Here is a 51,176-nt window from a genome sequence, read left to right as displayed (position 1 = left end):
GTAAGTATGATTAAAATAGCAAAAATAAAGTGTTTATGAGCAAATATTTTAATATTTCCTAGTTATATGTGAGATCTATATCACAAATATATAGATGTTGAAAATATATCTGGTTATTATAAAATCCTTAAGTCAAATTATAGCAATAATAAAATTAGTATACCACAGTTCCTCAGAAAAGTGCCACTTAAGTTTTTTGAGAGAATAGAACAGGCGAATGTGAGGGTAATACATTCTAATATCAAGCCCAACCATAACATTTCCTGTCTTGCATTTATCCAGTGTATATAATTTGCTTTTCTACTACTCCCTGCTTAGTTACTAAATATTTCACTTGAACTGCCGGGGGCTGTTCATCTACTGGGCAGTCTGCTGAGGAAGCAGATGCAAATTGTGCTTGGTCATCATACTCCTGGACTTTCTAATGGACAGACTATAAAAGTTATTCATGTGGAGACCAGCGCTTTCCTATTTGTTATTGACCCTGGAGCTAACTGGCAATAGACTGAGTACTCCCTGAGTTTTAAGAACTGAACTGATGGAAAGAAAAGTTTTATTCAAGTTGTCTGTAAAGATGAAAATCAATTCTAAATGGCAATTACTCACAGAAGGTTTTTTAGAAAGTGCTACTTCATGTCAGAGTAAAATTATTTTTTCTAGGGGGAAAGGACAGATGACTAATAGCACAAAAGATCTTGTTATAATCAAATTGAAGATTGATGTGTGTCTTCTGAGGGACGTTGCATTGTGGTTTAAGAACACAGACATTGGAATCTTGAATAGCTGGGTTCAAAACCTGTCTCCACAGCTTTACTACATGAGATAAATTAGAGAAATTGTGTAACTTCTTGTGTCTGACATTTTTTCTTGGTGAAACAAAAAAAACAATAGTATCTTCATGTAGGGTTTTTTAAAGTATTACATTTGTAACATAAGAAAACACCTTTGAAGAGTGCCTGCAACAAAACAACTGCTCAATAAATACTAGTCATTGCTATTATTATTAGTTTGCTGTTTCTTAAAAGAGAAAAGATTGTTTACATTCATATATGAGTGGTGCAGTTTTGAAATGTAAGAATAACAAAAATAGCAAGAATAGTTTAAAATGGCAAACAAACTGAATACATATTTCTCAAAAGAAGACATGCAAATTACCAATAGGTACATGAAAACATGTTCAACACCATTCATTATGAAAGCAAAATAAAACCACAATGAAATATCACCTAACACCTATTAGGATGGTTTTAAAAAAAAAGAAAAAAAAGGAAAAAAAAAAGATAAGTGTTGGCAAGGATGTGGAAAATAGGCAATCCTTGCCTACTGTGGTGTTAATGTAAATTAGTACAGCTGTTACAGAAAACAGCATGCAAGTTTCTCAAGAAATTAAAAATAAAACTACCATATGATCCAGCAATCCCACTTCTGGGTACATATGCAAAGGAAATGAAATCAGTATGTCAAATGGATACCTGCATGCCCATATTCATTGTAGAATTATTCATAACAGCTAAGACAGAATCAACCTAAATGTCCATTGATGGATGAATGAAGAAAAAGTATAGTGTAGGTTGGTCTGAAGTAGTGATTCATCTCAACTGATTCATAGTCAGTTGCAGATCAAAGTCATTGTTCTATTCTTTCTCCCCTTCTCACTACTGCACTTCAGTAGTCTAAATAAACAAATAACAAAAAGAAAAGAAACAATGATATATATACACAATGGAATACTATTTAGCCTTTAAAAAGGAGTATGGCGTGGCCAAGATGGCTTACTAGAAGCATCTATTGTGCACTGTTCTCATGGTGAGGAACAGAAGGGCAAAGTAAATACAGCATCTTCAACTGAAACAGGCAGGTACATGAATTGGGACTAATACTCGACCCATGGAGAATAGAGAAAAGCATTCAGGAGTGACATGGAGTCATGGGAACCTCCGTGGTCCAGGGAAATAGTGTATGTGCGACCCTGGGAACCCATGCTTCTTTGCAATAGATCTTCTTTCCCACAGATCTTTGCAATCCTCAGGTTAGGAGATCCCCTCATTAACTCATTCCACCAGGGCCTTCAGTCTGACACATAGAGCTGTGTGGATCTCAGAGAGCAGTCATTCAGGCACATGTGAAGACCCAGGGGCCACAGATATCCCGGCTTTCACAGCTTCCTGGCAAAAGCAGCTGCAACTCTGGCAAAGTGGGAGGTTAGAACCCCCATACACACCGCAGGAAAAGGGCTGAGTCCAGAGGGTGGAGCAGAGGCAGTCTGCAGGCCCTGCTTCCACCACGCCTCACAGAATAAAACCCACTGGCTTAAAATTCTAGTCAGCTGCCTGTAGCAGCCTTACCTCTCTCTCAGGACAAGCTCACAGTGGGAAGGGAAGGCCGCCATCTTTGCTGTTGTTTGGTCTACCTCGCTGATTTTTCCTTCAGGTTTTGGAGAGTCCAAGGCAATTGGTGGCTGAAGTGAACCCCCAGCACAGCACAGCTGCTATGTGAAAATGTGGATAGAATGCTTTATAAAGTGGGTTCCTGATACCATTCCGTCTCACTGCGTGGGACATCTCAACCAGTGTCTCTGGCTACCCCGATGGGTGTTTTCTGGCCAAAAGAGATTTCAAAACTCCCTGGAACGTTGCTCCCACGGAGGGGACAAACTGACATCTTTGCTGTTTGGGCAACTTAGCCATTCCACTTTGGAGAGTTCAAGGCCACTAGAGGCTGGAGCAGACCCCTAGCGCAGCAGAGCTGCTCTGTGAAAATGTGGCCAGACTGCTTTTTCAAGTGGATCCCCAATTCCATTCCTCCTCACTTGGCAGGACCTCTCAACCAGGGTCTCCAGTCACCTCCTACAGGTGATTTCAGGCTGGTAAAAAGTCCGTACCAACTGTGAGGAAACTCAGGGAGCCACAGAACTGAGCAAGATGCAGCTCCCAGTGGGAGGTGCAGGTCATCATCTTTGCTGTTTTATAGCCTTCACTGTTGAGACCTCCAGGTACCAGAAAATCCAAAGTGACTAGGGATGAAATAGACCCCCAGCATGCTGCAGCAGCCCTCAGGAAAAGTGGCCAGATTGTTAAGTGGGTGTCCCTTCCCACAGCTCCTCACTAAGCAGGTCTTTCAGGCCTGGGCCTTCAGCCAGACCCTGCTGGGGGTATTGAGCTAGTAACTGCTCTGCGATTCCCTGAACAGAGCCCCCAGGGGCAACGGAAAATCACTCTGCCTCTACCTCTGCAGTGGAATTTCCCTTGCTACCCTCAGACTAATGAAGGAACAAAGGCCCTAAATGTCTTTTCCACACTTCCAACAAGCTACTGTTGACCCAAAGAGAGGAGGCCAGTATGTCGTCCATGGATCCTACTCTCCCTGCTGCTCATCACCATACAAGGAAGCCCTGGCTTGGGCCCACAGCACAGATGCTCCATCCTGGGCTGATTGCACTGAGTGACTGCTGACCTGAGTGCAATCTGGGGTGCAGCCCCCAGGAGACAAGCAAAAGACCTCTGGCCACAACCACTACTCAGGTCTTTTCCTCTGCTGCTTCCAGGTTGGGGGAGGAATGTAAACCCTGAGATTGCCCCAGAGCTGCAGTGGAAAGGCCAGCAGTCTGTCTTGATCTACAGCCAGCACTCAAGAGGGAGAGGAGCCTACACTTTCATGGCTGAAACTGTGAGGAATCTTAGGGGAGCCACACAACTGAGCAAGAGTTTAACAAATGACCAGTACACCTAAGTGTCACCTACTGAATCACACCCCAAAGCTTCACTACCAAAAATACCTCACTAACGTACCCCATCGTGAAACCAAAGACAAGAAGTCAGCTTTCAATAATGACTCTGCCTTGGGGTGATTCATGAAGCCTTGGCCTTGTGAAAACATCCAGAAAAGAAGTCTATTGACCATACTCAATCTACATTACAGCTAAAGAAACACCCATATGCGGAGATGAGAAATAACAAACGCAAGAACTTTGGTAACTCAAATGGCTAGAGTATTGCATATCCTCCATATGATCACATGAGTTTTCCAGTAAACGATCTTAACAGGTAAGATGGCTGAAATGACAGAAACAGAATTCAGAATATGGATAGGAATGAAGATCGTCAAGATTCAACATGGCAAAATCTAATCCAAGGAAACTAAAAATGATAGTAAAATGAGAAAGAAGCTGAAGAATAAAATGAATGGCATAAAAAGAAAGCTAACAGATCTGAACAGAGCTGAAAGACACAAGTGTTTCACAATGCAATCACAAGATTAACAGCAGAATAGACCAAGTTGAGAAATAAATTGACTGGTTCTCTGAAATAAGACAGTCAGACAAAAATAAAGAATGAAGATGAATGAACAAAACCTCTGAGAAGTATGGGATTATCTAAAATGGCCAAATCTATGAATCACTGACATCCCTAAAAGGGAAGGGGAGAAAGTAAAGAACTTGTAAAGCATATTTCAGGATATCCATGAAAACTTCCCCAACCCTGCTAGAGAGGCCAACAGTCAAATTCAGGAAATACACAGAACCCTAGCAAGATTCTACAGAAGACCGTTGCCAACACACATAATCATCATATTTTCCAAGGTCAAAAAAAAAATGCTAAAGGTAGCTACAGAGAAAGGGCAGATCACCTACAAAAAGACACCCATCACGCTAACAGTGGATTCACTTCCTTGCACATTCCTACCCTGCATATCAGTTTCTTCTTTGAAAGCCAAGGAAGAAGCCAGGTGAAATAATAATATTTGAAAGCATCTTATAAATAGCTATCATCCACGAAGTAACATGTGGCCTTGTGAATTCTAATGTCACTAGCATGGTACCTGACTTCTCCCAAAACATCTCAATACCTGACATTGGCAAGGTCACCCTCTGTGGTGCTGCACCTGTGGTCTCTCCATCTTTGCTTCTCTGTGGCATCCACAGCTGGATCTCTACAGTAACAGTTTTTATGCTCTACAAGAACTGACACACTACAATGGCTTATCCTTTGGTAAAACACGTCTTCTGAGATAAAAGAAGAGCAATTTAATTCTCTCCAAATTAAACTATTTTTCTGTAATTACAATCTTCTTGATAAAATTAGAAAGACCGAAAGGAACAGAAAAGGGAATTTTTATTTATTTATTTATTTATTTATTTTTAATGCTGTTCTGGGTAACATTTAAAATTGTATTTCTCAGATTGGGAAACACTACCATGCAGGAAGCTTAATGGAAATGCTAACACTTTAATTAGACTTTTATATGAGAATACAATTCAGAAATTTATTGAGTTTTAATTCACTAATGTAGAAAAGGGAATAGTGCTAGCAAATGTACCAAATCAGGTATGTTGACTAATTGGGTTTGTTTTGTGGTAAAATTACTAAAGACCTGTGCCAGTCATTTTGTACAAGGCCTGGAATTCCAGGCTAAGCAAGACAAAATATATGCAGTAGTCATCCTGAAAGGATTTTGAAGAAGAGTAATATGCAGAGCTAATGAGGCTCAATCCAGCATAGACTCAAGAAGGAAGACCTGGATGCAGGGAAGCCACTGCCTTGGTAGTTACTACATCAATGTAAGATAATCTACATATCACTACTGTAAGTGGCAACGATGAAAGAGAAACTGAGGAAGAGGAGACAATGAGATGTACAAAGTTTCAGGACTGGTGGGCAAGGAACCTGCTGGTACTATGACAGAAAAGCAAAATTCAAACTGAAAATAAGGCATATGGGGAAACATGATGTTTAGTTTTAAAAACCACAAATTTGAAAGGAAAACATGGGATTCAAGTGCAGGATACGTAGTCATGGAAGCATTTTGACACACACATGTTAAATCATGAATGGAAATATTAGTCTGGAAAATGCTCCAAAAGATACACAGTATAGAAGAAGAAGAAAAGAGGAGGTACACGGTGTATTGGGTGGGAATAATGACCAATGCAGATAGTGAAGGCTGTGTGACTACACAGCCGTGGGAGGAAGGTGAGGTCAAAATCTAGTAGGGTGTTTTGGGGCCAACAAGGAAAAGTTAAGTTCAAAAAGAAGACTGGATTCTCTAGTGCTCAGTGCTACATAGAGGTCAAGGAGATTAAGAAAATTTAAACCCGTACATTTGCCAAATAGGTGGTTATTTGTGACCTTTAAAGGCACAGTGATAAAGACAAAGATTAAAATTAGGTAAATAAGAGAAAAGGGAGGAAACAACTACAATGTATCAACTATGCTTAATTAGATTTTCTATCAAAGTTTTAGCTTCCACACTAAAATTCTTTTGAAGGAAGTATCAAAAATAATGATATGTTTTCCCATCACTTTGGCATGATGACTTGGAAATGAGAAGTACTCAACAAATCGCTTGAATAGATTTGTCTATCTATTCAACTGAAATTCATTAAATTCCTACTGTATGCCTCCTACTCTTTTATGTGCTGGAGCTATAACAGTTTGGTAGGAGACAGTTCTGTCTCTTACCCAAGGGTCTCTGAGTAGTAGTGGAGACAGTTACAGTAACCAATTATCACACACGTGAGAGCCCCCAGTGAAAGAAAAAACACGATTTAGTCTGGAAAGGTAAGTCAATGCTTTCTCAACAAAATATTCTAAAAGATCCTTATTAAAATGATCAGAAAAGTCAACCGTACTTGAAGAATCTTAGAACTCAGATCAAACTTTTGAAAGATTGAGTCTTATTCAAAGAAAACACTTTCCTGCAAGAATCCCAGACATCTCTCAGAATTCCGTTTCCTCTTTGTCCTCCAAAGCAACTATTTTATGACATCGTCAAGAACAAAGGCTGGGTACCTAAGTCGTCTAATTCTCTATCAATCACAACTGGAAATCACACATAGGTTGTGCACTTTTTCTTTAAAATAATGTGTGCACGCCCCCCCTCCCCCAACAAATGTTGAACAGCAATGCTAAAGTTCATGTGGCAGGTAAAGCTAGTCTCTAAAACTCAGATTACAGTTCACAATAAGTTGCTGAAATGACTTTATGTAGTTCATGATTCTGTCATAGAAGAACTAATTTAAAAACAGGAAAGTGGGTTTGTACTGGAAATTGACAAAATTGCATGCAGAGATAAAAATTCAAGTACTTTTCTCTTTATGATGGTTTTGAATGCAGTTGCAAAGACTCATAAATTCCTACTGGTACTGCAACCACACACAGAGAGACATCATCTCCCTATCCTCTTGAATACTGAAATTTGGATAACATTCTTATGAAATTCTTCACCATTCTTATATTTTTCTCCAGCATTAAAATACTCCTGCCCTGGCTTAGCCTAGCACAATTAAGGAAGTTAAAAGAGGGAGAAATGAACTCTCACCCAAAATACTGCACTTAGAATATTATTGTGGTATTATATGTACTCTTTAGAAAGCACAAGCTTCAAGCCTTTTAAAAACACTATCAACAATTCCTCACAATCCTATAAAATTTAAAAACTATGAATAATTCCTGTTCATTCTATAAGATAACTATAAAACATCCCTTTACTCACTTTAGACATCTGCTAAGGAGTCTTCGAAGATTTATAAAGTCAGTGGGATAAAGCCCAAACTAATTGACGTGGAAGTCAGGCCCTTGCAATCAAACTCTGTGCTATCATTGTAATTTCCCAACCAAGTGCTCCTGTCCTGTGTCTCTTACACACATTTTGTTGTTTCTTGCTTTTAGGGTTAATTTATACTTGCTTTTCCACCTAGTCAATTCCCACTTAATTTCTCTGTATGAGCCCTGAAATTTCTTCATAAAACATTATCAGTCTATTCCAGTGCAAATTGCATCTCTCTCCTCTGAACTCCTAAAGCACATTTAGGTGGTTGTAATAACAACTAATCGTGAAGTCATTTGCAGTCACATAACAGTGGCTAACTTTCGTTCAGTGGGAATTTCTTACATTCTACCTTCCTTCTTAGGCTATAGCCTCCTGTTCTTCTCCTCAACATCATCTACCCTCCTTTTTAGTTTTCTTGTCCAAAACAGTTCTATGCAATTTTTAAGCCAGGTTTTCTTTTAAAGTTTGTTTTCTACTTTTAAAGCATGCCTAGAAACACTCTCTTTTAAAAAATCACAGTATTTATTATGGTATTATTTTAAAGCACTGTTTAAGTTCAAATCTGGTTATAATTGCTAAAATTATACACTTATTTATAAATTGTATAAATAAGTTACATAATAAATTTACACATACACATGCACACACACACACAACATATGAACTAACTTCTTGGAACTAGTTAAATAATAACCTAACAGCAAATACTAGGGCAGGGTCAAGATGGCTAACTAGAAGAAGCAGCGTTCAGAGGCTCCCATCAAAAAAAAAAACATAGTGTGTGAAGATTTCACCAGAAACCAAGGTATCCAGGTTCCCACATTAGAACTGACTAGGAGGCTGGCATAATCCCCAAAGAGAAGGAAGAGCAGTGTAGTGCAGCAGACTACCTGAGAGCCACATGGAGCAGGGAGCCCCTTTCTTCCCATAGCCAAGGGAAGCGGTGAGTGAGCATGCTACCCAGTCAGGACATCATGCTTTTTTCATGGAACTGTGCAACCCACAGATTGCAAGATCCCACTTGTGAAACCACACCATTGGGACCTAGTATCCCAATCCCAGAATGCATAGATTCTCAACAGCCCATCAGCTGAAAGCTGCTTAAGGCTACCGAACTCCTGTGGAGTGGGGAGACCAGCACTGCAAATGTAGCTGCCTGTTGTCTAAGCCATTTGATATCTTTGGCGGAGGGGCAGGAATAGCCCCTGGGCTTGCAACTGTCTAACAGTAAGCTCCTTGGGACGGGGAAGGGTGGCATACATCTTTATAGCTTCGGGCTGCACTTTTCCTCCGCTGGAGCCAGGGAGGCTGGACAGCAGGATCCCAAAACATGTCTCCCACAGCCCAGCACACCAGCTGTGGCAGTCTGCAGCCAGGGTGCCTCTTCAGGCCTGACCCTGACTCCTCCTTCCTTGTTGGATGGGGCTTCCCTACAGGAACTCCAATAACTCCACCCAGAGGCTCAGGGACAGAACCCAGTCTCCCTAGGCCTTAGTCTCTAAAGGGAGGGGTGGCCACAGTCTCTGCAGACCAGCAGACTTAGCTTTTCCTTCTGGTGGTTCTGAGAAATACAGGTAGCCCAGATGAATGGGTTTCCCTCCAGCAAACCACACCCCCTCCACCAACGGACAAAGTGCTTCGTTAAATGCTCCCTGTGCCACCCAACTGGGTGAGATCCTCCAGTGGTTGTCAGACATCCTATACAAGAGCAATCCTACTGCCCTTGGGGTCAGAGATCCTAGGAGAAGGAGCAGACACCCATCTTTGTTGTTCTTCAGCCTCCTTGAATGAAATCTCCAGGTGCAGGAGCAAATCAGATGAATAGAGCCTGAAGTGAACCCCCAGAAAACTTCAGGCGCCCTGGTAGAAAAGGGACATGACCATTGGGGAAAAAAAAAAAAAGGCAGAAAGCACTAGCATCATCATCAAGAACAAAAAAGCCGTTACAAAACCCCATCCAAGGATCAGCAACCTCAAAGACTAAGAATCAATGAAAAAATGCTGAAAACCCAAAAGGCCAGAGTGCCTCTTCTCTGAATGACTGCAACATCTCTCCATCGAGGGCACAGAAATGGACAGAGGATCAGATGGATGAATTGACAGAAGCAGGCTTCAGAAGATGGGTAATAAAAAACTATATGAGCTACAGGAGCATGTTCAACCCAATGCAAAGAAGCTAAGAACCTTGATAAAATGTTAGAGAAATTGCTAACTAGAATAATCAGTTTAGAGAGGAACATAAACAGCCTGCTGGAGCTGAAAAACACAGCACGAGAACTTCATGAAGCATACACAAGTCTCAATAGCCAAATTGACCAAGTGGAAGAAGGTATATCAGAGTTTTAAGACTGTCTTGAGAAATAAGGCATGCGGACAAGACTAAAGAAAAAAGAATGAAAGCAATAAACAAAGCCTCTAAGAAATATGGAACTTCATAAAAAGACTTAACTTATGATTGATTGAAGTACCAGGAGGAGATAGGGAGAATGGAAATAAGCTGAAAAACACACCTCAGGATATTATCCAGGAGAACCCCCCCAACCTAGCAAGACAGGCCAGCATGCAAATTCAGGAAATATAGCGAACACCACTAAGATATTTCATGAGATAATCAACACCAAGACACATAATCATCTGATTCTCCAAGCTTGAAATGAAAATAAAAATGTAAAAGGCAGTCAGGGAGAAAGGCCAGGTCACCTACAAATGGAAGGCCATCAGACTGAAAGTGAACCTTTCAGCAGAAACTTTGTAAGCCAGAAGAGATTGGAGGCCAATATTCAACATTCCTAAAGAATTTTCAACCCAGAATTTCCTATACAGCCAAACTAAGCCTCACAAGTGAAGGAGAAATAAAATTCTTTCCAGACAAACAAATCCTAAGGAATTTTGATACCACCAGGCCTGCCCTGCAAGAGCTCCTGTAAGAAGCACTAAATATGGAAAGGAAATCTGGTACCAGCCATTGCAAAAACACACCAAAATATAAAGGCCAATGAGACTAGGAAGAAACTGCATCAACTAGGGTACAAAATAACCAAATAGTATTATGATGACAGGATCAAATTCACATATAATAATACTGTTCTTAAATGTAAGTGGGTTAACTGCCCAAATTAAAAGACACAAACTGGCACATTGGATGAAGAGTCAAGACCCATCAGCAGGTTGTATTCAGGAGACCCATATCACATCCAAAGACACGTATGGCTGAAAGGGATAGAGGAAAATTTACCAAGCAAATGGAAAGCAAAAAAAGCAGGAGTTGCAATCCTATTAACAAAAGAAAATTTAAACCAACAAAGATTAAAAAAATAATAATGGTAAAGGGAACAATTCAACAAGAAAGCTAACTGTTCTAAACATATATACACCCAATATAGGAGCACAGAGATTCATAAAACAAGTTCTTAAAGATCTATATAGATACTTAGGCTCCCACACAATAATAGCGGGAAACTTTAACACCACACTGTCAGTATTAGACAGGTCAATGAGACAGAAAATTAACAAGGATGTTCAGGACTTGAACTCAGCTCTGGATCAAGTAGACCTAGTAGACGTTTACAGAACTATCTACCCCAAATCAATACAATATACATTCTTCTCAGTGCCACATGACACTAAAATCTACCACATAATTGGAAGTAAAACACTCCTCAGCAAATTCAAAAGAACTGAAATCATAACAGTCTCTGCGACCACAGTGCATTTAAATTAGAACTCAGGATTAAGAAACTCACATAGAACCACAAAATTACATGGAAATTGAGTAACCTGCTCCTGAATGACTCCTGGGTAAATAATGAAATTAAGGCAGAAATCAAGAAGTTCTTGGAAACCAATGAGAACAAGAAAACAATGTACCAGAATTTCTGGGGTACAGCTAAAGCAGTGCTAAGAGGGAAATTTATGGCATGAAATGCCTACATCAGAAAGCTAGGAAGATCTCAAATAGACACAGCAACATCAAAATTAAAAGAGCTAGAGAGGCAAGAGCGAACTGGTCCAAAAGCTAGCAGAAGACAAGAAATAATTAAGATGAGAAAAGAATTGAAGGAGATAGAGACATGAAAAACCCTTCAAAATCAGTGAATCCAGGAGCTGTTTTTTGAAAAAATTAACAAAATAGACCACTAACTAGACAAAGAAGAAAAGAGGGAAGAATCAAATAGACACAGTAAAAAATAATAAAGAGTATATCACCACTAACCCCACAGAAATACAAACTACCATCAGAGAATACTATAAACACCTCTATACAAATAAACTAGAAAATCTAGAAGAAATAGATAAGCTCCTGACACATACACTCTCTCAAGATTAAAGGAAAAAGTTGAATTCCTGAATGGACCAATAACAAATTCTGAAATTAATGCAGTAATTAATAGCCTAGCAATCAAGAAAAGCCAAGGACCAGATGGATTAAGAGCTGAATTCTACCAGAAATACAAAGAAGAGCTGGTATCCTTCCTTCTGAAACTATTCCAAACAATTGAAAGGAGGGACTCCTTCTTAACTCATTTTATGAACCCAGCATCTTCCTGATACCAAAACCGGGAAAGACGCAACAAGGAGAGAAAAATTCTGGCCAATATCCCTGATGAACATTGATGCAAAAATCCTCAATAAAATACTAGCAAACCAAACCTAACAGCATGTCAAAAGCTTATCCACCATGATCAAGTCATCCTCATCCTTGGGTTGCAAGACTGGTTCAACATATGCAAATCAATAAACATAATCCATTACAAGACAGAATAATCAAAAAAAAACAATACACAATTATCTCAATAGATGCAGAAAAGACCTTTCATAAAATTCAACATCCCTTCATGTTAAAAACTCTCAACAAACTAGATATTGATGGAACATTTCTCAAAATGATAAGAGATACTTATGATAAACTCACAGCCTATATCATATAGAATGGGCAAACGCTGGAAGCATTCTCTTTGAAAACCAGCACAAGACAAGGATGCCCTCTCTCACCACTTCTATTCAACACAGTATTGAAAGTTCTGGCCAGGGCAATCTGGCAAAAGAAAGAAAGAAAGAATATTCAAATAGAAAGAGAGGAAATAAAATTGTCTCTGTTTGCAGATGACATGATTTCTTTTTTTTTTTTTTTTCTTTTTTTGTTATTTTTTTTTTTTAAGACAGAGTTTCACTCTGTCATCCAGGCTGGAGTGCAGTGGCATGATCTTGGCTCACTGCAACCTCCGCCTCCCAGGTTCAAATGATTCTCCTGCCTCAGTCGCCTGAGTAGCTGGAATTAGAGGCACATGTCACCATGGCCAGCTAATTTTTGTATTTTTAGTAGAGAGGGTATTTCACCATGTTGGTCAGGCTGGTCTCAAACTCCTGACCTTGTGATCTGCAAGGAGATTTTTTAAATAGGGAGCATTACAATTCAAATACAAGATTTGTATTTGAATTGTCAAAATTTAGGATGGTCTTTATGTACGGGCAATAGGATTTTTTGTCTCCTATTAGAGGAGAGAAAAAAAGGCGGCCTATTAAAGTACTGGGATTACAGGCAGAGACACTGTGTCCACATGGTGACATGCTTTTATATTCAGAAAACCCCATTATCTCAGCTCAAAATGTCCTGAAACTGATAAGCAACTTCAGCAAAGTCTCAGGATACAAAATCACTGTGCAAAAATCATAAGCATTCTTTTGCACCAATAATAGATAATCAGAGAGCCAGATCATAAATCAACTCCCATTCAGGATCACTGCAAAGAGAGTAAAATGTGTAGGAATTCAGGTAACAAGGGATGTGAAAGTCCTCTTAAAGGAGAACTACAAACCACTTCTCAAGGAAATAAGAGAGGACAAGCAAAGGGAAAAACATACCATCCTCATGGATAGAAAGAATCGAAATTGTGAAAATGACCATACTGCCCAAAGTAATTTATAGATTCAATGGTATTCTCATCAAACTACCACTGGCATTCTTCACAGAATTAGGAAAAACTACTTTATTTATATGGTATCAAAGAAGACTCCATATAGCCAAGAAAACTCTAAGCAAAAAGAACAAAGATGGAAGCATCATGCTACCTGACTTCAAACTATACTACAAGTCTACAATAACCAAAACAGCATAATACTGGTACCGTAACAGACATAGAGACCAATGGAACCAAACAGAGACCTCAGAAATAACACCACACGTCTACAACCATCTGATTTTATACAGACCTGACAAAAACAGGCAATGAGGAAAGGATCTCCTATTCAGTAAATGGTGATAGGAAAACTGGTTAGCCATATGCAGAAAACTGAAACTGGACCCCTTCCTTACACCTTATACAAAAATTAACTGAAGATGGATTAAAGACTTAAATATAAAACCAAAAACATAAAAACAATAATACAATCAGGACATAGCCATGGGCAAAGACTTCATGACAAAAAATGCCAAAAGCAATTGCAACAAAAACCAAAATTGACAAATGGGATCTAATTAAACTAGAGCTTCTTCACGGTGAAAGAAACTATCATCAGAGTGAGCAGGCAACCTACAGAATGGGGGAAAATTTTATAATTACCCATCTGACAAAGGTTTAACATCCAGAATTTATAATGAATTTAAACATATTTACAAGAAAAACCAAACAATCCCATCAAAAATTGGGCAAAGGGTAGGAAAGAACACTTCTCAAAAGCAGACATTTATATGGCCAACAAATATATGAACAAAAGCTCAACATCACTGATCATCAGAGAAATGCAAATCAAGACCGCAATGAAATACCATCTCACACCAGTCAGAATGGCAATTATTTAAAAGTCAGGAAACAATAGATGCTGGTGAGGTTGTGGAGAAATAGAAATGCTTTTACACTATTGGTGGGATTGTCACTCAACCATTGTGGAAGACAGTATGGTGATTCCTTAAGGACCTAGAACCAGAAAAAGCATTTGACACAGCAATCCTATTAGTGGGTATGTGCCCCCCCAAAAAATACAAATCATTTTACTGTAAAGACACATGCACATGTATGTTTATTCCAGCACTATTTACAGTAGCAAAGACATGGAGCCAACCCAAATGCCCATCAGTGATAGAATGGATAAAGAGAATGTGGTATATATACACCATGGAATACTATGCAACCATAAAACAGATGAGATTATGTCCTTTGCAGGGACATGGACGAAGCTGGAAGTCATCATCCTCAGGAAACTAATGCAAGAACAAAAAACCAAACACTGCATATTCTCACTCATAAGTGGGAGTTGAACATAGAGAACACATGGACACAGAGAGGGAAATAACACACCACAGGGTTTGTTGGGAGTTGGGGGGTGAGGGGAGAAAACTTAGAGCATGGGTCAATAGGTGCAGCAAACCGCCATGGCACATGCATACCTATGTAACCTGCACATTCTGTACAAGTAGCCCAGTTTTTTTTTTTTTTTAAAGAAATTTTAAAAAACCTATCGCCCTTACATAAAGACCATCCTAAATTTTGACAAATCTTGTATTTGAATTGTAATGCTCCCTATTTTTAAAATCATCATCCATGAGATGAAGGAAATAAATATTTCTTAGGTACTCCATGTCTCAACAAACCATGGATCTCCTAAACAAAATCCTCCACTCAGAAATAAAACTTGGACACTTTCTAACCACGGGATGAGACTTTTTCCCTCAAACCAGAGCTAAGATTAATCTGTCTCTCCATTCTATTTAATAACTGAGCCTTGTTTAGGGTTTTTTTTTAGAGGTAGATAGTTTTCTTTTAGAACAATGTGCTACAGAGATAACACACCTAGATTTATACAATGGGATAAATCTTGACAAAACAGTACACAGCAGTTTAATTAACCTGCTTCAGGGTAACCTAAAGTGGCTGCAGGAATGCTGTCGCTTTAGCTAAGGGTTTAAGGTTTGAGGCTAACTTTATTATCTGAGGATAAATGCATCAGTATTAAAAAGTCCTTTGGTAACTACATTTAATACAAACTTAGCCAACAAATGTTCTGAGTAATAATTGAAAATGGAAAAACCATTTAGTAATAGTAAATATTCTGAAAACCCAAATCAATATACTTTCAGGCTTTGTTATTTGACTTAATACATTAAAGATAAGAGTAAGAAATGAGGAGTACAAGTTTATAATAAATTAAAAGTCACTAAGTGTCAGATTAAGAAAGGTAAGTTTGATTGGGTATAAATAGACTGAATTATGTGTCTAGAGAAATTTTTGCTTCTCCCCCCCCGACCCCATGATAAGTAGTAGCTATTTTTTAAAAGTCAATGCTAAAGAGGAATAGGGAATTCTGCAAAATGAATTACAAATTCCTTTGTATGTGTATTTTATCATTCCAGGCTGCAGGGGCTGTCAACTTTCAGTGTTCCAACACGTCCACTCTGTCAAGTAAGTTCATACAGAATCATAAATGAACACTGATCTCCCTAACCAGCTTCATCATATTGTGCGTCCCTTGAGGTTTACCAGAATCAAAACTACTATTGTCAACACCCTTCTATCCCACTCCACCCCCATTCCTCAACTGTATTTACTTTTAAGATACTAGGTTTTCATTTAAATATTTCTTTGTAATAACAAAGTTTGATGATTACCATACAGGCAAATATTTCTCTTGCCCATCATTTCATCTGTTTCTCCTAACAACACTTTAAGTTCATTCACATCTCACCTTTAAATACACATGTAGACTAAGTAATGCATACAGCAAAGTAAAGGAGTGGAAAAAATATTCCATTCAAACAAAAACCAAAAGTGAGCAGAAGTAGCTCTATTTATATCATGTAAAATAGACTTTAAATTAAAAACGGTAAGAGGAGAAAAAGAGGGTCAATTCGGCAAGAGAACGTAACAATTGTAAATATATTTGCACCCAATACTAAAGCACTTAGATTCATAAAAAAAAAATATTGCCAGACCTAAACAGAGAGATAAAAAGCAATACGATAATAGCTGGGGACTTAAACACCCTACTCACATCACTAAACACATCACCTAAATAGAGAACTGACAAAGAAACATTGGACCACAGGCTTTAGCAGCATAAACTTGGGTCATTTTTTAAAATCCATTCAGCCAATATATATCTTTTAAGTGAATCATTTAATCCACTTATGTTCAAGCTTAATATTAATATGTGAGGTTTTGTTCCTTTTCTTATTGTTAATTATTTCCTAGTTTCATATATTCTTTTTTTTTTCCTTTGTCATTGTTGTTTGATGGAATTCTGTAGTGTTGCCATTTTATTCCCCTCTATTCCTTTTTCTGTGGAATTGCTTTACCAATGAGCTTGATGCTTTGTGCATTTTCATGATGGTGAACATTGTTCTTTCACTTCCAAGATTAGGACTCCTTTAAGCATTTCTTATAGGGGTTGTCCAGTGGTGATTAATTCCCCCAGCATTTGCTTGTCTGGAAAATATTTCATTACTCCTTAATTTATGAAGATCAATCCTTCTTGGTATACAGTTTTTGATTGGCAGGGTTTTTTCTTTCAGAACTTTGAATATGTCATCTCTATCTTCAGGTAAGGTTTCTGCTGAAATGTCCAACTTAGTCATATGGTGTTTCTTTTATAAGTGACTAGACATTTTTCTCTTGCTGTGTTTGAATTTGATCTTTCACTTTGACTTTAGACAGTCTGATTATAATGTGCTATGGCAAAGACCTTTTTGCATTGTATTTGGGGATTGCTGGGCCCATGGGTCTAGATGTCTAAATCTCTTCCTAGCATTGGGAAGTTTTTACCTACAGTTTTGGTCATCCCAATGAACACAGATTAAAAAGTCCTCCTCAGTAAAATGGTAGCAAACGGAGTCAACCAGCATATTGGAATTTATATGAGGAATGCAAATAAATAAACGTGAGACATCACAAAAATAAAATGAATAAAAATAATATGATTATCTCAATAGATGCAGAAAAAGCTTTTAATAAAATTCAAACCACTTCATGATAAGAACGCTCAACAAATTAGGCATAGAAAGAACATGCCTCAATATAATAATAAAGTTATATAAAACAAACCCACAGTTAACATCATACTGAGTGGGGAAAAGTTGAAAGCCTTTCCTCTGAGAACTGGAACAAGAGTGTCCACTTTCATCATCCCTATTCAACATAGTACTGAAAGTTCTAGCCAGAGCAATCAGGCAAGAGAGGAATAAAAGGCATTGAAATTTAAAAGGAGGAAGTCAAATTTTCCCTCTTTACTAATGATGTAATTTTATATTTAGAAAAACCTAAAGACTCCATCAAAAATCTCTTAAGTTTGATAAATAAATTCAGTAAATTTACAAGATACAAAATTAATGTCCATAAATCAGTAGCATTGCTATATACTGATAATGGTCTAGCTGAGAAAGAAAGCAAGAAGGCAATTCCATTTATAATAGCTACAAAAAACAAAATGTCAGGAATGAATTTAATGAAGGAAGTAAAAATCTCTGCAAGAAAAGCTACGAAACAGTGATGAAAGTTCTGGCAGATGACACAAATTATAAAACATGTTCATGAATTAGAATGAATTATCATTAAAAACTCCCCAAAGCAATATACAGAGTCAATGCAATCTCTATCAAAGTACAAACATGATTTTTCACAGAAATAGAAAAATAAATCCTAAAATTCATGTGGAACTAAAAAAGAGCCTGATATGGTTTGGCTGTGTCCCTACCAAACTCTCATCTTGAATTATAGCTCCCATAATTCCCACATGTTGTGGAAGAACTTTGTGGGAATTCATTGCGTCATGGGGGCAGTTTCCTCCATGCAGTTCTCTTGATAGTGATAAGTCTCATGAGATGTGATGTTTTTATAAGGGGCTTCTGCTTTTACTTGGTTCTCATTCTCTCTTGGTTGCTGCCATGTAAGGCATGCTTTTCATCTTCCACCATGATTGTGAGCCCTCCCTAGCCATGTGGAACTGAGAATCCATTAAACCTCATTTTCTTTATCAATTATCCAATCTTGGGTATGCCTTTATTAGCAGCATGAAGACAGACTATACAGTACATTGGTACCAAGGGTGGGGTGCTACTGTAAAGATACTCAAAAATTTGGAAGCAACTTTGGAAGTGGGTAACAGGCAGAAGCTGGAATACTTTGGGGTCTCTGAAGAAAATAGAAATATGTGGGAAAGTATGGTGCTTCATAGAGACTTGCTGAATGGCTTTGACTAAAATACCAATAATAATACGGACAATGAAATCCAGGCTGAGGTAGTCTCAGATAGAGATGAGGAACTCCTTGCAAACTGGAGTAAAGGTGACCCTTGCAATACTTTAGCAAAGAGACTTGTGGCATTTTGTCTCTGCCTTAGAGATTTGTGAAACTTTGAACTTGAAGGAGTTGATTTAGGGATTGATTTCTAAGCAGCAAAGCATTCAAAAGTTGACTTAGGTGTTGTTAAAAGCATTCAGTTTTAAAAGGGAAACAGGGCATAAAAATTTGGAAAATTTTCGGTCTGATGATGCAATAGAAAATAAAATCCAATTTTTGGAGAAGAAATTCAAGACAATGCAGACAGTTGCAAAAAATAACAAGGAGCCAAATGTTAAACACCAAGACAATAGGAAAAATGTTTACAGGGCATATCAGAGACTTTTGCAGCAGCCCCTCCCATCACAGACCCTGAGGCCTAGGAGGGAAAAATGGTTTCATGGACTAGGCCAAGGGTCCCCCTACTGTGTGCAGCCTAAGGACTTGGTGCCTTGCTTCTCAGCCACTCTAGCCATAGGGAAAAGGGTCAAGGGAGTGTAGGAGAGACGTTTATTACATTCGTGTTACTCTAGTAAAATTGTGAATGATAACCACACACATGTATTACTCCCTAGCTAGTGTAACTTACTAACAATATTTTTTTATAATAGAGTTTTAATTTTACTTCAGATTCCATAATCTATTGAGTGGTGATGGGCTATTTCACATAGTGTTATATTTTATATTGGATATTCACATTTTTCAAAGTTTATGGACTATGTAAATCTGATGGAACTAATCATTTAACTTCTCTAACTAGGTAGCTCATTCATACATTTAACAGTCTCAAGTATATGATTAGAAACAGCTGCTGAGCCATAAAGTCAAATAGACGCCTGAGTCTTTCAACATATACATTCGAATATACCTTCAAACACTTTTAAATATGATTGCCTTCAATAATACTCCTGATGAAACCTGAAAATGTTCAAATCTAGAAAAAATGCAAGGTGAAATAGTTTAGAAAACGAAATCACCACTTGGTTTATTGTTGATGTTGTTGACTGCACAGAAAATGTTACATGGAATTCATGCTATGAAGCACTGAAAAAAAATGTCGCCAGAATTGAGGGAAAAGAGTGGGCATTCAGGTCAGTCATCTAAATTGTAATGGCTGTTTGGGAAACATTTTAATGCTACCCAGCAGAAAATCCAGGTCCAATGTGAAGTAAAACTCTTGGAAACACATTGTAATAATGAGTGAGGCAAATTCACATACATAGCAGAGGAAGCACTTGAAGCACAGATCTGCTGAATTTGCTTTACTTTGTATTTATCTACCAAAGCACAAGCACTAAAGGGAATCAGTGTTTTCAATATACCATGTAAATGTTTTAAGGAACAAGTGAGAAAATCTGACTGATCAATTTCATTCTTCTTTCCACTTTTAAAGAAAATAAAACCTTTAAATTATATTGAGAAAAACAGATGCTTGTGATTAAAACCACTTTGCAAAAATTATAACAGGGAGACAATTATAGCAGTGAAAGAAATCTGCCCTAATCAACTTAATCTTGACCTTAACTGCCAGACAGTCCTTGGTCATTCCTGGGCATGGTCCAAACTAACTTTGGGAGAAATTTAGTGTATTGTTTAAATAATAATATCCCTTCTCAGAAAACTAAACTGCCTCTGTAAAATTAATAAAAGCACACCATGGTAGGAGGTTCAGAGGTACCTGAATTCATAAACAATTACCAACTATGATTCCAGAGATCACAAGATTTGCCACTTCCCCAATTACTCCTCCAAATAACATCACCATGGTGGAACCTACGATTGGCATTTTGAGATGTCTTTGAATTGAGACTTTTGTATTTATAATGACCATATGGTCCCACTCAGACTAGTGACTCTTGTGGCCCCCACCCAAATTGAGATTCAGCCCAGGAGGACTATTTTCCATACACCTATTATTGCATCCCTAACCAACCCATTCCCTAGCCCACTGCCAGCCAAACTATCCTTGAAGAACCCTGGCTTCCAAATTGTAGGGGAGGTTGATTTGAGTAATAACAGAACTCTGGTCTCCTGTTTAGTGAGCTGCACATCTTGATACATGTATTAAAATAACATCTAGGGAGTTAAGCAAGATGGCCAAATAGAAAAAGCTCCAGTCTACAGCTTCCAGTGTGACAAACAAAAAAGGCAGGTGATTTCTGCATTTTCAACTGAGGTACCTTGTTCATCTCATTGGGACCGGTTAGGCAGGGTGTGAAGCCCATGGAGGGTGAGCAGAAGCAGGGTGGGACATTGCCTTACCCGGGAAGTGCAAGGGGCTGAGGATCTCCCTTCCCTAGCCAAGGAAAGCTGTAAGGAACTGTGCTATCTGGCCCAGATACTATGCTTTTCCCATGGTTTTTGCAACCTGCAGACCAGGAGATTCCCTCATATGCCTACATCTTCAGCGCCCTGGGTTTCAAGCACAAAACTGGGTGGCTGTCTGGGTGGACATGGAGATAGCTGCAGGAATTTATTTTGTACCCCAATGTCACCTGGAACCCCAGTGAGAAAGAACCATTCACTCCCTTGTAAAGGGGGCAGAAGCCAGAGAGCCAAGTGGTCTCTAAGCAGGTCCCATTCCCACAAAGCCTAGCAAGCTAAGAACCACAAGCTTGAAATTATTGCTGCCAGCACAGCAGTCTGCAGTCAACTTGAAATGATTGGGATTGGTGAGGGGAAGAAGTTCCACCGTTACTGGGGCTTGAGTAGGTGGCTTTCCCCTCACAGTCTTGAGGAATCTGGGAAGTTCAGACTTGGTGACTCACTGCATGGCAGTAAAGCAGTTGTGGCCAGACTGCCTCTCTAGATTCCTCCTCACTGGGCAGGGCATCTCTGAAAGAAAGGCAGCAGCCCCACTGAGGGGCTTGTAGATAAAACTCCCATCTTCCTAAAACAGAGAACCTGGGGGAAGGGGTTGCTATGGGCACGGTTTCATCAAACTTAAACATTTCTGCCTACCAACTCTGAAGAGAACAGTGGATCTCCCAGCACAGCACTCCAGCTCTGTTAAGGAACAGACTGCCTCCTCAAGTGGGTCTCTGACCCCCATGCCTCCTGACTGGGAGACACATCCCAGCAAGGGTCGACAGACACCTCACAGAGGAAAGCTCCAGCTGGCATCAGGTGGGTGACCTTCTGGGATGAAGATTTCTTAGGTAGGTGCAGGCAGCAATCTTTGCTGTTCTACAGCCTCTGCTGGTGATACCTAGGCAAACAGATCCTGGAGTAGAACGCCAGAAAACTCCAGCTGATCTGCAGAAGAGGGGCATGACTGCTAGAAGGAAATCTAACAAACAGAAAGCAGTAACATCAACATCAACAAAAAGGAGACCCACACCAAAACCCCATCCAAAGGTCATCAATGTCAAAGACTAAAGGTAGATAAATCCATGAAGCTGAGGAAAAACAAGTGCAAAAATGTTGAAAATTCCAAAAACCGGAATGTTGCTTTTCCTCCAAATGATTGCAATTCCTCTCCAATAAGGGCACAAAATTGGACAAAGAATGAATTTGATGAATTGACAGAAGTATGCTTCAGAAGGTGAGTAATAACAAACTCCTCTGAGTGAAAGAAGCATGTTCTAATCCAACACAAAAATGCTAAGAACCTTGATAAAAGGTTACAGGAACTGCTAACTAGAATAACCAGTTTAGAGAAGAACATAAATAACCAGATGGAACTGAAAAACACAGCACGAGAACGTTGTGAGGCATACACAAGTATTAATAGCCAAATCAATCAAACAAAAGAAAGGATATCAGAGATCGAAGATCAATTTAAAGAAATAAAGCATGAAGCAAGATTAGAGAAAAAAATGTAAAGGAATGAACATAGCCTCCAAGAAATTTGGGACTATGTGAAAAGACCAAATCTATGATCGATTGGTGTACCTGAAAGTGATGGAACGTATGGAACTAAGTTGGAAAACACACTTTGGGATATTATTCAGGAGAATTTCCCCAAACTAGCAAGACAGGCCAATATTTAAATTCAGGAAATACAGAGAACACCACTAAGATACTCCTCAAGAAGAGCAACCCCAAGACATATAATAGTCAGATTCTCCAAGGTTGACATGAAGGAAAAAAATGTTAAGGGCAGCCAGAGAGAAAGGTCAGGTTGCCTATAAAGAGAAGCCCATCAGACTAACAGCAGATCTCTCTGCAGAAACCCTATAAGCCAGAAGAGAGTGGGGGCCAATAGTTGAAATTCTTAAGGAAAAGAATTTTCAACCCAGAATTTCATATCCAGACAAACTAAGTTACATAAGAGAAGGAGAAATAAAATCCTTTACAGACAAGCAAATGCTGAGGGATTTTGTCACCATCAGCCCTGCCTTAGAGTAGTTCCTGAAGAAAGCACTAAATATGCAAAAGAAAAACCAGTACCAGCCACTGCAAAAGACATCCCAAAATATAAAGACCGACAACACTGTGAAGAAACTGCATCAACTAATGTGCAAAATAATCAGCTAGCACCACGATAACAGGATCAAATTCACACATAACAATATTAACCTTACATATAAATGGGCTAAATGCCCCAATTAAAAGACACAGACTGGCAAATTAGATAAAGAATCAAGACCCAATGGTGTACTGTGTGCAGGAGAACCATCTCATGTGAAAAGACACACATATGCTCCAAATAAAGGGATGAAGGAATACTTACTGAGCAAATGGAAAGCAAAAAAAAGCAGAGGTTGCAATCCTAGTCTCTGATAAAACAGACTTTAAACAAACAAAGATCAAAAAAGACAAAGAAAGACATTACATAATGGTAAAGAGATCAATGCAACAAGAAGTGCTAACTATCCTAAATATATATACACCCAATACAGGAGCCCCCTGATTCATAAAACAAGTTCTTAGAGATATACGAAGAGATTTAAACTCCACACAATAATAGTGGAGGACTTTAACACCCTTCTATCGATATTAGACAGATCAACAAGACAAAAAATTAACAAGGATATTCAGGACATGAACTAACCTCTGAACTAAGCAGACCTAACAGATATCTCCAAAACTTTCCACAAAAACAACAGAATATACATTCTTCTCAGCAACACATAGCACTTATTCTAAAATCAACCGCAGAATTGGAAGTAAAACATACCTTGGCAAATACAAAAGAATGAAAATTATAACAAACATTCTCAGCCCACAGTGCAATCAAATTAGAACTCAGGATTAAGAAATTCACTCAAAACTGCACAACTATATGGAAACTAAACAACCTGCTTCTAAATGACTACTTGGTAAATAACAAAATTAAGGCAGAAATGAATAAGTTCTTTGAAACCAATGAGAACAAAGACACAAGGTACCAGAATCTCTGGGACACAGTTAAAGCAGTGTTAAGAGGGAAATTTATAGCATTAAATACCAACATCAGAAAGTGGGAAAGATCTAAAATCGACACCCTAACATCAAAATTAAAAGAACTAGAGAAAAAAGAGCAAACAAATTCAAAAGCTAGTAGAAGACAAGAAATAACTAAGATCAGAAAAGAACTGAAGGAGATAGAGATATGAAAAACCCTTCAGAAAATCAATGAATCCAGAGCTGGTTTTTTGAATATATTAACAAAATAGGTAGACCACTAGCCAGATGCCACACTAATAAAGAAGAAAACAGGGAAGAATTAAGTAGACACAATAAAAAATGATAAAGGGGATATCACCACTGATCCCACAGAAATACAAACTACCATCGGATAATACTATAAACACCTCTAGGCAAATAAACTAGAAAATCAAGAAGAAATGGATATATTCCTGGACACATACACCACCCACCAAGACTAAACCAGGAAGAAGTTGAATCCCTGAATAGATCAATAACAACTTGTGAAATTGAGGCATAACTGTAGCCTACCAACCATAAAAAGCCCAGGACCAAATGGATTCACAGCTGAATTCTACCAGAGGTACAAAAAGGAGCTGGTACCATTCCTTCTGAAACTATTGCAAACAAAGAATACAAAGAGACTCCTTCCTAACTCATTTTATGAGGCCAGCATCAGCCTGATACCAAAATCTGTCAGAGACACAACAAAAAAAGACAATTTCAGGCCAGTATCCCTGATGAACGTGATGAAAAAATCCTTGATAAAATAATGGCAAACCAAATCCAGCAGCACATCAAAAAGCTTATCCACCAGGATGAAGTCAGCCTCATCTCTGGGATGCAAGGCTGGCTCAACATATGCAAATCAATAAACATAGTCACATAACAGAACCAATGACAAAAACCACATGATTATTTCAATAGATGCAGAAAAGGCCTTTGATGAAATTCAAAATCCCTTCATCCTAAAAACTCAATAAACCTGGTATTGATGGGACATATCTTAAAATAATAAGAGCTATTTATGACAAACCCACAGCCAATATCATACTGAATGGGTAAAAGCTGGAAGCTTTTCCTTTGAAAACCAGCACAAAACAAGGATGCCCTCTCTCACCACTCCTATTCAAGAAAGCATTGGATTTTCTGGCCAGGGCAGTCAGGCCAGAGAAAGAAAAGGGTATTCAAATAAAAACAGAGGAAGCCGAATTGTCTCTGCAGATTACATGATTGTATATTTAGAAGACCCCATTGTCTTAGCTCAGAAACTCCTTAAGCTGATAAGCAGCTTCAGCAAAGTCTCAGGATACAAAATCAATTTGCAAAAATCACAGGCATTCCTATACACCAGTAATAGACAAACAGAGAGCCAAATCATGAGTGAACTCCCATTTACAGTGGCTACAAAGAGAATAAAATACCTAGGAATGCAACTTACAAGGGATGTGAAGGACATCTGCAAAGAGAATTACAAACTACTGCCCAAGGAAATAAAAGAGAGAACACAAACAAATGGAAAAACATTCCATTCTCATGGATAGGAATAATCAATATTGTGAAAATGGCCATACTGCCAAAGCAATTTATAGATTCAATGCTATTCCCATCAAGCTACCATTGACATTCTTCACAGAACTAGCAAAAACTACCTATAATTTTATATTAAACTAAAAAAGAACCTGTATAGCCATGATAATCTGAAGCAAAAATATCAAAGCTGGAGGCATCACGCTACCTGACTTCAAACTATACTACAAGACTACAGTAACCAAAATAGCATGGTACTGGTATCCAAACAGTTATGTAGACCAATGTAACAGAACAGAGGCCTCACAAATAACACCACACATCTGCAACCATCTGATCTTCAACCAACCTGACAAAACACAAGCAATAGGAAACGATGCCATATTTAATAAATGATGCTGGGAAAACTGGCTAGCCATATGCAGAAAACTGACTCTGGACCCCTTCCTTATACCTTATACAAAAATGAACTCAAAATGGATTAGACTTAAACTTAAAAACCTAAAATAATAAAAACTGTAGAAGAAAACATAGGCAATACCATTCAGGACATAGGCATGGGCAAAGACTTCATTACTAAAACAAAAGCAATGGTAACAAAAGCCAAAATTGACAAATAGAATCTAATCACACTAAAGAGCTTCTGCACAGCAAAAGAAACTACCATCAGAGTGACCAGGCAACCTACAGAATGGGAGAAAACTTTTGCAATCTATTCATCTGACAAAGGTCTCATATCCAAAATCTACAAGGAACTTAAACAAATACACAAGAAAAAAAAAAGCCTCATCAAAACATGGGCAAAGGATATGAACAGACACTTCTCAAGACATTTATGTGGCCAAAAAATATATGAAAAAAAGCTTATCATCACTGGTCATTAGAGAAATGCAAATCAAAACCACAATGAGATACCGTCTCGTGCCAGTTAAAATGGCAATCATTAATAAGTCAAGAAAAAAACAGACGCTGAAGAGGATGTAGAGAAATAGAAATGCTTTTACACCATTGGTGGGAGTGAAAGTAAGTTCAGCCATTGTTGAAGACAGTGTGGCAAATCCTCAAGAATCTAGAACCAGAAATCTTATTTGACCCAGCAATCTCAATACTGGGTATATATCCAAAGGATTATAAATTGTTGTGCTATAAAGACACACACACACATATGTTTATTGCAGCACTATTTACAATAGCAAAGACTTGGAAGCAACCCAAATGCCCATCAACGATAGACTGGATAAAGAAAATGTGGCACATATACACCACTGGATACTATGCAATCATATAAAAGAATGTGTTCATGTGCTGTACTGGGACACGGATGAAGAAAGAAACCATCATTCTCAGCAAACTAACACAAAAACAGAAAACCAGACACTGCATGTTCTCATTGATAAGTGGGAGTTGAACAATGAGAACACGTGGAACAGGGAGGAGAACATCACACACTGGGGCCTCTCGGGGGTTTGGAGGCAAGGGAAGGGAAAGCATTAGGACAAATACCTAATGCATGTGGGGCTTAAAACCTAGATGACAGGTTGGTGGGCGCAGCAAACCACCATGGCACGTGTATACCTGTGTAACAAACCTGCACATTCTGCACATGTATCCCAGAACTTAAAGTATCACAAAAATTTAAAAAAGAAGTCTGATACCATTTAAATAAAGCTTTAAACAGGCAAAGCTAATCTTTGGTAATAAAATTAAAAAGGGTGCTTTTTGTTAAGCAGTCATTAAAAACAAAAACCCAGAAAAGTGTTTTCCTCTGGATGGGTGGGTGGGAGTGGAGGTTAACTGGAAAGAGGCATGCTGAAACGAATTCGGGTCACACAGATCTATGCATTTGTCAAAATTCATTGTTTGATACCCTTACAATCTGCACAATTTTCATTGTTATTTTTACCTCAAGTAAAAAATGACCCCAAAAATTATAACGTCTAATAATTTAACTTATCTGACTAGGTAGCTCCCTCTTATATTTAGCAATTTTAAGCATAAATATGGTGAGAAGCACCACTGAGCCATAAAACAAAACAGTTCTGAGTCTTTCAAAATTTCACTTCAAATATACTTTCAAACAAACACTGTAAATATGATTTCCTCCAACAACACTCCTAGTGGCACTTGAAAATGTTCATGTCTAGAAGTAATGCAAGGCGAAATAATTTGTAAAACTACACCTCCACTTGGTTCGTTGTTGTACATCTTAATGCATGTATTGTATGTATTGTGCAGCTGCTAAACACAGGTTCTCTATTTCAATTGTCCTGTCTTGATAAATTCGCTTCATCTGGGCAGTGGGCAAGAAGAATCTGTTGGGTGGTTCAAATCTGAAGCCCAAGCAGCTGCCTAGTTCTTTTGGACTAACTACTGTCTCTACTGGTAGGGCACTACTGAGCCACAGTGCATGGATTTTAATTGCAATGGAGAAATAGTTCCTGGAAGATGTCTTTTAACCTGGTTTGGTGAGTATTCCACGTGCTACCATCACCAGCTTCCTTCTCTGGATCAGTTGGCCTCTCTAGAGGTACTGTACGTAGCCCTGACACAGGAACTGTCTGGCTCTGTAGCCTCAAAAATAAGGGACTTTTTGGAGGAATACTCCTTTCTGTTTTGGAATCTGTCTGGAATCTTGGTTTGAAAAACCTTTTGTTCATCTTTACCTGGTGTGTGTGTTTTTATTTACAGAAAGGATTCTCTGAAGGAACTGCTGATGTAAGTCTAGCAGTCTCTCCTAGTTTGTTCCGTCAGTCACATTCTGTGAACCCTGAAGGAAGCTCAACATGCCTAATTCAGAGTAACAGTTAACTCTTCCATCTTGTCCAATGACCACCCATGGAAATGCCTAGTCAGAGGTCATCCCACCCCACTTTGAGTGGATCAAAGGTGACTGGGACTACCAAAGGAAAGTTTAAGCGTCAGGTTTATACTTGGCTTCTGAGCAGGATGATTGATGTCTGTGTTATCAAGTATATTTTATTCCAGCTGGAATGAGAAATGTGAGTCTAGCTCCCCTATGCAGCTCTTTGGGCAGCATCTTGCAGAATTGAGAGGCTTTTGCCTATGGTTCCATAAAATGGAAGAAGATTTCTTTTGTAATGTGGCTTGTCCCCCACAGCTATGGTACTGCAAGCAGGGGCATCAAAAGCTACTCTGCTATTCTGGAATTTACAGAGAAAGCAAACCCAGAAACTTTTCAAGCCAGAAAAAGGATAAGAATTTCTTATCAGCTAGGGCTTCTGGCCTCACCCTGTGTGCAAACTGATCGACTGAATGGTGAAAGTCACTGTCTCCTCTGCAATGTCTTAATTAATAAGGAAAATGATTTTGTGAGACTAGTCTTAGGCTATAGAAAATCTAGTGTATTTTGTGCTGTAAATTTGTCCATATTATTCTGTTATGGAGAGGGATACCACAGGTATACAGGCTGAGAACCCCTATAATGGGTTCATGATGGCCCACAGACTGGTGAGGTACAAACTTTGCTGCAGGTCCCTGCAAAACAAAATTCCAGATGAGGTTTCCCTCTCATCTTATGTCCTTGAAAACTTGACCATATCGGGGTACACTCTCTTGGTCTCTACTATCTGGAGGTTGGGAATTTTCAACTTCATGTCATTGGCTACCTTTAAGAATTCTCTTAAACATGAAAATCTTTTGCAAGCTCGAAAACAACTGCCCTGGAGTCCTGGAAAGAGCAAGGGTGACTGTCCCATGCTGTGGCCCACTGGCTAAGGCTTTGTCCTTTCACAGCGGGGACCAGGGTTGAATTCCTAGCTGAGGAAATGAATCCTTTCTGGATTAATACCTGTAGGACTTCTGCCATTGATTATTTTTCCTGTCATGGACAGCTTCTGGTTTCTTGTCATAATTTTCTTTTCTCTGAGCTACCGTTGGGACAACCCTAGATCTTGCAAAAACTGCTCGCCATCGCTTTAAAGGCACCTCACGTGTCCATGGTTAAATCATAACCTTAGCTAGAGTTTATTGGTTTCATGTGGGAGGTGACTTTTGGTTAAAAATTCTAAATCCAGAAATAAAAGCTGTTTGTCCTGGCTAATATCTGGCAATAGAATATTTTAAAAGATTTTCTTCTGAGCTCAGTAGTTAAAAATTAACTGAATTGTTTATGTTTGGGATATATGTGTACAGATATTGTTTTAAATCCTCTGCTCTTCTTTTGTAAAATCTTATCAGACAACTGAATTCTGTTTCCCTCCTCTCTGTTCTTTCTTGCTCTTGTATCCAATCTTTTTGACTTTTTAGATAGGGGAACAAGAAATTATTTTGTATCATGAGAAAAATTAACCTTGATGCATAATAGATAAGAGATATACTTTTAAAAATAGCTGATGGCAGTTGCTTACAGTGGCTATTACTCCAGGAAGACACTCCTTTCTTTGAGTGTTTGAATAAGAAAAGCATGCTCTTGGATACTGAGAAGGGATGGAATGGAGTATAAGCTAATTAAAGAGTGGCCTAATTGGTGTAGGGTTGCCCAGCAGCATAGAGGAAATGTCCTTTCAACGAGATAACACTGCGAAAGCATTGCTCTATCTTCTCTCATAGCACTTCCCTTTTTGGGGGCCCCAGAGTTTGCTATAAAAATTAAATTCTTATCTTGTGGATCTGTTTTGCCTTCCAGCTATACCTGATAATTAGGACCTAGAAGCTGTGGGTTTTCCTGACTCTTTTCCCTAAAAGGCTCTATCCTAAAGCCAATAATGTAATTAAGAAGCTTACATATTTAAGGAAATCTCCATGTGTAAGAGTGTCTGGTTTTCCTGGCCATTTTGACTGAACTTTTACCCACACCATTTTTCCTTGGTGTAAATTAATATGAATTTTCTATTTTGCTTCAAATTTGCATCTTTAAAGGGAATTATCCCTTTAAACTGCATACCTGACAATTGTTTAGGGCCTGGAACAGGTAATCAAGAAATTTGTCTACCATAAGAAAGAGAAAGTTAAAAACAGTCAAATAACAAATCTTATCACTCTTCCATATCTGCTTGTCTGTCTGTATATTTGAATGTGTCATGTGTGTGATGTTTCACTGTTAAAATATATGAAAATGCTCTAATTAATTGACTTAAAAATAATAAGTGCTAAAATAAAATATTTTGCCAGGAAAATAAAAATCTAAATGCCTTTTTGTTCATGTGACTCTAATTATCTTTGAAAAATAAGAGTTTTAAGATTTTTGGTAAAATTAGAATATCTCCAAAATTTACACATTTTGTCTAAATGAGACAGGTCAGGTGCAATTTTTTTGCTAGATGCTCAAAGGTTATAACACTGCTCTATGACTTTTAATAATTGTTCAACTTGGCTGCTTTAGAGTCATTAGATTCTAGGAAAGGCCTGGGGACATGTGGAGTAGCCATGCTCCCTACCAGTGATGGAAAGGGTCTGACATTAGCTGTAGTTCTGTCCTGTGTCATAGGCTCTACACATGATACACAATTAAAATTGCTGACACTTAAAAGTTATGTGTTATTAATAAAAAGGCATGGGAACATGTTTTTAAAAGTAATTGTCTCATTTAGATAAATTAAGGGTTGTTTCAAATATTTAAAGAATATAGGATAAAACTGAAGGCTTAAGCAAGTTGTAAAAGGTTTGTGAGAGTAATCTTGTTAAAAACAAATTCTATGTGGAGCAAGTTGGATAAAATTAAAAGGAAATTATTTAGTTTTTCCATAAATTAAACATCAAAATAAAAGCATGCATGCAGAGCCACAATCTGAGCTCATGGGTCTGAATAACAGGGTTTTCTTAGAGAATTAACCTGTTCTTTAACACAAAATGGCAAAGGTTATAAAAGATTCATGGAAATATTACCATATGGTCAAACTGATTAAGATTGGCTATATTTATTTACAAAGTTTTATGAAGAATTAAGTTTAACATAAATAATATACTAATGCAAAGGTGAAATTTGTCTTTCTCTTTTTAACAAGATTTTCATGTAATATTAAATGATGATGAAAGATTTGCCTTTTGAATAAATTACAAGAAAAAGAGGAAAAAGGAAGAGAGATGAGACAAATTCAGCTGGCCTCCTGCTGTCTTTATTGGATCTTGTTTGGAAAGCTGAGTCTGTTCTTTATCCATGAGTAAAGGGTTTTGCTTTAAAAACATTTGAAAAGCTTTAAAGTATTATTTTGGCTAAATAATTAAACTATATTTACTTTGGATTCTATTTTGTGATATCAAGTATTTTCAACCTTTGATATGTGACAAACTTCCAAAATAAAATTCTATATTCAGTCCTTTTTTGACCTCATTCATTATTTAAGCATTAGGTTCCCTGAATTATAAAAGAGACATATTTGGCTTATTTGGTATATTAAAACTGTATAGGACACATCATCAAATATAAAATAGTGTTTAACTTTCTTTTGGTTATATCATATGAATGTGTTGTATTTGTTACAAAATGGTATAAGATTCCTATAATTCTGTTATGTTATCAGGAATCATTATGATTGTTACATTAAATTGTTGTGTGTCACAGAGATAACCACATTTCCTTATTGATTGTGGCTTTAACTGTCATTGTCTTAAGACTTTTGTCATCCACAGATAATTTTCTTGTTTTGCTCCCTTTCAAAAGGTGGTTTATAATCAGCGGTAAGACTGTGGATATCTGTTGAATGCAGGTCTCTGATACCTTTCGAAATTTTGTGATTAAAATAGAGGAGAAAAAAGGGACTTCTAGGACTACCATGGAAAGCTGATGTGTTCATGATGTGGAAAGCTGATACTGGGCTACTGGCCCTATACCAGACAGAACAGGAGTTAATTACATAGGCCAAACTAATAAAAGAACAAAATAATATTTTCATTATTATTTTATTTAAAACATTGCTAATTCTTTTATTTGGTAGAGTCCATAAAACCTTTTTCTTTTGATCTGTTTACTGCTTTTAACAATTAGGTAAAGTATATGCCTATGAGCAAAATTTGGAGCATATTTCTTTCTTTATACCTTATTTCTCCAGAAATTGTAAACTATTTGTAAGTTTACTTAATTTATGGCAATCATTGAACTTATACAAATAACTAGACTTCCATAAATTGGCTGGGCATAGTGGCACACACCTGTAATCTCAGCTCTTTTGGAGGCCAAGGCAGGCGGACCATAAGGTCAAGAGATCAAGACCATCCTGGCCAACATAGTGAAACCCTGTCTCTACTAAAAATACAAAAATTAGCTGGGCATGGTGGTGTGCACCTGTAGTCCCAGCTATTTGGGAAGCTGAGGCAGGAGAATTGCTTGAACCTGGGAGGCGAGGTTGCAGTGAACCAAGATTGTACCACTGCATTCCAGCCTGGTAACAGAGCTAGACTCCACCTCAAAAAAAAAAAAAATCTATTTTTTATTATAACAGGATACCATTGGAGACACTGGTTGTTTTTACCAGATTTTGACCAGAATGACATACTTTCAGATATTAAAAAAACAGCTTTAATAAATCAAACTTTACTTATGGAGCCAATTAAAGGTAACTGGTTTTATCTAAAGACTCTAGAAAAAGTAGTAAAAAAAATAATTAAAAGAAAAGAAACAAAAAACTCTTTGGAAATCTAGAATCATATCTTGTCTATGCAATCCCTGTACCTGTGGTAAGCAAAGAGTGTCACTTTCTGACAGGTTCATGACCCCCACATGGTTCCTGACCTGTGGTAAGTAAAGAATGTCACTTTCTGACAGCTCCATGACCCCCACATTACCTTGAGACCTTGAGAAGAGAGTCATCTACCCAATTCATAGAGGATTTACATTCACAGATAAGTCCGTGGATGGGCTTGAGGATTTAAAAGGTCTAATCTGAGACTGCTTATGAAAAAAAGTTCCAATGAAGCCAATTTACAAAGAGCTTATATGGCAAATAATTATTCCTGCTCCACTTTATGCAAATAATCAGGTGAAATACAAGAAGACTAAAACTTACTATTAAAAGGTTATTGATACAACTTTTTTCCTGTAGTCCTGCAACATGAAGTTTAATCCTTTTAACACAGGCAAGAAACATGTGTCTATTGCTACTACCCTCCTCCTAACTATAGATGCTTTGCCTCTAAGATCTGGAGAGATTGTACCCAAAATTAACCATTAATTTTCTTCTATTTCCACAGAAATCCTCTTATTAAAAATATGCTTGCCTTCATCACATATAGAGGCCTAGTCTATCTGCAATGCCACTACCTGGACTGAGACACAGCTGTTTGAATTGATTTATTCTCAAGGATGAAAACTAAGGAAAAAGATACCACACACTACATTTAAATTTGCTATTTACTGCTTATTCCAATTTGTCTAAGAACCTGTGACCCAAATCTCCCTCTGCTAGTGACACCATGTCTCACTGATGCTTGAGGCTATATACCTAGATCATAAGGGCTTCAGAACAATTCTATAATGAGTTCTGAAGCTAGGATTTTATTCCTTATATTAGGACTCATTATCTTGTAGTCTGCTGTTCACCATCAACCTGGCACCCATGAATACATGCAGACAAATGCAAAGTGGTTTCATCCTTCTTACCCTGAGTCCAACCATATCCCAACTATAGCCTCTGTCAGTAGAAAGAAGTTAGAACAGCTGTCAGTCTTTTCCCATCTATGTAGCCCTCACCTTAAGAATAAGGTGTGGTAGGCCGGGCGCAGTGGCTCACGCCTGTAATCCCAGCACTTTGGGAGGCCGAGGCGGGTGGATCATGAGGTCAAGAGATCAAGACCATCCTGGTCAACACGGTGAAACCCCGTCTCTACTAAAAATACAAAAAATTAGCTGGGCATGGTGGCGCGTGCCTGTAATCCCAGCGACTCAGGAGGCTGAGGCAGGAGAATTGCCTGAACCAAGGAGGCAGAGGTTGCGGTGAGCCGAGATCGCGCCATTGCACTCCAGCCTGGGTAACAAGAGCGAAACTCCGTCCCAAAAAAAAAAAAAAAAAAAAAAAAGAATAAGGTGTGATAAACCCCAAAAGAGAAGATTAAAACTATCTTTGCCATTTTTTTTTCAAAAAGAGTGATAAAAATTATGACAGTAAACAAGACCTAACCTAACCAACTCTATCATGTCTTAAACCACCAAACTGCCTTCAGTGATTCCTGGGTGTGGTCCATACTAACTTTGGGAGAAATTAAGTTTATTGTTCAAATGATAATAGCTCTTCTCAAAATTTAAACTACCTCTGTAAAATTAACAAAAGGTGAAGAGGATGTGGGGCATTTGAATTCAGTTAATTGATTACCAGCCATTATTCCAGAGGTCATAAGATTTGCAACTTCCCTGTAAATAACATCATTACCATAAAATCCAAGACTGACCTTTTGAGATGTCTTTTCAGGTGTTACATCTCTGATGACCAGATGGCCCCAGCCAGAAACAGACTCAGTACAGGAGGACCATTTTCCACACCCCTACAATATTGTCGCCAACCAATCAGCAGCACCCATTCCCCACCCCACTGCCTGCCTACCTATACTTGAAAAACTAGCCTGCAAATTTTCAGGGAGGCTAATTTGAGTTATAATACAACTCTGGTCTTCCATTTAGCTGGCTCCATGTGTATTAAACTCTTTCTGTATTTTAATTCCCCTGCCTTGATAAATCAGCTTCATTTGCACAGGAGGCAAGAAGAGCATGTATTATAACCAAGATCTGGATGGATGTCAAAATGTTGTTTGGTTGAGAACTATAGAGAAGTCAATGTTTTTTAATAGAAATTTCTTAGTTAAAAAAAACTAGCAATCCTGTATGCAGTAGGTTTTATTAATTAAATTCAATGGAAATGGGATTGGAAATCACCAACATTGGATATTGGATCTTAGATAATATTCCAGGGGAAAATGGTTGTAATACACTTGCTTTCATAATTAAATTTCTTCAAATTATGCTAGAATATTTAAAGAAAGGGAAAAATGCAATGGTTAAAAAATATTCCAAGGGATCAATTTTAATTGTACTATTAATGGTTTTCTTAAAAAAAAAAAAAAAACACGGAAGATGGCCATTTAGGAACAGCTCAGGATTGCACCTCCCAGTGAAAGCGCAGAGGGTGAGTGGACGCCACGTTTTTATTGCCCACAGACTAGGAAATTCCCAGGCAGAGGTGCTCCACGGTCGCCAGCGCGGCTGTTTCGGCCAGCGGCTGTGCCGGCCAGCGCTGCTGCTTTGCCCCGCGTGGCTGCTTTGTCGGTGCCCCGGAGCCGTGGTTCTCCGTACAAAATACACTGGTCCGGGGGCCCTTTAGGCTGGAGATTGGAGCCACGGGAAGTCGCCCATAGGCTGGTTCAAAAAGGGGACTGAGCAGAGAACCAGGACAGTAGATTCCAGGGCAAAAAAAAGAAAAAAAAGCGCCACAAACCTCAGTGCCGCTGTTTAAGCCAGCGCAGTGAGTGGCCAAAGGGGAAAACAAACAGACCCCGGCGCCTCTTCAACAGGCGACTGGAACACCAACTTAAAAAAGGCTCTGAGGCGGGGAGCCAGGCGATCAGGCTCGGCTGGCCCCACCCCCACAAAAGAACAGCAACCAGAAACTCTGGATTGAGAGTTTCACAGCAAGCGCAGCTGAACCCGGGACGGTCCAGCTCTGTGGGGGAGGGGTGTCCGCCATTACCGAGGCAGCCCGCCGTTGCCAAGGCAACCCGCCATTGCTGAGGCAGCCCGCCGTTGCCAAGGCAACCCGCCACAGCAGAGACTCCACCCCAACAGAGGCGGGCCACCATTGCCAAAGCAGTTCTAACTACACCCATATAAACAGGACTGCAGGGAAGTTCACTCGGCAGCGGGGCGGAGCCCACGGCAGCTCAGCAAAGCTGCTATAGGCCGACAGTGACTAGGCTGCCTCCTTGCTGGGCTGGGTAGGTCTGAAGGAAAAAAAAAAAAAAAAAAAAAAGAAGGCAGCAGCATAACAGAAACTCATAAATAAATCCCTAAATCCCTGGGACAGAGCACCTGGGAACAAAAAGCAGTCTATGAGTTCTGCTGCAGCAGACCTAAAAGTACCTGCCCAGCAGCTCTGAATGAACAACAACAGAGCTCGCAGCTCACCATTTGAGCTCCTATAAAGAAGAGACCGTCTCCACAAGCAGCTCCCTGACCCCAAAATATCCAAAAAGACACCTCATAAAAGAGAGATCAGATTGACATTAGGCGGGTATCCTTCTGGGACAAAGATAGCAGAAGAAGAAAACTGGTAACAACCCTTGCTGTTCAGCAGCTGCTGCAGTTGAACCCCAGGCAAGCAGGGCCTGGAGTGAACCTCAGCAGACCTACAGCAGGGGGGCCAGACTGTCAGAAGGAAAACCAAGAAACAGAAATAACCTCATCATCAACAAACAGAACGTCAATCTGAAAGGTCTGAGACCCAATCTGAAAGCCAGCAACTACAAAGTTGACAGGTGGATAAATCCTTAAAGATGGGAAGAAACCAGCGCAAAAAGGATGAAAACACCCAAAACCAGAACACCTCTCCTCCTAAAAGGGATCACAACTCCTCACCAGCAAGGGAACAAGGTTGGATGGAGAACGAGTGTGATGAAATGACAGAATCAGAATTCAGAAGGTGGGTAGTAAGAAACTTCTGCGAACTTAAAGAACATGTTCTAACCAAATGCAAAGAAACTAAGAACGTTGAAAAAAGATTTGACGAAATGCTAACAAGAATGGACAAAATAGAAAGGAATATAAGTGAATTGATGGAGCTGAAAAACGCAACACAAGAACTTCGTGAAGCATGCACAAGTATCAACAGCCGAATGGACCAAGCAGAAGAAAGGATATCAGAGGTCGAAGATCAACTCAATGAAATAAAACGGGAAGGCAAGACTGGAGAAAAAAGGGTAAAAAGGAATGAACAAAGTCTACAAGAAATGTGGGACTATGTGAAAAGACCTAATCTACGTTTGATAGGCGTACCCGAATGCGACGAAGAGAATGAATCCAAGCTGGAAAATACTCTTCAGGATATTATCCAGGAAAACTTCCCCAACCTAGCAAGGCAGGCAAACATTCAAGTCCAGGAAATACAGAGAACACCACAAAGATATTCGTCAAGAAGAGCAACCCCAAGGCACATAATCGTCAGATTCACCAGGGTCGAAATGAAGGAGAAAATACTAAGGGCAGCCAGAGAGAAAGGTCGGGTTACCCATAAAGGGAAGCCCATCAGACTCACAGCAGATCTCTCAGCAGAAACCCTACAAGCCAGAAGAGAATGGGGGCCAATATTCAACATCCTTAAAGAAAAGAACTTTCAACCCAGAATCTCCTATCCAGCCAAACTAAGCTTCATAAGTGAACGAAAAATAAAATCCTTTGGGAACATGCAAGTACTCAGAGATTTCGTCACCACCAGGCCAGCTCTACAAGAGCTCCTGAAAGAGGCTCTACACATATAAAGGAACAAGAAGTACCAGCTCAACTAAAGGGCAAAACAGCCAGCTGGCACCAAAATGGCAGTATCAAATTCACACATAACAATATTAACCCTAAATGTAAATGGACTAAATGCCCCAATCAAAAGACACAGACTGGCAAATTGGATAAAAAGACAAAACCCATCGGTGTGCTGTATCCAGGAAACCCATCTCAAATGCAAGGATACACAAAGGCTCAAAATAAAGGGATGGAGGAAGATTTACCAAGCAAATGGAGAGCAAAAAAAAGCAGGAGTTGCAATTCTCATCTCTGATAAATTAGACTTTAAAGCAACAAAGATCATAAGAGACAAAGAGGGACATTACATAATGGTAAAAGGATCAATGCAACAAGAAGAGCTAACGATCCTAAATATATATGCACCCAATACAGGAGCACCCAGATACATAAGGCAAGTTCTTAATGACTTTCAAAGAGACATAGACTCCCACACAATAATAGCGGGAGACTTTAACACCCCATTGTCAACATTAGACAGATCAACCAGACAGAAAATTAACAAGGATATCCAGGACTTGAACTCAGACCTGGACCAAGCAAACCTAATAGACATTTACAGAACTCTCCACCACAAAGCCACAGAATATACATTCTTCTCAGCACCACATCACACCTACTCTAAAATTGACCACATAATTGGGAGTAAATCACTCCTCAGCAAATGCAAAAGAATGGAAATCGTAACAAACAGTCTCTCAGACCACAGTGCAATCAAGTTAGAACTCAGAATTCAAAAACTAACCCAGAACCGCACAGCTTCATGGAAACTGAACAACTTGCTCTTGAATGTTGACTGGATAAACAATGAAATGAAGGCAGAAATAAAGATGTTCTTTGAAACCAACAAGAATGAAGACACAACATACCAGAATCTCTGGGACACATTTAAAGCAGTCTCTAGAGGAAAATATATAGCAATAAGTGCCCACATGAGAAGCAAGGAGAGATCAAAAATTGACACCCTATCGTCAAAACTGAAAGAGCTAGAGGAGCAAGGTCAAAAAAACTCAAAGTCTAGCAGAAGACAAGAAATAGCTAAGATCAGAGCAGAACTGAAGGAGATAGAGACACAAAAAACCCTTCAAAAAATCAATAAATCCAGGAGCTGGTTTTTTGAAAAGATCAACAAAATAGACAGACCACTAGCCAGATTAATAAAAAAGAAAAGAGAGAATAACCAAATTGATGCAATAAAAAACGATAAAGGGGATATCACCAGAGATTCCACAGAAATTCAAACCATCATCAGAGATTATTACAAACAACTCTATGCACACAAACTAACAAACCTGGAAGAAATGGATAAATTCCTGGACACTCGCCTCCTGCCAAGGCTAAACCAGGAAGAAGCCGAAACCCTGAACAGACCCATAACAAGGTCTGAAGTTGAGGCAGCAATTAAGAGCTTACCACCCAAAAAAAGCCCAGGTCCAGATGGGTTCACAGCTGAATTCTACCAGACATACAAAGAGGAGCTGGTACCATTTCTTCTGAAACTATTCCAAACAATACAAAAAGAGGGAATTCTTCCCAAATCATTTTATGACACCAACATCATCCTGATTCCAAAACCCGGCAGAGACTCAACAAGAAAAGAAAACTACAGGCCAATATCCATGATGAACATAGATGCAAAAATCTTCAATAAAATACTGACAAGCCGATTGCAACAGCACATCAAAAAGCTTATCCACCATGATCAAGTAGGCTTCATCCCGGGGATGCAAGGCTGGTTCAACATACGCAAGTCTATAAACGTAATTCACCACATAAACAGAACCAAAGACAAAAACCACATGATTATCTCAATTGATGCAGAGAAGGCCTTTGACAAAATTCAACACCACTTCAGGCTAAAAACTTTGAATAAACTAGGTATTGATGGAACATATCTCAAAATAATAAAAGCTATTTATGACACACCAACAGCCAATATCATACTGAATGGGCAAAAACTGGAAGCATTCCCCTTGAAATGTGGCACCAGACAAGGATGCCCGCTCTCACCACTGCTATTCAATATAATATTAGAAGTTCTAGCCAGAGCAATCAGGCAAGAAAAAGAAATAAAGGGCATTCAAATAGGAAAGGAGGAAGTCAAATTGTCTTTATTTGCAGACGACATGACTGTATATCTAGAAGACCCCATCGTCTCAGCCCCAAACCTCCTGAAACTGATAAGCAAGTTCAGCAAAGTCTCAGGATACAAAATCAATGTGCAAAAATCACATGCATTCCTATACACCAATAACAGACTTAAAGAGAGCCAAATCAAGAACACACTTCCATTCACAATTGCCACAAAGAGAATAAAATACCTAGGAATACAACTAACAAGGAATGTAAAGGACCTCTTCAAAGAGAACTACAAGCCACTGCTCAATGAAATAAGAGAGGACACAAACAGATGGAGAAACATTCCATGTTCATGGTTAGGAAGAATCAATATCGTGAAAATGGCCATACTGCCCAAAGTAATTTACAGATTCAATGCTATCCCCATCAAGCTACCAATGACCTTCTTCGCAGAACTGGAAAAAACCACCTTAAACTTCATATGGAACCAAAAGAGAGCCCGCATAGCCAAGTCAATTCTAAGCAAAAAGAACAAAGCGGGGGGCATCACACTACCAGACTTCAAACTATACTACAAGGCTACAGTAATCAAAACAGCATGGTACTGGTACCAAAACAGAGATATAGACCAATGGAACAGAACAGAGGTCTCGGGGGCAACACAACATATCTACAACCATCTGATCTTTGACAAACCAGACAAAAACAAACAATGGGGAAAGGATTCCCTGTTCAATAAATGGTGTTGGGAAAGCTGGCTAGCCATGTGCAGAAAGCAGAAACTGGACCCCTTCCTGACACCTTACACGAAAATTAACTCCAGATGTATTAAAGACTTAAACATAAGACCTAACACCATAAAAACCCTCGAAGAAAATCTAGGCAAAACCATTCAGGACGTAGGTGTAGGCAAGGACTTCATGACCAAAACACCAAAAGCATTGACAACAAAAGCCAAAATAGACAAATGGGACCTAATCAAACTCCACAGCTTCTGCACAGCAAAAGAAACAATCATTAGAGTGAATCGGCAACCAACAGATTGGGAAAAAATTTTTGCAGTTTACCCATCTGACAAAGGGCTGATATCCAAAATTTACAAAGAACTAAAGCAGATTTACAAGAAAAAAACTAACAAGCCCATTCAAAAGTGGGCAAAGGATATGAACAGACACTTTACAAAAGAAGACATACGTGAGGCCAACAAACATATGAAAAAATGCTCATCATCACTGGTCATAAGAGAAATGCAAATCAAAACTACATTGAGATACCATCTCACGCCGGTAAGAATGGCGAACATTAAAAAATCTGGAGACAACAGATGCTGGAGAGGATGTGGAGAAGTAGGAACACTTTTGCACTGTTGGTTGGAGTGTAAATTAGTTCAACCATTGTGGAAGACAGTGTGGCAATTCCTCAAGGACATAGAAATAGAAATTCCATTTGACCCAGCAATCCCATTACTGGGTATATATCCAAAGGATTATAAATCGTTCTACTATAAGGACACGTGTACACGAATGTTCATTGCAGCACTGTTTACAATAGCAAGGACATGGAACCAACCCAAATGCCCATCGACGATAGACTGGATAGGGAAAATGTGGCACATATACACCATGGAATATTATGCAGCCATCAAAAACGATGAGTTTGGGTCCTTTGTGGGGACATGGATGAACCTGGAAACCATCATTCTCAGCAAACTGACAGAGGAGCAGAAGATCAAACACCGCATGTTCTCACTCATAGGCGGGTGTTGAACGATGAGAGCACGTGGACACAGGGAGGGGAGCACTACACACTGGGGTCAGTTGGCGGGAAATAGGGGAGGGACGGTGGGGGGTGGGGAGCTCGGGAGGGATAGCAAGGGGAGAAATGCCAGATGTAGGTGATGGGGAGGAAGGCAGCAAATCACACTGCCATGTGTGTTCCTATGCAACAATTTTGCATGTTCTTCACATGTACCCCAAAACCTAAAATGCAATAAAATAAATAAATGGGGAAAAAAAAAAACACTCAATAAATGTTAGGAATAGAAACTATGCAGGTCATTGCCAAACTTCAGTGATGTATACATCTGAAAGTGTAGTCAATTGACATCTAATCAATATGCAAGTTAAAGGGCAGTTGTTCTCTTGTTATCCCTTTCCAAACCAGTAAAACAAGGTTGACACTTCACAATCCAAGTAATTTAATCAAAACATAAACTTCCAAGGTTTAGGTGAAAGTTCACATTCTCTTTTTGTATGTTTTTTAATTGACAAATGAAAAGTGTATATATTCATGGTGTACGGTGTTTAAAAAATATATATATATATGGTGCAATGGCTAAATCAAGCTAATTAACATATTAATTACCTCAAATAATTATCATTTGTTATAAAAATACTTAAAATCTACTCTATTAGCAATTTTTCAGTATATAATACATTGTTGTTAATTATAGTTACCGTGTGTACAATAGTTCTCTTGAACAAAACTCATATTTCCCTTAATGCCTTCTGTAATACCTACATGTAGAATAGTGTTCTCCACCTCCAGTATATACATAGAAATGTATTTGTGATTTTTCCATATGTATACAAATGTATGTGTGTATGCTTTCCTTGTAAGATTCTTTTGCTGGGTATTCTGTCGGCATCTGTACAATTTACATCCCTTCCAACTCCACAGTAGGCACTGTGACCTCTATGAGCCATATTACCCAGGCTCCCTTCATCATTTGTTTATAGTTGGTTTTGGTAGGATATAAAATGTGGGGAGAATGGAGAATTAGGAGTATTTCTTCTCTCCACCCCTTTCCTACTTGGTCACAGTCCTGGGAAAGGTTTCATTGTTCTAATGACACATCTCTCGTTGGGTGGGTTCTATTTCATAGCTCTAGCTCTTATCCTTCTAGTTTTTGAGGTAATAATATTTTCTTATTGTTGCTAGTCCCTGGGTCTTCACCAGTGCTGGTTAGTTTTCTTAACCCTATCCATAGTCACTAAATTGTTCCTTTACCTAATATTCTCATACCATTCTCAATATGCAATCCATTTTCTACTTCAACCCAGCAAGTATACTCCCAAAGAGAAGAATTTAGGCACTCATTAACTGTTTTCACAGTGCTTTACACAATGCCTAGAATAGAGAGGACTCATTAAATGTTTTTGAAATATGTCAATGAATACATGGAAATAGTATTAGGTTAGCTATGGTGCAAGAGAAAAAATAAGTATAAACAATGACCCTTATTCTAATTAGTGATGGTTATAATCTAAGGGAGGAAAGAATACAATAGTGCATACATTCAAGGCTGTATTTGGTAAGTAAGAAGTCACAGGCCTCCATGTTCAGATTCCAGAAAACGAACAATCCTATTAGTAAAGAAAAGCTACCTAACACTGGGTTAAATATGTGTGTGTATATATTTACATATATGTGTTTGTGTGTACACAGAGAGAGATTCAGTAATCTCATAAATTTCACATAAGGTAAACAAAGATAAAAAGAACAACAAACCAACACTTCTTTGCCTCATGGGTGTGCTGGCAGCTTTGATTAGTTAATATTTATAAAGCACTTTGAAGATGAAAAGTGCTAAACATTATCTAACAGCTCTTTAAATGCAAATTTGTCAGGTCTAACGAAATTTAACAGAAATTAGAGAGTGACAAACTACACACACACACACACACACACACACACACACACACACAAAGCTCAAAAAAGGCTTTGCATTTAGAAAGGCCAGATGGGAAAGAAAATTTTTCCCTAGGGCAGAGAATCAAGTTAATCTATACCTCACCCCTACCCTCACCCCCACCGACACCCAGGCTGCAGAAACGTTTAATTTAAAGCCTGAAAGATGATGCACTTTGTAACAGCATGTAAATCAATGTTTTATTAAAGCCTACAAATTACTATGCAGAAAAATGCAAATCACAATAAAACATATCAGAAGCGGATTCATCCCTGCTCTGTTCTCAGTGGAGCAATTACCACAGGCCTTGCTTTGGCAGGTGGGGATAGAATTAAACTGGGCCGATGGGGGCTTAGTTTTACCTCTTGCCTGCGGAAACTGCAGAATCTTCCAATCGTTTCCTTGGACCACCGAGAAGTACCAAATTTCCCCTTTGCCATTTTTTTTAGTTGTATTTTTAAAATGCCTATGCTTTCCTCTTCATTGACTTTGGTATGCTTAGTCTCAGAGGCTTGCCTGGCTGGATAACCTTTTTACACAAAACAGAGGCGATTACACACCACCGCATTTTTCTCCAACTAGTCCATAAGTCATAAGGCTAGGATTTAATATCATTAAACTTGTCCCTTTGCATCGTTTTATGTATTCAGAATTTATGTATATAAACTAGACATTCGATTAAATAGCCAGAACCATGGCCTTAATTTTTCAGTTGTTACGTCAGGGTATGAGCTTAGGTATACTGAGTCGTTTTTTTTTTATTCATCATAGGCAGGAAAAAGGCATGTAGGTGACAAACCTCCTTAAAGAGTACTGAATGATGATAAATAATATCTACTTAAATCGAATGCAAACATACAGGAAAAGAAGAGGGAAAAAGTAAACAAATAGAGAAAATGCCATACCAGAGGAATCCTAAGAATATTATATGAAAATATATATTTTATAAAATGATAGTAAACCAATTCTTCAACTGCCTTGAAAGTGGAAGTTTTTAGAAACTAAGGTAGAGAGGAAGAAGCAGAAGCTATTATTGCCATTATAATCCATAATCTTATTTTATATTGGAATTTGTGGAACTCTCATTTCAAAGGAGGCCTTAAAAGGCTTCACTGCTATGCATTTTGTTAAATAAATAAGGCATAATAAATAAACTGCAGACAATAATATATTGTACAAGCTCTAAAAAGTTAAATAGGTCTTTAAGGCTCAGTGATTTTTAATATATTAAGCAATTGGGTATCTGTGACAAAATAAACTGAAATTGCTGCAATTTTATATGACTGAAACCTTGAACACTTAGTAGCTAAGTGAACTTCCAGTGCATATAGCTTATGTTATTTATGAGTAATAGAATGCATACGATAATCAACTTTTCCATTTCTCAAGCAATAGGTTTTAAAGATCAAATGAGACACTGTATGTGAAAGTGACTTAAAACTGTAATGAACTCTACAAATATTAGGTTTTATTTGGTGTTTCAAATCATATCTTTGGAAAAAGAACAAAATGTCAACCTATTCATGTTTAAATTTCCAAGCCAGTGGTAACTATAATAATCATCGTCACCACTCTTTCTTGTGATCTAATCAAACATCCTTTTCCAATTCAGGTATTCACATTAAAACAGCCTGTAAGCAAAGATCCCCCCTCAACATACACACACCCATAAGAAAATAAAGGGTATGCGAGAGAGGAGCGTGTTTCTTGTCTGGTATCTCTCACTTGTGCTTCTGTTTTATTCTTCAATTTGGAGCCTTCTGAGAATAGGCAACAGAGAAATTTTCTTTTATGCAAATACAGATTTCTTTAACATATGTGGCTGTGTAATAAGTGAATAATTCCCCAAAATTGGCTATCTCCCATGTAATTCTCTTCCCCACTACCAGTAAGTATAATGGTCCTCAATACTCTAATAATTTTATGGAGAATAGAATTTTGGTGTCATAAGTTACTTATCAAAATGTACTTTCCTGTATAAATAGTATGAAGGGGGGACATGGGCAGGTGAAATATGGTTTTATTCAGCAGCTATCTCATACTTTCTTTGCCTCAGCTTTCTGCTCTGGTTGCAGCCCCTCTTGGTAGCCAGCTCTGAGGCTCCTACCACTCCCATACATACAGCTGCACTCCCTGGCACACTTGCTAGTTCCTGCCTCCCTTCTGTCCATCTGAAAGAAGGCCAGCTCTCCCTTACAAGGTCAGCAGCATTTCTTTCTCTCTCAGGGTGCGTGCCACATGTAGAGTGTGAGCAGGACAGTTATATCTTTTACAAACAATAGTGGCTTCTAAGCAAGTATGTGCTTACATAAACAGGTTACATAACAAGAGGAGTTGTGCGCCTGTACTCCTAACTTGCTGAGTCACGCTGGCCTGGATGTCTGCCTTGGCCTATTCTTGACCAAAGCACATCCATTTACCTTATAATGTAAATTAAGAAATGTTTACTCAGTAAAATCTGTCATAATGATACTTTAAGCATTGTATTATTGGGTCAGGCTACCATTCCAGGAGCTATGGTAGTAGTGTAAATAAAGTATCATGCTCACTAACATCTACTTCCAACTGGAATGTCTTCACTATTTACCTGATGGCAATTCTTCCTTTTATTAGTCCCTAGATCCTACAGAAACTACATGCCATGGTGAATAGCAACTGTGCTCCCAAAATGCATATTAATTTAACCCTGGTTTTTATAAATGAAATATAATCAGGCAATAACTAGCAGTTACATTTATTTACTCAATGTCAACTTTTATAGTATTATTCTTTATTTTTGTTTCTATGCATCAAAAATAATATTAAAAACAGTGTTTAATCAATGGTATTTTAACAAACTGAAATAACAACCCAAATGAAAATTTTAATTCTTCTATTCTTTAGGTTAGATTACACTGGATATTTTTATAAATGCAAAGAAGACCTAAGCATAAATTTTATAATTATAGCTAAAATGTAACATAAAAGAATGAGAATGCCATGCTTACTGACTCCAAAAATATTCCAAATGTTCTTTTTAATTTCTTCCTTCTCATTTCTTTAATGTCATTTAATAATCCTTCAATAATTAATATTTGATCATTGATGATAAATGTTTCTTTACCTACAGCCTCATGCTAAAGTTAGCTATGATACCTTTTACTACAAGATATATACACAAAAGTTGATAGCATTTCTCCAAATACTTTTGACAATTGAGTTTCAACCTAAAATATTGTTATTTTAAAAACTCAGAATTTTTACAAGAGAATTCTTATCTTGACCAAGATAGAATAACTTCCACTGAAACCACTTTTATAATTTAAATATATATATATATATATATATTCATATATGTACACATATAATATGTATGAAACAATATGGCTTGACTCATTTACTTGCCATCTCTCAGGGATCACTGTCCTATATTGCCATATAAACCATATGGTTTTCAAGACACTGGACATCATCAAGTAACATAGGACAGTGATCCCTGAGAGATGGCAAACAAATGAGTCAAGCCATACTATTGGCCCAGTTTGCTGCATGTAGTTTCTAGACTATAGTGCAGGGAAAGAAACTGAGGCAGAACCCAGCATGTGGCCTGAGTTGAAGAGAGAGCTAGAAGTCTGGAGTGACCAAGTTGGCTAATCAAAAGTAGGTAACTGAAGATGAGGGAACTGCATAAAGAAACTCCAGCCACATGCAGAAAGTCCCCTGTAAGTGTTCAGCAGAGTACTGATCACTGCTGCATATGATGAAACTACCTGAGGGTCAGGAAAGAATAAACCATTAAGTTTTGAGGGAGCAGTACCCGGCACTCACAGAGAGCTGCAAACAATGCCTATTCCTTCCAGTCATACTGGAAAACTTTATAGTTCATTGCATGTTGGCAACAATACTCAGAATAGTCTTGATTTCGTAGTAAGCAATGATTAGCCATATGCTATCTATGAATTTGATCTTCCCTAACAAATCTTAAAAGCAAGAGAAGCAGGTTAAACTTTTTGTGGGTAACTTAGCTGAAGTCCAGAAAAAACGCTGAAACATATTTATAGAAATACAAAAATATCTAGCACCCAAGAAGGCAAAATTCACAATAATTGCTATCCAGTTAAAAATTATCACACATGCAAAAAGCAGAAAAATGTGACCCAAAAAAAGAAAAACAAAAACATAATTTAAAATACCCAAGTTTAAAATAACCCAGAATTGATAGAAATGGTAGAACTGAATTAAAGACAAAAACATTCAATTATTCATTCTATATTTCACACATTAAAAAAGTTAAGTAGACACAAGTAAGATAAAAAAATCAAAATTTTAGAGATTAAAATGACAATGTCTGAAATGAAAAATACACTGACTAAGATTAATGGCTGATTAGACATTCTAGGAAAGAAGACTGCAGAAATAAAAGATAAAGGCAAGAGCACTTATCCAAAATGAAACATACAAAGAAAAAAATAATTAAAAGAAATGAACAGAACAGCAGTGGGCTGTGAGACAATTATAAAGGCCTCTACATGCAGTTGGAGTCCAAGAGGATGGGAGAGAGATCAAATTATTTAAAGAAGAGCTAAATGTTTTTCAAATTTGAGAAAAAGTACGTATGCACATATCTAAGCAGCTAATAAAGTCAAAACACAAGAAACGAGAAGAAAATTACATCAAGGCACATCATAATCAAATTTTACAAAACAGATTATAAGAGAAAATCATCAAAGCAGTTACAGAAAAAGAAAAAAGTCCAGAGGGAAAAATAAGAATAACTGTAGATTTCCACCAGAAACAATATGAACAAGAATAAGGTGGAACAACACTTTAAATAAAGCACTGAAAGCAAAAATCTGCCAACCTAGAATTCTTACATTGAGTAAAAATACTTTTCAAAATGAAGATCTAAGGACATTTTCATGAGTTAAAATGGAAAGTATTCATCAGAAGCAGATGAGCATGACGAGAAACATTAAATAAAATAATCTACTTTGAAGGAGAATAATAAATACATATCTGGATCTACACAAAGGGATTAAAAGTACCAAAAATAACTGAGTAAATATTTTTAAAATGTGTTTATTATTTAAACCACTTTAAAACATAACTATTAAATGCAAGAATACAATATATCATAGAATTTATGTGTAAAAGTAACATATATGACAAAACCTACAATGGGAGACATACAAGTATATTGCTGTACAGTTCTCATTCTATATATGAAGTGCTATATCATGTAAAGTTGACTATGAAAATTTTAAGTTATGTAATAGAAACCCAAAGCAACCACTAATGTAGTAAAACGCAAGTTATACTTAATAGCTTACAAAGAAAAAAATTATAAAAAAATACCGAATAATTCAAAAAAGGGAGAAAAAGAGAAAAATGGAAACAAAGAACAAGTTAAATTAAAAGAAAAACAAGATGATAAAGGTAAACGCAATCATATCAATAACTTCTCTAAATATAAATGGTCTAAATACCACAAATAAATGTTCCGCTTAATTTACCCAGGTTTCTAAATTTTCATTTGTTTCAAAACAAACCTATAAAGAGACTGCTGCTATCATGACAGTTTACAGATGTTCTGTGAATTTCTATTATTTCCTTTGTTTTTGTTTGAGGTAACTAGCAAGCCTAGACCCTAAGAATCAGAATAACTGCCTCCTATAGCGGAAAGGCCTTTTATGTCTAAGACTATTCCAGTCAGCTTCCATGATCCTGTCATAAATATTATCATAGGCAAAGTGTATATTTATTCACACTGATAAATGTACACCCTATAGAAACCATGTCATATTGGTTTATACATTTGTGATAATTTTAAAATTATGCTGCCAAATCTCTAATTCTGAATTGGTTATCTACACAGTCCACTCTTTTTTTGAATCAAGTTTTCCCCACTGAATGCAATTTCTCAAATAAATGTGGCCTTACTGATTAGTATATCATCACAGACAATATACTCAGAAAAATTTCCCATTTAACCTGAGAATAATTAATCAGTGTCTACATTATCCTTACCACATCCTGCTCATGCGTTAAGTGCATTCATTCATGTTCTTTGGCTTAAAAATGTAAGATTAGCTGGCAAATGGAATTGAATTAAAAATCATGTGGCTTAGGCAGCTAACAAGCAGATTTTTAATTGGGGATGTAAAGTATGAGGTCAAAGGCATCAGGAAGGGTGTAAACAAAAGTCATGATCCTAGTACAAACTCTGTACAATATTATCCTTTAGTAGGAAATTGATGTTACATCTAGACCCGATATGTGGTAAGCATTGTCTATTCATGGCCTCTTTTAATCCTCATGTGGTAAGATACATTTGAAATCTTAGTTGATGAGGTTTCTATTCTCAGTATTCCTTTCTGTCTTCTGGGCACCTCCTCACTGAGCTAGTCACTTGAATGTTCACTAGTCATAGAAAGGATAACACATGAGATCACAGAAACACAGGATGATTCTTGACTTTTGGATTTCAAACACAGGTATCAAGGATGTGTGAAAAACTTACGCAATAGAACTATATTAGGTAAAATTGATGAACCTGTCCAGGGACTTTAAAGGAGGCAAGAAAATGAGAAAAGATGCAAGGGATATAAAGAAAGAAATGGAGATTTGTCTGGATTAGGATAGGAGACCAGACTTACAGGAAGCTTGTGGAAAGGAGAAAAGTCACCATCCAGGACTCATTTACCTTCACTTTAAGGTACACCATTCAGTGCCAGTACCAAGAAGCCCCAGAAGAGCAGAATCGGTGTTCACAAACCGTCCAGGCTTCATCTAAATAAATACACACACCACCAGGATCTCAGAAATACACAAATGTTCATTTCTAGTGGCTTTCAGTGAGGACTTTCAGTGAGAGTGAGGAATTTACTTTGGTGGTAGTCAAATTTTTCACAATGAAGGGAAATAGTACATACATATCTGGATCTACACAAAGAATTAAGAGTACCCAAAATAACTGAGTAAATATTTTTTAAATGTCTTCATTATTTAAACCACTTTAAAAGATAAATGACTATTAAAAGCAATTATATACTGTAGAGTTTATAAAGTGTAAAAATAAAATACAGCAAAATACAAAAGTAGAATACATTGTAGAGTTTAAAATGTTTAAAAGTGTCATACCAGCTGACTATTCAGGAGTTGATTCCCTATACTTTGCCTGATAGATCCCTGCCTAATTTCACCGCCACCTTTTCACCAGCAAAGTAGACCTTTACATCTTTGGTGGAAAATTGGTTTCTGGACTGGAGGAAGACCCCTA

The 51,176-nt window shown here is 38.0% G+C and overlaps 1 long non-coding RNA gene across 1 annotated transcript; it reads right to left on the bottom strand.

Annotated features, from left to right (window-relative positions):
* Positions 1-9,918: 9,918 nt before the first annotated feature.
* LOC116565523 lies at positions 9,919-22,926 on the bottom strand. Its single transcript, XR_004275482.1, has 3 exons — positions 22,895-22,926; positions 13,623-13,628; positions 9,919-10,195 (listed from the first exon to the last, which is right to left on the bottom strand). It is a non-coding gene; the product is annotated as an uncharacterized LOC116565523 (long non-coding RNA).
* Positions 22,927-51,176: the final 28,250 nt, after the last annotated feature.

The sequence above is a fragment of the Sapajus apella genome, unplaced genomic scaffold, assembly GCF_009761245.1.
Source record: "Sapajus apella isolate SASKATOON/1434 unplaced genomic scaffold, GSC_monkey_1.0 scaffold40, whole genome shotgun sequence".
Lineage (NCBI taxonomy): Eukaryota > Metazoa > Chordata > Mammalia > Primates > Cebidae > Sapajus > Sapajus apella.
Note: the sequence above shows the minus strand (reverse complement) of the source record. Positions and strands in the feature narration are given on the sequence as shown.